This window comes from Oncorhynchus mykiss, chromosome 10 (genome assembly GCF_013265735.2).
Source record: "Oncorhynchus mykiss isolate Arlee chromosome 10, USDA_OmykA_1.1, whole genome shotgun sequence".
Lineage (NCBI taxonomy): Eukaryota > Metazoa > Chordata > Actinopteri > Salmoniformes > Salmonidae > Oncorhynchus > Oncorhynchus mykiss.
Genome location: NC_048574.1, coordinates 19,920,388 through 19,992,476, shown reverse-complemented (window position 1 = coordinate 19,992,476; position 72,089 = coordinate 19,920,388). Strand labels below are relative to the sequence as shown.

Sequence of the window (72,089 nt, the reverse complement as noted above, 5' to 3'; positions counted from 1 at the left end):
TCAGTGACAATATTGTATTTGTATTTATTATGGATCCCAATTTGTGGTAGCAGAGTAGTGGCCTGAGGGCACACACTTAATGTGTTGGGAAATCTGTTGGGAAATGTATTTTAATGTTTTAAAACATTTATATAACTGCCTTCATTTTGCTGGACCCCAGGAAGAGTAGCTGCTGCCACATTACGTGTGTGCCCTCAGGCCATGACTCTATCCCCACATATCTACCACAAAATCAATATGTACGTGTATGCATAGTGCGTATGTTATCATGTGTGTGTGTATGCGTGTGTCTGTGCCTGTGTAATTGTCTCTTCACAGTCCCCGCTGTTCCATAAGGTGTATTTTCTATCTGTTTTTAGTGTTTGCATGAGTTACTTGATGTGGAATAGAGTGCCATGTAGTCATGGCTCTAAGTAGTACTGTACACCTCCCATAATCTGTTCTAGACTTGGGGACTGTGAAGAGACTGGAGGCATGTCTTGTGGGGTATATATGGGTGTCTGAGCTGTGTGGTAGTAGTTTAAACAGACAACTCGGTGCATTCAACATGTTAATACTTTTCTCAAATACAAGTAGTGATGAAGTCAATTTCTCCTCTGCTTTGAGCCAGGGGAGACTGACATGCATATTATTAATATGTTAGCTCTCCATGTACATTTAAGGGCCAGCCCTGCTGCATTGATCTGGGCCAATTGTAATTTTCCTAAGTCCCTCTTTGTGACACCACACGATGGACAGTAGTCCAGGTGCGCCAAAACTATGGCCTGTAGGACCTGCCTTGTTGATAGCGTTCTTAAAACCTCTTACGGTATAGGGGGCAGCATTTTCACTTTTGGATAAATAGCAGGCCCAATTTCAACTTCCTGCTACTCATGCCAAGAATATAAGATATGCATATTATTAGTATATCTGGATAGAAAACACTCTGAAGTTTCTAAAACTGTTTGAATCATGTCTGTGAGTATAACAGAACTTATGTAGCAGGCAAAACCCAGAGGACTAACCATTTAGATATTTTTTTTTTTGGTCTCTGTCTGTTCAGTGAGGTCTCATTGGGAAACGATATTTCTTAGGCTCTTGTTTTCAGTTTCTACCGCTTCCACTGGATGTCACCAGTCTTTGGAATTTGGTTGAGGTTATTCCTTTGTGCAAAGAAGAAGTACGGCCATCTAGGAAATGGGTAACACTGTTGAGAGTTGCGCAAGAATTGAAAAGTAGCGTTAGTGTCCTCTCATCCTCTGTTGAAAACAGATAGACCCGTCTTCAATTTGATCGATTATTAACGTTTAAAAATACCTAAAGTTGTATTACAAAAGTAGTTTGAAATGTTTTGGCAAAGTTTACAGGCAACTTTTGAGATATTTTGTAGTGACGTTGTGCAATTTGGAAGCTGTTTTTTTCTGGATCAAACGCCAAATAAATTGACATTTTGGATATATATGGACGGAATTAATCGAACAAAAGGACCATTTCTGATGTTTATGGGACATATTGGAGTGCCAACAAAAGAAGCTCTTCAAAGGTAAGGCATGATTTATATTTTATTTCTACGTTCTGTGTAGAGCCTGCAGGGTTGAAATATGCTACTCTCTTTGTTTACTGTTGTGCTATCATCAGATAATAGCTTCTAATGCTTTCGCCGAAAAGCCTTTTTAAATCTGACATGTTGGCTGGATTCACAACGAGTGTAGCTTTAATTTAGTATCTTACATGTGTGATTTAATGAAAGTTTGATTTTTATATCATTTTATTTGGATTTGCCGCGCTGCATTTTCCCTGGCTTTTGGCCAAGTGGGACGCAAGCGTCCCCTATACCATAAGAAGTGTTAAGAAGGCAGAGCAGATTTCTCCCCATTTTAGCTAATGTTGCATCAATATGTTTTGACCATGACAGTTTACAATCCAGGGTTACTCCAAGCAGTTTAGTCTCCTCAACTTGCTAAATTTCCAAATTATTCATTCAGTGCATAGTGAATGATTGGTCCCAAATACAATGCTTTTTAAATATTTACGACTAACTTACAGTGCACTCGGAAAAGATTCAGACCCCTTCACTTTTTCCACATTGTTATGTTAGAGCCTTATTCTAAAATGGATACAATTCTGCACACAGTTGTTGTTTTTTAATTTTTGAAAGTTTATAAAAATTTTAAAAACAGGAATACCATATTTACATAAGTATTCAGACCCTTTGATATGAGATTTGAAATAGAGCTCAGGAGCATCTTGTTTCCATTGATCATCCATAAGATGTTTCTACAACTTGTTTGTAGTCCACCTGTGGTAAATTCAATTGATTGGACAGCTGTCAAAATAAGGTCCCACAGTTGACAGGGCATGTCAGAGCAAAAACCAAGCCATGAGGACGAAGGAATTGTCCATAGAGCTCCAAAACAGAATTGTGTTGAGGCACAGATCTGGGGAATGGTACCAAAACATTTATTCAGCATTGAAGGTCCCCAAAAACACAGTGGCCTCCATCATTCTTAAATGGAAGAAGTTTGGAACCATCAAGAGTCTTCCTAGAGCTGGCCGCCCAGCCAAAGTGAGCAATCGGGGAAGAAGGGCCTTGGTCAGGGAGGTGACCAAGAACCCGATGGTCACTCTGACATAGCTCCACAGTTCCTCTGTGGAGATGGGAGAACATTCCAGAAGGACAACCATCTCTGCAGCACTCCATCAAGCAGGCCTTTATGGTAGAGTGGCCAGACAAAAGGCACTCCTCAGTAAAAGGCACATGACAGCCCACTTGGAGTTTGCAAAAAGGCACCTAACGGACTCTCAGACCATAAGAAACAAGATTATCTGGCCTGATGAAACCAATATTGAACTCTTTGGCCTGAATGCCAAGCATCACGTCTGGAGGGAACATGGCAACATCCCTACGGTGAAGCATGGAGGTGGCAGCATCATGCTGTGGGGATGTTTGTCAGCGGCAGGGACTGCGAGACTAGTCAGGATCCAGGCAAAGATGAACAGAGCGAAGTATAGAGAGATCCTTGATGAAAACTGCTCCACAGTGCTCAGGTCCTCCGAGTGGGGGGTGAAGGTTCACCTTCCAACAGGACAATGACCCTAAGCACACAGCCAAGACAAAGCAGGAGTGGCTTCGGGACAAGTCTCTGAATGTCCTTGAGTGGACCAGCCAGAGCCCGGACTTGAACCCAATCTAACATCTCTGGAGAGACCTGAAAATAGATGTGCAGCAACATTCCCCATCCAACCTGACAGAGTTTGGGAGGATCTGCAGGGAATAATGGGAGAAACTCCCCAAATACAGGTGTACCAAGCTTGTAGCGTCATACCCAAGATGACTCGTGGCTGTAATCACTGCAAAAGGCACTTCAACAAAGTACTAAGTAAAGAGTCTCAATACTTATTTATGTACATGTGAAATTTCCAGTTTTTTTTCATGCAAAATTTTTAAAAAATGTGTAATTTATGTGGTATTGCGTATAGATTGATGAGGAACAAAATGCATTTAATCCATTTAGAGTAACGTAACAAAGTGTGGAAAAAGTGAAGTGGTCTGAATACTTTCTGAATGCACTGTATTTCTTGCCACCCACCACTTGCTGTGGTAGCTGACGTGTATAGTGTTGAGTCATCAGCATACATGAACACACAGGCTTTACTTAGATCCAGTGGCATGTCAACAGTAAAGATTTTAAAAAGTAAAGGGCCTAGACAGCTGCCCTGGAGAATGCCTGACTCTACCTCTACCTCCCACAATATTTTTATTATCAATTTATCTTAGCCAATCATTTGTAAGTGCCGTACATGTTGAATGCCCTTCCCTATAAGCGTGCTGAAAATGTTGTTAATTTGTTTACTGTCAAATAGCTTTGTATCTGGTCAAACACCATTTCTTCCGAAGGTTAGCTAAGGGTTGGTAACTGACTGATTGGTCAGCTGTTTGAGCCAGTAAAGGGTGCTTTGTTATTCTTGGGTAGCGGAATGACTGAGGTCACACACTTTCCTGTAGGCTTAGATTGAAGAGATGGACAGTAGGAGTAGCAATTTCGTCATCTATCATCCACATTTTTCATCCAAGTTGTCAGACACAGGTGGCTTGTCATCGTTGATAGAAAACAATCATTTGTTCACCACTTCCAAACTCACTTTATGGAATTAAAAATTACAAGTATTGTCTTTCATAATTTGGTCTGTTATGCATGGATGTGTAGGTTCAGAATTTGTTGTTGGCATGTCATGCCTAAGTTTGCTAATCTTGCCAATGAAAAAAATAATTCAAGTAGTTAGTGGGATGGCGCCAACAGAGACGGTCGACTCGCTTCAGGTCCTTAGAAAACTCTGCACATTGTTAGCCTAGAAAATCTCAAATGTTATTACATACAGCCGGGAAGAACTACTGGATATTAAAGCGATGTCAATTTACCAACATTACGACAAGGAATAGGTCTTTCCCGAAGCGTATCCATTGTTTGGACCTCCACCCTGGACATGGGATCTTATCCCAGAGGCCGACCCAAGAGCCGCAGGAGAGGCAGACAGAGCCTACTGGTCAGACTCAGAAGGCGAGCACACCATCCATCTCTTCTGAGCATATTACTCGCCAATGTCCAATCTCTAGGTAACAAGGTGGACAAAATTCGGGTACGAGTTGCCTTCCAGAGAGACATCAGAGATTGTAACATTCTCTGTTTCACGGAAACATGGCTCACTCGGGATTTGTTTTCAGAGTCGGTACAGCCACCCGGTTTCCTCATGCATCGTGCCGACAGAAACAAACATCTCTCTGGTGAGAAGAACAACATAACAACAACATACAGGAATTGAAGTCCTTTTGTACACCTGGGGCCTGTTGCACAAAAGTAGAATTAAGACATCCGGGATAAATGACTCAGCTGAGCTCAATGAAGCCAAAACATGTGCGTCCAGGCTTAATTGGTTGCACAAAGACCAAGCCAGGATGAGCAGACACGGATTCATTAAGCCAGGTGAAACCAATCCTGGATAGGTGCGCGCTCACGGCTCACTCAAATAGACCCCGCCACAGATCACAGATTAACTGATTTACCATGGCAACTAGAGCCGCGTACTTTTCCCCGTCGGAAGCACAAATCCTCATGGAGGCATACGAGGAGGTAAAAGATATAATTAAGAAGAAAGGCAACACCGCCACAGTGATAAAGCAAAGAGAAAAAGCGTGGCAAAGTATTGCAGACCGCCTGAATGCGTAAGTAGTGCACAATTACACACTCACCGCTCCGCTGAAACATCACAATTACAATTCAAATATTTAATTCACATCTCCAAAAATGCAGTTGTACTGTAATTATGAAACGGTTAATTTTTTTTATTGAAATGCACTGCAGATATGAGTGAAATTCTGTAAAGTAACTCCATCACACTGTATAAAGCTATGATAAAATTTTTGATATTTTTACTGAAAACAAGACAAAAATACCAAGTAATTTTTTGCAGTGTGACTCCATTAAGTGTGTGTGTGTGTGTGTGTGTGTGTGTGTAGATTAAACATGAACGGGCCAAAACGGACATGGCAGCAGGTCAAAATCAAATACAAGAACATTCTGCAGAATGGTATGGTCCCTGACTAATATTTAACAAAGCACAAGCATATATTGTACCCAGAAGGTGCCTGCTCACACATTGTCTGTACTGTTTTAGCAGTGAAAAAGAATACCCACAGACAAGGCACGGGTGGTGGGTCACCAAAGGCTGACCTTACCCCAGCAGAGGACATGGCCTTGGAGCTAAATAAAGGCAGGCCCGTCTTAGAGGGGATCCCTGGGGGGAAAGAGACGAGCATAGGTTCCTCCCAAGATGCCACCCGCTTCATTCAAGGTATGTCCTTCCATCTCTACATGGGATACAACCACATTCATATTGAATCAATTTGGACTGTCTGACTTTGGTTTACCTATTGCCTTGCAGTGTCTGGCAGCACTGTGTTCCTGTTAGAGCCACCAGCACAAGCACCAGACGATGCTGATCCAGTGAGTACTCCATCAAAGGCATACTGTAGGCCTGGCATGTCTTGTCTACTAGCTTCAATATGAATCCGATTAAATGTGATAGGGTGAAGGCCCCAGTGCAGCAGCAACAGCACATGATGGAGACGATGATGAGGAGGAGACCATCTCTCTGGATTCCAGAAGGCATGAGGTATCATGTTAAGACTGTGAAAGTACTATTTACTCTACAATGGTGAGGAGTCCTCATCAAAATCAAAAAATCTAATTTCTTTTACAGGACCCAGATGCTATACAGTGGGAAAACCAGCCTGGCAACATAGTGCGTATTAATAAAAGGACACCACATCCTGCCAAATTCCAGCTGCGCTAATTGTATTGTGTTCACAGAGCTCACAAGCTATCAGAAAGTTGTATGGCAACCACCTCCGGTGCCAAATAGAACTGGCAGACATAGACATTCAGTACAAGAAGAAAAAGATGGAAAATCTTGCACTGGAGTTCGAAATAAAAAAGAGGACAATTAGGAAACTGGACCTTGAAATAAAAAAACTTGAGAGGGAGGTGAGATATGCCTTCAATGTACACTGTATGCTAACTGTAACACAAATGTATTAATCATTATTTTTCTTTCCTCCCCCAGCTCCAAGAAGATGACACAGCTCAAAATAAAAATTAGGTATATTCTCGTAAAGTCAAGTGAGCCATGACATATGAGCTCTTATTGTGAGCACACAGGACGGTGGCATCTTTCTAAGGTTTTTTTTATTTTCCCAGCAATCAGTACAACCAAGTCATCGTTATAAGGCATCACCCTCTTTTGCCCACCCCCCCCCAGCACCAGGTGTGGCCACTAGCCTATATGAAGGCCCAAAATTGTGTGTTCCTTTCTGCTCTGACAATGGCATGCCCATTCGTGCGAGATGTGGTGGATGAAGAAGCACTTGTGCTGAGGAGAGCCTTCAGGTGAGAAAGGGTCTTCAGGGACCGGTTGGACCCACTGGCCTTCCCTGATGACCATCTATATGAAAGATACAGGTTTTCTGCAGATGGCATCAGGTATCTATGCAGACTACTGGGTCCCAGGATTAAGCACCGCACTGCACGGAGCCATGCACTGAGTGTGGAGCAAATGGTTTGTGTGGCCTTGCGCTTTTTTGCTAGTGGAGCCTTCCTGTACTCAGTGGGGGATGCAGAACAGCTGAACAAGGCCACAATTTGCCGCACAATAAGGAGTGTGTGTCTGGCTATCAAAGCATTAGCAGATGTCTTCATCTCCTTCCCTGGCCACAGAAGACTCTGTGACATCAAAGAGGAGTTCTATAGGATTGCAGGTAAGAGGATCTACAAATTACAGGACAACTGTTAACACATAGTAGGATACTCATTACTTTGTGTGACAGGTTTCCCCAATGTCATTGGTGCAGTGGACTGCACACACATAAGGATAAAAGCCCCCTCAGGTGCCCATGAGGCCGATTTTGTGAATAGGAAATCCTTTCACAGCATTAATGTTCAGGTGAACATAACTTTTTGATATTGTCCATTGACGAACACTCTGCATTGCCAGTGATGTGCATTGATTGGTGTAATATTCCTCATCTTATGATTTCAGATGGTCTGCAATGCTGACTGTGTGATCAGCAATGTTGTGGCAAAATGGCCTGGCTCAGTCCATGACTCCAGAATCTTTCGGGCCTCTGAAATCTATCAGTGCCTATCACAAGGTAAGCCACACAACCCCTATTTATAACCATCATGGCTGTGTCAAGAATATCACTGTGTTTATGAGGTAGTAATGATGAGATTTTGTGTTGACAGGTGAATTCTCTGGTGTGTTGCTGGGAGACAGGGGGTATGGCTGCCAGCCTTTTCTCCTGACACCTTTCACAGACCCCCAGGAAGCACAGCAGGCCTACAACCATGCCCATGCCAGGACCAGGGCCAGAGTTGAAATGACCTTTGGCCTCCTGAAGGCACGCTTTCACTGCCTTCACAAATTAAGGGTCAGCCCTGTTAGGGCATGTGATATTACTGTGGCTTGTGCTGTCCTCCACAATGTGGCCTGCCTGAGGAAGGAGAGGGCCCCCAGAGTGCCACCAGCCATGGACTGGGACAATCCGGCAATCTTCCCTGATGACGACAGTGGTCGGCTGCTGAGGGACCAATATGTGTTGAATTATTTTAGTTAGTATGTGTGCTTTCAATTTTGGTTAAATATGTCCTGCGGTGGCAGAGGAATTTGGTTTTTTTTGGGTTCGTTTTTTGACGAATTTGGCCTCTTATGATGTTTGTGCGGTATACTGTGTGTAATACAAGGCTGCAGGGAGGCTACTGCATCCATTCATTTGTCTGTTCAGTTGATGTGTATGGATTTGTCCTGCATTTATTTTAGTGTGCAGACATGCAGGGTGTGTTATACACATTCAAAGGTCTGTATATGTATCATTTTGTATAATATGCTTAGATTCTGTGCTTTCCATCTTGTAGAGTCACTGTGACTTCAGTTTTGAAAGGAGCTGATGGTTTACCTGCTTTGTTTTGTCCTTATTCAATAAAGGAACATAATGTTACACATTGTGTTTTTATATTCATATGGAATGTGTATTTGTTTATATGACAGAGTACTAGGGCCACACTGAAGAAAAAGGATAAAATCATAAATTTATGAGGCTGGTTTTTTCTGCAGAAAAGCTACATATTGTTTTTACAGTTTTGATACTTATGACAATGTGATACTTAATATTCTGGCACATCAGCATGTCTTTGTTTATGAAACCATACTGAAGTACAATTTCACGAAATGCCCCACATCTGTCATTTTAACAACTGTCCTCCTTTAAAACAACTGGTTACAATATTATGACTTGTGTTTTTTTCCCCTCTGTGGCCCTAATATTCTAGCATTTTATATATAGCCTTATAGTCTATGGGAAACTGTAAATTATCTAATGATAGCAACATCATCTAAAAATCATTTTTTATCCAAAATCATTGAAATTAATGATCACAAACGTTTAAATAACAGTGGGTCTAGTTATATGTGATAACAATGTATAGTGAGCAGTGAAATAACTATTGGTTTCCATTTGTGGTGACTGCTGACTGACATTAGGGATGAGATTAAATAGATCCTGGAATTTAGCCTGGTCTGGAGCAGGCTAGCTCCACAGAATAAATCTCCATGGTAATTTATACCATAACATATCCTCCTGCCCCCTATCCATCTTTAGTGCAACCGGATTACGGATCAATTGAGCCAGGATCACCAAGATATCCTGGCTTAATCCCTTATCCTAGTTTTGTGCAACAGGCCCCTGATCTAGAATTCCTTACAAACAAATGCAGACTGCATTATCTTCCAAGAGAATTGTCTTTGATTATAGTCACAGCCGTGTATATCCCCCACAAACCATGTCGGCCCTGAAAGAACTTCACTGAACTCTATGTAAACTGGAAACCATACATTCTTTTTTTCATTATAAAAATGTTACCCCTTTTTCTCCCCAATTTCGTGGTATCCAATTGTTTTAGTAGCTAATATCTTGTCTCATCGCTACAACTCCCGTACGGGCTCGGGAGAGACGAAGGTTGAAAGTCATGCGTCCTCCGATACACAACCCAACCAAGCCGCACTGCTTCTTAACACAGCGCGCATCCAACCAGGAAGCCAGCATGACAATGATCCCAAACACAACACCCGGGCAACGAAGGAGTGGTTTCGTAAGAAGCATTTCAAGGTCCTGGAGTTGCCTAGCCAGTCTCCAGATCTCAACCCATAGAAAATCTTTGGAGGGAGTTGAAAGTTCATGTTGCCCAGCAACAGCCCCAAAACATCACTGCTCTAGAGGAGATCTGCATGGAGGAATGGGCCAAAATACCAGCAACAGTGTGTGAAAACCTTGTGAAGACTTACAGAAAACGTTTGACCTCTGTCATTGCCAACAAAGGGTATATAACAAAGTATTGAGATAAACTTTTGTTATTGACCAAATACTTATTTTCCACCATAATTTGCAAATAAATTCATAAAAAATCCTACAATGTGATTTTCTTTTTTTCTAATTTTGTCTGTCATAGTTGAAGTGTACCTATGATGAAAATTACAGGCCTCTCTCATCTTTTTAAGTGGGAGAACTTGCACAATTGGTGGCTGACTAAATACTTTTTTGCCCCACTGTATGTAAGAATGCTGTTCATTGACTACAGCTCCGCATTTAACACCGTAGTACCTTCCAAACTTGTCATTAAGCTCAAGACCCTGGGTCTCGACCCCGCCCTGTGCAACTGGGTCCTGGACTTTCTGATGGTTCACCCCCAGGTGGTGAAGGTAATAAACAACATCTCCACCCTGCTGATCCTCAACACTGGGGCCCCACAAGGGTGCGTTCTCAGCCCTCTCCTGTATTCCATGTTCACCCATGACTGCGTGGCAATGCACACCTCCAACTCAATCATCAAGTTTGCAGATGACACAACAGTGGTAGGCTTGATTAACAACAACGACGAGACAGCCTACTTTATCCCATGTGTAACTCTGTTTTGTTTGTGTCGCACTGCTTTGCTTTATCTTGGCCAGGTTGCACTTAAATGAGAATTTGTTCTCAACTGGCCTACCTGGTTAAATAAAGGTGAAATAAATAAAATAATAATAATTTTAAAAGTATTGTGTGTATATTATACACTGTTGAATCACCCTTCCACATCCCACTCATTGGTTCCTCGGTGCAGGATTGGGAATTGCAGTCTCTTGGTATCAACTACTAAGCAAAATTTGCGTTAAGCAGCGATAATGCAGCAAAAAGGGTCTCCAAGGGGCCCAATCACTTACTGATGAGATAATTAGCATACATGCTAGTTCATTAGTGATTAATTTAAAACAACCAGGCTCAAATTGATCAATATTTGTGAGTTTGGTGATGGTGTTGGTTATGATGATGATGTTTAACGATAACGATGATAATTGATAATGATAACGAATTAACAATGCCAATAACACTACTGGCAAAACACATATGTAGCTGTAATATCACAGTTTGGATATTAGCTCATCTAACTTCTCCTTCTCCTGATAGTCATGTTTGTGATGGAGTGCAGTAGCGGGATTATGCAAATGACGCTGTGCGGAGAAACTGGCGGTTTCCCCTCGCAGTTTGACTTCAAAGCGAGAGCAGGACTGGAGAGATGGAATTAGTGCTCTGCCTAATCCCAATGGAGGAGGGAGGGGAACTTTCACTTGATTAATGCACTAGCATGCTTAGAGGGGGAGGGGGAGGTGTGGGTGGGAGATGGAGGGCAGGGAGGGAGAGAGATGGAAGGAGAGAGAGGAGGGGAAAGATGGAGATGGAGGGAGAGAGAGAAATAGAGAGGGGGCTGGGAGAGGGAAGAGAGATGGCAAAGGAGGGAGAGAGATGGAGGCCAGGGGATAGAGAGAGATGGAGGGCAAGGGAGAAAGAGGAGGGGGAGATGGAGCGAGTGTGAAAGAGGCGTTAGAGAGGAAAAAGAGGCAGGGCAAGTGAGAGTGAGTGAGTGAGTGAGAATGAAACAAAGAGAATTGTTGTGCTAACCTGAACACTTCTGTTATTTCCTAGTTCCTCTAAGAAGGCTTCTTTCCTGCAGAAACACTTCACTGCTAATACTATTAGTCAAGGAGGACAACAAGAGGAGCACATTACAAGAGGGGGAGAGGGATAAAGGGAAAGAGAGAAAGGAAAGGAAATAGAGAGGAGGGAAAGAGACAGAGAGGGGAAGAGAGAGAGAGAAAGAGAGAGAGAGAGAGAACTGGAATAAGGAAAAGGGAGAAAGAGGAAGAAAGAAAAGTGAGGGGGGAGAAAAGAAGACAGTGTGAAGGACATCAATAAGGATACTGCAGATATATAGACTCTAAGCTACAGTACAGTGTGTATGCAGCCTGTGATACCCAGCAGTCTAGCTCAAAGTCTTAGGAAAACACGCCAATGACCTCTATCAATTGCGTCAGCCATATTATCCCATAGAATATGCTGAAATAGACCTGATGTCAAAGCACCAACCGTCAAGGTCCTCTATCTCATTAATTCCAGAAAGAATATCATAGTGAAGGCTGCTTGGGAAGGGATCAACTGCTATAAAAAGAAAGCTAGCCATTTTTGGGGGCAGTAGGATTTCATTTTGAGAGAAAGCGTGCAAGAGAGAGGGAGAGAGAGGAAGAGAGAGAAAGAGAGAGGGAAAGAAAGAAAGCTCAGGCCCCATTCACACCTGAGTCAATACTCATCCCGTCTTGTCTCATCTCCGAGTCAATCAAAGTTTTCTCACCGATCTCAACGGCTTGTCTCATGCTTGTCTCGTGCAGGTTGCCAGATAATCAAATGTATCTCATGCAGACTGACTGATAATTACATTTGCATTATGCTTGTCTCATGCAGGTTGCCAGATAATCAAATGCTAATTCTGCCTGGCCTCCTCTGGCTGCCTGCCTGCTCTGCAGTGCTACATAGATGACAGTGTTTGGTTCTCATGCAATTGGTGTGTGTGTGTGTGTGTGTGTGTGTGTGTGTGTGTGTGTGTGTGTGTGTGTGTGTGTGTGTGTGTGTGTGTGTGTGTGTGTGTGTGTGTGTGTGTGTGTGTGTGTGTGTGTGTGTGTCTAAATGTCTAAATCTAAATGGATAGGTTCACCCAATCCATTGCTTTAATGATGCAGTGATCAAAGTGTGGGCGCACTGTGCAGTACAGTGTGTGTGTCACGTGCTGAGGTGTGTGTGTTTGTTTACCTGTCTACTCTTTTACACCTAGCAAGTGTGTACAGAGGCGTCCTGCTGCTAATCATTTCGTGGGGGGGTCTACTCTGTATTAATTTTAGTGCAACAGTAAGTATCCTGCAAACTATAATTGGTTAAAACTGGCCAATCTTCTGGCTAACTTTCCCATGAGTTGCAAAATGTATTTTCTCCCCCCTTCAAAATTCCCAGCTCCCAGAATCAGGAGGGAATAAGCAGGAAATCTGGAATCCTCAGACAAAAAAATGTGCAACCCTATACCTATATATTCTATCTGTACATGTATCTGTGTGTGTATGCATGTGACAGACAGCTAAGACAAATCATTGGGACTGACTGCAGTTCTGCATGCTCGGCAGCAGAGCCAAGCACAAACGATGATAAGTTTAATGAGATGATGAATGATTGAGAGCGTGAGCAGGGTACTCAGGGAGAGAGGACATCCCTGTGTGTGATCATTTGATTTGTGTAAAATACACCTTGATTACCAGCGGAGACCAGCCGAGCCTAAGTGGCGAGCCATTAACCTCCCCCTGTTGATTAATGGTCGCCGCTGCGACTGATAGTGTGGTGCGAGCCAAAACAGGGGGGGGGGGGGGGGGTTGGAGGAAAGAGAGAATGAGAGAATGAGGGGGAGGGGAAGAGAGCGAGAGAGAGTAGGGTTGCAGTGAATGAAAACAGAATGACATGGGAGGGATGAGAGAGGGTGAGAGAGAGTGAGAGAGAGTAGGGTTGCAGTGAATGAAAACAGAATGACATGGGAGGGATGAGAGAGTGAGAGAGAGTAGGGTTGCAGTGAATGAAAACAGAATCACATGGGAGGGATGAGAGAGTGAGAGAGAGTGAGAGAGAGTAGGGTTGCAGTGAATGAAAACAGAATCACATGGGAGGGATGAGAGAGTGAGAGAGAGTGAGAGAGAGTAGGGTTGCAGTGAATGAAAACAGAATGACATGGGAGGGATGAGAGAGTGAGAGAGAGTGAGAGAGAGTAGGGTTGCAGTGAATGAAAACAGAATCACATGGGAGGGATGAGAGAGTGAGAGAGAGTGAGAGAGAGTAGGGTTGCAGTGAATGAAAACAGAATCACATGGGAGGGATGAGAGAGTGAGAGAGAGTAGGGTTGCAGTGAATGAAAACAGAATCACATGGGAGGGATGAGAGAGTGAGAGAGAGTGAGAGAGAGTAGGGTTGCAGTGAATGAAAACAGAATGACATGGGAGGGATGAGAGAGTGAGAGAGAGTGAGAGAGAGTAGGGTTGCAGTGAATGAAAACAGAATGACATGGGAGAGATGAGAGAGTGAGAGAGTGAGAGAGAGTGAGAGAGAGTAGGGTTGCAGTGAATGAAAACAGAATGAGATGGGAGGGATGAGAGAGTGAGAGAGAGTAGGGTTGCAGTGAATGAAAGCAGAATGACATGTGAGGGATGAGAGAGTGAGAGAGAGTGAGAGAGAGTAGGGTTGCAGTGAATGAAAACAGAATCACATGGGAGGGATGAGAGAGTGAGAGAGAGTGAGAGAGAGTAGGGTTGCAGTGAATGAAAACAGAATCACATGGGAGGGATGAGAGAGTGAGAGTGAGAGAGAGTAGGGTTGCAGTGAATGAAAACAGAATCACATGGGAGGGATGAGAGAGTGAGAGAGAGTGAGAGAGAGTAGGGTTGCAGTGAATGAAAACAGAATCACATGGGAGGGATGAGAGAGTGAGAGAGAGTAGGGTTGCAGTGAATGAAAACAGAAGGACATGGGAGGGATGAGAGAGTGAGAGAGAGTGAGAGAGAGTGGGGTTGCAGTGAATGAAAACAGAATCACATGGGAGGGATGAGAGAGTGAGAGAGAGTGAGAGAGAGTAGGGTTGCAGTGAATGAAAACAGAATCACATGGGAGGGATGAGAGAGTGAGAGAGAGTGAGAGAGAGTAGGGTTGCAGTGAATGAAAACAGAATCACATGGGAGGGATGAGAGAGTGAGAGAGAGTAGGGTTGCAGTGAATGAAAACAGAATCACATGGGAGGGATGAGAGAGTGAGAGAGAGTGAGAGAGAGTAGGGTTGCAGTGAATGAAAACAGAATCACATGGGAGGGATGAGAGAGTGAGAGAGAGGGAGAAGGAGTAGGGTTGCAGTGAATGAAAACAGAATGACATGGGAGGGATGAGAGAGTGAGAGAGAGTGAGAGAGAGTAGGGTTGCAGTGAATGAAAACAGAATGACATGGGAGGGATGAGAGAGTGAGAGAGAGTGAGAGAGAGTAGGGTTGCAGTGAATGAAAACAGAATCACATGGGAGGGATGAGAGAGTGAGAGAGAGTAGGGTTGCAGTGAATGAAAACAGAATCACATGGGAGGGATGAGAGAGTGAGAGAGAGTGAGAGAGAGTAGGGTTGCAGTGAATGAAAACAGAATCACATGGGAGGGATGAGAGCGTGAGAGAGAGTGAGAGAGAGTAGGGTTGCAGTGAATGAAAACAGAATCACATGGGAGGGATGAGAGAGTGAGAGAGAGTGAGAGAGAGTAGGGTTGCAGTGAATGAAAACAGAATCACATGGGAGGGATGAGAGCGTGAGAGAGAGTGAGAGAGAGTAGGGTTGCAGTGAATGAAAACAGAATCACATGGGAGGGATGAGAGAGTGAGAGAGAGTGAGAGAGAGTAGGGTTGCAGTGAATGAAAACAGAATCACATGGGAGGGATGAGAGAGTGAGAGAGAGTGAGAGAGAGTGAGAGTAGGGTTGCAGTGAATGAAAACAGAATGACATTGGAGGGATGAGAGAGTGAGAGAGAGTGAGAGAGAGTAGGGTTGCAGTGAATGAAAACAGAATCACATGGGAGGGATGAGAGAGTGAGAGAGAGTAGGGTTGCAGTGAATGAAAACAGAATCACATGGGAGGGATGAGAGCGTGAGAGAGAGTGAGAGAGAGTAGGGTTGCAGTGAATGAAAACAGAATCACATGGGAGGGATGAGAGAGTGAGAGAGAGTAGGGTTGCAGTGAATGAAAACAGAATCACATGGGAGGGATGAGAGAGTGAGAGAGAGTGAGAGAGAGTAGGGTTGCAGTGAATGAAAACAGAATCACATGGGAGGGATGAGAGAGTGAGAGAGAGTAGGGTTGCAGTGAATGAAAACAGAATCACATGGGAGGGATGAGAGAGTGAGAGAGAGTGAGAGAGAGTAGGGTTGCAGTGAATGAAAACAAAATCACATGGGAGGGATGAGAGAGTGAGAGAGAGTGAGAGAGAGTAGGGTTGCAGTGAATGAAAACAAAATCACATGGGAGGGATGAGAGAGAAATGCGGGGAGAAAGAGGGGTCGCAGCGACTGAAAACAGAGTCGCTTGTTACCATTTGTTTTCAGAAAACGACTTGATTCATGTTTGATCGTTTAGATAATTAATAGATTAAATCACACCTGTGGAAGGATACCGCGGTGATAGGACGTCGTGATTCATTTTTTAGCGTTTAATCGAGCAAAGGGAATGACTAAAAGTCTCTTTTGAATGTCAAAACCTTAAGCTTTGTATCAAAGACGATGAGACAAATAGCGAAAAATGGATGTTGCAAATCATCTTTGTTTATCTAAAGGAATAACCGCTGATTCATACGCAGGAACTGTATTCAATCCACTACTGTGCAGTGATACAAATCTTAGATTGTGTGTCAATAGTTTGAGAATGCAAACTATAAAAAATGATATAGAGATATATAATATACAGTTGAAGTCTGAAGTTTACATACACCTTAGCCAAGTACATTTAAACTCGGTTATTCACAATTCCTGACTTTTAATCCTAGTAATAATTCCCTGTCTTAGGTCAGTTCGGATCAGCACTTTATTTTAAGAATGTGAAATGTCAGAATAATAGTAGAGAGAATTATTAATTTCAGCTTCTATTTCTTTTCATCACATTCCCAGTGGGTCAGAAGATTACATACACTCAATTAGTATTCGGTAGCATTGCCTTTAAATTATTTTTCAAGAGTTCCTCCTGACAGAGTTGGTTTAACTGAGTAAGGATTGTAGGCCTCCTTGCTCGTACATGCTTTTTCAGTTCTGCCCACAAACCTTCTATGGGATTGAGGTCAGGGCTTTGTGATGGCCACTCCAAAACCTTGACTTTGTTGTCTTTAAGCCATTTTGCCACTACTTTGGAACTATGCTAGGGCTCATAGTCCATTTGGAAGACCCATTTGTGACCAAGTCTTGAGATGTTGTTTCAATATATTCACATAATTTTCCTTCCTCATGTTGCCATCTATTTTGTGAAGTGCACCAGTCCCTCCTGCAGAAAAGCACCCCCACAACATAATGCTGACACCCCCGTGCTCCACAGTTGGGATGGTGTTCTTTGGCTTGCAAGCCTCCCCATTTTTGTTTTTGTTTCATCAGACCAGAGGACATTCCTCCAAAAAGTATGATCTTTGTCCCCATGTGCAGTTGCAAACCGCAGTCTGGCTTTTTTATGGCGGTTTTGGAGCAGTGGCTTCTTCCTTGCTGAGCGGTCTTTCAGGTTATGTCGATATAGGACTTGTTTTACTGTGAATATAGATACTTTTGTACCTGTTTCTTCCAGGCATCTTCACAAGGTCCTTTGCTGTTGTTCTAGGATTGATTTGCACTTTTCACACCATTGTACGTTTATCTCTAGAAGACAGAATGTGTCTCCTTCCTGAGCGGTATGATGGCTGTGTGGTCCCATGGTGTTTATACTTGCATACTATTGTTTGTACAGATGAACGTGGTACCTTCATTCATTTGGAAATTGCTCCAAAGGATGAACTAGACTTGTGGAGGTCTACAATTTTTTTCTGAGGTTTTGGCTGATTTCTTTTGATTTCCCCATGAAGTCAAGCAAAGAGGCACTGAGTCTGAAGGTAGACCTTGAAATACAGTACATTCACAGGTACACCTCCAATTGACTCAAATGGTGTCAATTGGCCTACCAGAAGCTTCTAAAGCCACAACATAATTTTCTGGAATTTTACAAGCTGTTTAAAGGCACGGTCAACTTAATGTATGTAAACTTCTGACCCACTGGAATTGTGATACAGTAAATTATAAGTGAAATAATCTGTCTGTAAACAATTGTTGGAAAAATTACTTGTGTCATGCACAAAGTAGATGTCCTAACCAACTTGCGAAAACTATAGTTTGTAATTTTAACAAGACATTTGTGGAGTGGTTGAAAATCAAGTTTTAATGACTCCAACCTAAATGTTTATAAACTTCCGACTTCAACTGTATATGGCCCTTTCCATAATGCTTTGGTAACAGTGTAGGGTGAAATTGCCCCTAGATGCTGATCTTATGTCAGTTTAGCATTTCTCCCACTAATGATTGAGGTTAGGAATTGGGAGGGGAAGCTGATCCTTGATCTGTATCTAGGGGAAATGTCACTTGGTGCTTTGATAACGCTTTCACTGGAGACAGGGGAGGATATGACCCCCCCACCCCATATACTGAAATTGCATTTTTGTCCCCAACCCAGTTTTATCATTGTACTGTGATACAAAATGCAGCACCGGTGTGCTTTAGCACCATGCAAACACCCCAGAGCAGTCCGGTAGTCTGTGTTCCGGTTTCAGCCAGCTGGATTTAGGACGGCAAGGACACCACAGAGCAGAGCATGCGGACAGGCTGTGTGATGGCAAAGCTTCTGAAAGGCTGCCGTATAGGACCAGCACGGGAGAGATGAAAAGAGGTTTAAAAGCAAGCAGAGCAGAAATTGGCTACTCTTTAGTTGACTGATCCTGCTGGCAAAGTAACTGCTGTTTGACAGAGAAAACAAGTATTTATTCCCAGTGCTGAGCTAGTAGTGTAACTGACATGTTACGTTAGCTAATGTTTCATCCCCTCTTGACTGAAGGGAAAGAACTACTAGCAGCTACAGTACCAGTTAAAATTTTGGACACACCTACTCATTCAAGGGATTTTCTTTATTTTTACATTGTAGAATAATAGTGAAGACATCAAAACTATGAAATAACACATAAGGAATCATGTAGTAACCAAAAAAGTGTTAATCAAATTATTCTAAGTAGCCACCCTTTGCCTGGATGACAGCTTTGCACACTCTTGGCATTCTCTCAACCAGCTTCATGAGGTAGTCACCTAGAATGCATTTCAATTAACAAGTATGCCTTGCTAAAAGTTCATTTGTGGAATTTCTTTCCTTCTTAATGTGTTTGAGCCAATCAGTTGTGTTGTTACATAATGTAGGGGTGGTATACAGAAGATAGACCTATTTAGTAAAAGTCCATATTATAGCAAGAACTGCTCAAATAAGCAAAGAGTCCATCATTAATAAACAACAGTCCATCATTAAGACATGAAGGTCAGTCAATGCGGAATATTTCAAGAACTTTCAAAGTTTCTAACTTCAGCTACAATTTTAGCCTCAATCACACTAGACCTGAATCTATCTATGAAACCAGCAGCCAAAAGATTGAACACCGATATTCTGATGTTTCTCCAGTGCCATGTGAGTTTTTATTAGTCAGTATAGGAATATAACGTTATTGATCTGTCAATTTCCCTAGCTAACTCACTACTTTTCACACTGACACTGTATAAACAGCTCTGCAGACTTCATTGTCATTGTGCACAGTTAGTACACAACATTATGCGCATCACGTCTTAGCAGGATCAGATGGTGACAGGTGTCCCTGCAGGGTCATACAGCCAGGAAAGACCAGTCTACGGAGCTCAGGTGAATTTTACAGTGAATGGATACAAAGTTCCCTCTTGAGTTGATGGGTAGGCTACAGTCTGGGATCTAGGAATAATGGTCATTTCCATTATTGAATCATTGATTCTATTCATGGATAATGTAATGTATAAATGTACACCAAGGTAATTATTTGTCATGCCTCATCTGAGCAGGGTCAGATGGTGACAGGGGTCTCAGCAGGGTCAGGCAGCCAGGGAAGACCAGTCTGTGACGGTGCAGAGGTGAACTTTTGCAGATACAACATGTTATTCTCTCTGTGCAGCAAACACTGGACAAGCAAGAAGCTTCAAAGATTGAAACTATTTTAAGGCATTCTGACAAACTTCTAAAGTTGATTTACAAACCGTATCAAGGGTTGAGAGAGGCTTTTTTCCAGATGACACAAAACATGTCAAACAAAAATGTGAGGAAGACCTGGGAGACGCTATTAATGGTGATGAATGGATACAGATCATGTATGTTAGAATGGCCAGTCATGTTCATATAATCTCAGACAATACTGCAGTTTAACACCATCCATATAACGTACTATCTGCCAGTCAAACTGAATATCATGCACTCTGAAATGTCATTCTTCTGCTGGAGGTGTAAAACAAAGGGGGACATATTTGCATATGTTATGGTCTTGTGAAGGCTGTCTGAATTCTGGCAAAGTGTGTTCTTTTATCTCAGCATGTCTACAGATTCTCTCTTCTCTCCATTTTTGTTTGCTTGGAATTGTTGATACTTTAGAGTGTGTAACCGAGCATCTACAGCAGCTAAGAAATGCATTGCCACTAAGATCCTAAAGCTGAGTGGGGTGTGTTGGGTTGGGGCGTTGCAGGGCCGTGGACCCTTAGAGGCAGGATGGGGTGACCAAGCTATATTGTGGGCAAGTAAAAAGAGCTCAACAGTACTATTAGGCCTATGGTATGAATTATATGGAGGGTGTACTGTTTTTGTGTGTTAATATGTATGTGTGTGTGTGTTTTTATTAAACTTGTTTTCCAAACCTTTCCCTTGAGACATAAAAAAAGAGTAAGTTGTTTAAGGGAGAGCGTCGAGGAACTGACTAGACTAATATTTGTACTCTATTTGTAAGAGATGTTCATTTGTTAGACTATTGGTTAAAGGTGCAACAGAATATTGATAAAATAATTATCATTGATCTAGTTCATATCGAAGTAAACTTGGAGTGATGCGTGGTCCTCCCACTATGACTCAGGAAACGAACTTCACAAGGTAGTGAAAGTGCACGGTGATCTTGATGATCCTTTCCATTAAATATTGAGGGTCTTATTCTGGTGACATGATGGTCAATGCTTATCTATAATAATCTCATAATGTAGACTATCCTAGCCTACCCGCATTGTATCTGCAAGTGGCTATGGTGAGAAGACCTGAGTATGCACATTTGCTATTTAAAGCAAAAGTGACAAAACTAATCAGTAGAGTTGAAAATGCGATGGAAACAGATTGAACATTCAATTTTTATTTGGTTCATGAAAACTTAAGCGAAGAAGTAATTGTTGTGTGCACTTTGGGGTGGCTGGGTAGCCTAGTGGTTAGAGTGTTGAACTAGTAACCGAAAGGTTGCAAGTTCAAACCCCCGAGCTGACAAGGTACAAATCTGTCATTCTGCCCCTGAACAGGCAGTTAACCCACTAGGCTGTCATTGAAAATAAGAATTTGTTCTTAACTGACTTACCTAGTTAAATAAAGGTATAAAAAAAGAAATGTCATCACGCACAGACTTTTATCAGCATATTTTCTTTGTGCAGAATCTATAATATTGACATGAAAATGGATGGAAACCTAGTTAATGGCGATGTTCTTTTCTACACAGAAGATCATACTGCCTGATGATCTTCTGAACTTCCCAATACCTTTCTGATGCATTTCAGTCATTTCAAACCATACTTCCTTCAGATTGAAATACTGTCAAAAGTGCTGTCAGACTGATTTGTAATAGTGTCATATCTCCAATAAAAAAAGTAAACATTGTCCATTGATAACTTTTTTTACATTGCGGGCGGCAAAAAAAAAAGTAATATCAAAATGGGGTCATGGGCCAAAAAAGTTTGCGAACCCCTCGTGTACCCTGATCTCTTAATAATGTGTGTGTGCCTGCCTGTCTGTGTCCTAAGGGATGGATAGAAAATGCCACTCAAACAATAGCCTACGGTACAACATTCTTGGCCCATCCAGATGTTAAGACTTTTCAATATACAGTATTTTCAACATCTCAACATTCACCACTGCAGATGTATATGTTGCGGCAATCAGACACAGAAGCTTAACGGAGTGACTGTTGCTGCCCGCTGGCGCCACCACATGGCCACTTGCTGCACCTACAGTAACGTCAGATTACCATACACACAGAGATCAGGGTTGTGTTCATTAGGCACTAAACAGAAGAAAGTTTTTGTTTTCTGAATTTTTACGATAGGCAATTTTCACTTTGCAGCTGGCCCATCTAGCGGAAACCACTCAGTTCTTCCTCCAGGGGAAGACTAATGACAATAAACGCCAACCTGCCCATTGCGAAAACCTACAGCGCATTCGGAAAGTATTCAGACCCCTTGACTTTTTCCACATTTTATGTTACAGCCTTATTCTAAAATGTATTAAATTATTTTTTTCTTCATCAGTGTAGACACGATACACAAATAATGATAAAGCGAAAACAGGTTTTTAGAAATATTTGCAAATTCATTACATTTAAAAAAGGAAATATCACATTTACATATGTCCCTTTACTCAGTACTTTTTTGAAGCACCTTTGGCAGAGATTACAGCCTCGAGTCTTCTTGGGTATGACGCTACAAGCTTGGCACACCTGTATTTGGGGAGTTTCTCCCATTCAACTCCGCAGATCCTCTCAAGCTCAGGTTGTGTGGGGAGCGTCGCTGCACAGCTATTTTCAGGTCTCTCCAGAGATGTTCGATCGGGCTCTGGCTGGGCCGCTCAAGGACAACGAGACTTGTCCCAAAGCCACTAATGCGTCGTCTTGGCTGTATGCTTAGGGTCGTTGTGCTGTTGGAAGTAGAACCTTCGCCCCAGTCTGAAGTCCTGAGCGCTCTGGAGCAGGTATTCATCAAGGATCTCTCTGTACTTTATTCTGTTCATCTTTCCCTGCCACCACCATGTAGTAGTCACTGTGCTGTTTGGTATCATTGTGTGCACCACACTGAACATGGGCCAGAGAAAGCAAAAGGAGAGATTTGTCTGAGGAGATCAGAAAGAAAATAATAGACAAGCATGGCAAAGGTTAAAGGCTACAAGACCATCTCCAAGCAGCTTGATGTTCCTGTGACAACAGTCGCAAATATTATTAAGAAGTTTAAGGTTCATGGAACTGTAGCCAACCTCCCTGGGCGCGGCCGCAAGAGGAAAATCAACCCCAGATTGAACAGAAGGAGAGAGGGAACGGTAGAAAAAGAACCAAGGATAACTGCCAAAGAGATACTAGCTGAACTCCAAAGTGAAGGTATGTCAGTTTCTGATCGCACAAGCCATCGCTTTTTGAGCGAAAGTGGGCTCCATGGAGGAAGACCCAGGAGGACTCCACTTTTGAAAGAAAACACAAAGCCAAACTGGAATTTGCTAAAATACATATTGACAAGCCACAATTCTTCTGGGAGAATGTCCTTTGGACAGATGAGTCAAAATGTAAGCTTTTTGTCAAGTCACATCAGCTTGATGTTCACAGACAACAAAAGGAAGCTTTCAAAGAAAATGACTTACTACCTACAGTGAAACATGGAGGAAGCTCGGTTATGTTTTGGGGCTGCCTTGCTGCGCCTGGCACAGGGTGCCTTGAATCTGTGCAGGGCACAATGAAATCTCAAGACTATCAAGGCATTCTGGAGCGAAACATACTGCCCAGTGTCAGAAAGCTGTCGCAGGTCATGGGTCCTCCAACAGAATAATGTCCCAAACACACAGCTAAAAGAACCCAATAATGGATAAGAGCAAAACATTGGAATATTCTGAAGTGGCCTTCTATGAGTCCTAATCTGAATCCTATCGAACATCTATGGAAAGAGCTGAAACTTGCCCCCATCCATTTGTGGCAATGCTATTACCCATGTTCAGTCTTGTGGAAAAAGAACAAGAATGAGAGAGAACGTAAAAGTGAGAGAGAGGGGGAGGAGAAAGAGATGAGAGAGAATGAGAAGTAGAGAAATAAGCTGGCATTGAATCCTCTCATCCATGACTGACAGTGAGAGACAAATTCCAGTTGGTTTATCGCCCCTTAATAACTCTTAACTACCTGTAATGCCACTAAGAAGTACTATCAAGATGTGCATAAAAACAACGCATCATCTCATCATACACACACACACACACACAAGAATACAAACAAACAGACGGCTTCAAAAGACATCGTATTCCCTAGGGCATTTCCTTTGATCAGGGCCCATAGGGCTCTGTTCAGAAGTAGTCACTATGTAGGAAATATGGTGTCATTTGGGATGAAGACTAAAAGTCACACAAACAGCTAGTCAATGTGGGATCCTGGTTACGATCAATAGTCAATTATAGTGGGAGAGTTTACATGGAAAACTATGAGCAAGGTAATAAACTCAGCAAAAAAAAGAAAGATCATTTGTAAAAATTCTAATAACTTTACAGATCTTCATTGTAAAGGGTTTAAACACTGTTTCCCATGGTTGTTCAATGAACCATAAACAATGAATGAACATGCACCTGTGGAACGGTCATTAAGACACTAACAGCTTACAGACGGTAGGCAATTAAGGTCACAGTTATGAAAACTTAGGACACTAAAGAGGCCTTTCAACTGACTCTAAAAAACACCAAAAGAAAGATGCTCAGGGTCCCTGCTCATCTGTGTGAACATGCCTTAGGCATGTTGCAAGGAGGCATGAGGACTGCAGATGTGTCCAGGGCAATAAATTGCAATGTCTGTACTGTGAGACGCCTAAGACAGCGCTACAGGGAGACAGAACGGACAGCTGATCGTCCTGGCAGTGGCAGACCACGTGTAACAACGCCTGCACAGGATCGGTACATCTGAACAGCACACCTGCGGGACATGTACAGGATGGCAACAACAACTGCCTGAGTTACACCAGGAACGCACAATCCCTCCATCAGTGCTCAGACTGTCCGCAATAGGCTGAGAGAGGCTGGACTGAGGGCTTGTAGGCCTGTTGTAAGGCAGGTTCTCACCAGGCATCAACATCACCTATGGGCACAAACACCGTCACTGGACCAGACAGGACTGGCAAAAATTGCTCTTCACTGATGAGTCGCGGTTTTGTCTCACCAGGGGTGATGGTCCAATTTGCGTTTATCGTCGAAGGAATGAGCGTTACACCGAAGCCTGTGCTCTGGAGCGTGATCGATTTGGAGGTGAAGGGTCTGTCGTGGTCAGGGGCGGTGTGTCACAGCATCATCGGACTGAGCTTGTCATTGCAGGCAATCTCAACGCTGTGCGTTACAGGGAAGACATCCTCCTCCCTCATGTGGTACCCTTCCTGCAGGCTCATCCTGACATGACCCTTCAGCATGACAATGCCACCAGCCATACTGCTCGTTCTGTGTGCGATTTCCTGCAAGACAGGAATGTCAGCGTTCTACCATGGCCAGTGAAGAGTCTGGATCTCAATCCCATTGAGCACGTCTGGGACGTGTTGGATCGGAGGGTGAGGGCCATTCCCCCCAGAAATGTCCGGGAACTTGCAGGTGCCTTAGTGGAAGAGGGGGGGGGGGGGTAACATCTCGCAGCAAGAACTGGCAAATCTGGTGCAGTCCATGAGGAGGAGATGCACTGCAGTACTTAATGCGGCTGGTGGCCACACCAGATACTGACTGTTACTTTTAATTTTGACCCCCCCCGCTTTGTTCAGGGACACATTATTCCATTTATGTTAGTCAAACGTCTGGCACTTGTCCAGTTTGCCTGTTGTTGAATCTTATGTTCCTACAAATATTTACACGTTAAGTTTGCTGAAAATAAATGCAGTTGACAGTGAGAGGACGTTTCTTTTTTTGCTGAGTTTAGTACTTCAGTAACCAATGTAAGCCCCCCCACGCAAACTCAAAATGGCTGGTATTTAGTAAAGATCATTATGTTACCCAACTAGCTGTAGCAGGCCTAGTATAATATGCATCAGAAAATGTAAATATATAGTAGTAAGACTATAAATCATCACATAAGCTTTCTCCCCAGTGACAAGCTTTACCTTAGTTTACCTGATGACTCATTACCTGTACTGGGAATCTGTCTGATCCTCCTAAACCCTGGGCTTTGATGTGATGCACATTGCAACGTTTCCCCCCTCTGTTCTCACACAGCCTCTGTCGATGTGTGTGTGTGTGTTCATCAAAAAGGCAGTCGTTTCAAAACTAAGCACATTTTCAATTGACTAAGTACAACACACAAAATCACACTGCTACAGTAAAATTGCATTCGCAAATACAGTACTGTGATACCGTAATATGCCATTTACGTAGCAGATACTTTTATCCAAACAGTCCACACATTTTGGTATGTGACCCCAGTGGTAAATGAACCCAGAACTCTGGTGTTGCTAGTACCATGTTCTTAGGAACCAAGCCACATACAGGACCACTACAATGCAATAAAATACATGATTACAATACGTGTGATCGCTATCCCCATGAGCGTACCACCCTCCTCCAGGCCATGGATGAGGCTAGATGTGATTTCAATCCAGGCCTACAGTATGTCAGGCTTGGATTTGCCATTCCAAAAAGGTTTTTCCCCAGGTGCATGAACAATGAGGATATTAACTTCGATTTCGATGAGAACCGGCTTGATGCAAACAAGTGAATGCTAAACATTGTTTAATTTATTTGATTACATGGTGAAAAATAATCACACAAGGGATAGAAATTATTTGATGTTCAGTCAATTTTAATGGGTATTGCAAGTGTATTGCCTAATGCGAAAACAGTAAGGTACTGTAATTTACAGTACTGTAGCATTCTACAATCAAATGGCAACTTTGAAACATGTATCTTACATGTTCTGCTATTGGATTAACTGGTTAAAATATAAAAACGCAACAATTAACTATTTTACAGAGTTACAGTTCATAAGGAAATATGAGGAGCCCAGTCCAGCCAATCACAAAAAGGCTTTATTACAGACAAACACACTAGCTGTCCGGGTGGCTGGTCTCAGCCAATCCCGCAGGTGAAGAAGCCGGATGTGGAGCTCGTGTTCTGCAGTGATGAGGCCGGTTGGATGGACTGCAAAATTCTCTAAAACGAGGATAAAGGTGGCTTATGGCAGATAAATTAACATTCAATTGCCTGGCAACAGCTCTGCTGGACTTTACTGCAGTCATCATGCCAATTGCACACTCCCTCAAAACAGCTGTGGCATGGTATTGTGTGACAAACTGCACATTTTACAATGGCCTTTTATTGAGCCCAGCACAAGGTGCTTCTGTGTAATGAACACACCGTTTAATCAACTTCTTCATATGCTACACCTGTCAGGTGCATGGATTATCTTGGCAAAGGGGAAATGCTCACTAACACGGATGTGCACAAAATTTGAGCGAAATAAGCTTTTTGTGCATATGGGAAATTTCTGGGATCTTTTATTTCAGCTCATGAAACATGGAACCAACACTTTACATGTTGGGTTTATATTTTTGTTCAGTATAAATTGAGAATGTATGGTATATTGGTGATTAAACCAATGTACTCATATTTCACAGTATACTTATTTTGAATCAATGGTTGTGTGGTGAAAGATGTCTACAAACAAAATGAACGCACAATGAAAGGGTTTGAACGCAAGACTGGCTGTGTTACAAGTCTTACCAGTTTGGAGTTTTGTACTAAAAAGAGTGAAAAAATACAAAAAAAACACCAGATACTTGTGAAAATAAAATAAAAAGGTATGAAGGTGTAGTATAATTTCAGCCAGTAGTTTTGATAGTAGAGTTACCAAGCCAAACAGGTTACCCGAAATGTGTGTACAGTTGTGAACATCATCCATTTTGTATGAGATGGTATGTCCTAAAAAAAAAGTAATAAATATGCAAGTCGTACGATGATACAAACTCCAATTTGTACAATGTTACAAGTTTGTAAGTGCTTAAGATTCCATTCAATCGCTTTTTAACAAATCTGAGTCCCTACGTTTTGTGTCATTGGAGTTAATGCCTTAAAAATCACTCATTTCAAATATATACTAGGATCTTGAACCTTCCCTCCATTGGCAAACTTATCAGGGAAGGGGTCTATATTAAAGGAAATCATTAGCTGATGACACACTTTTAGTATCTCAAATTTAAGGATTCCATTGATAAAATGTCAAAGTGTCAATGGTGTTACTTCATTTAAATGAAGGGAAATTACATTCATGGCAAAATTATTAATTGCTTTAGTAAATTATTTTAAAGGGTTAATGACCTTAGATTTGAGCATGTGTGGCCTCCATTTAAGAAAATCCTAAATTACAAAACAATGTGTCATCGGATTTCAATCACTGGTGATACTACTCCTGCTGGTGGTGTAAAGGACTTCAAGCTGCTTGCTTAGCGAGTAATCCTTCCTCCTGATTCAGCTTATACCAAGGCTCAAACGTAGTACCTCTGGCATGTTACCCAGTCGTGCCACAGAAAACTAGCTATTCAGCAGCGCAAGTGGAGACACTTCAAGCAGAGTGAATTTTACAGATCCCCATCTGGTACAGTGGCTCAAGTGCCGTAAGCGTGATGTGAGCAAGTTATCTCCACTCCAAACTTCCATGGGTAACAGTGAGCTAAAAATATAAGTGGCCCTTGAAAACGATTTGGGCCAGTATCCATTCTGGGGTGGCGTAGAAGGGACAGGTTTGATAGAGAATGGGTGTGTCTTGCTCTACTCTTAACACACAGGTATCTGATGTGCAGTGAGTCACCAACCCTGACAGGGCAGCTAGTAACATATTTAGCAGGGTGGCTGATGAGTAGAGGATAACATCACAAATTAATGCTAGCCGCGAATAACCTCATGAGCGCAGACGGTCAGGTTGACAAATCAGTGGCTGTGTGTGTTTCGGGCTCACACACATAGGCAAGCAGACAGAGCGAGAGACTGACAGACCCACATTCAGACAGACACACCCCTCCAGGCCTCATCACCAAGTGATATGAACCTCATCCAGCTCCCCCACCAGGAGCAGACGACACATTTGTATGGGCCCCTTATCAGCTGATGCAATATTGCACCGAAATGGCCACCGTGTGGAATTGCAACAGCAGCATCCAGCAGGCCATATTAGCCATTTCCCAAAATATCTAATCCGCCCATAGCTCCCCCCACCTCCAAATGTTTGTCTGTGCCTGGGTTCAGTGATGTGTGCCTGATGCAGACAGATACTAATGCTCCCAGGGCAGAGTGGCCACACCATTCTTGCCCTGCTGTACACCTGCAGTGTGACAGTGGGGCTGACAGCTCTATTATCTGATAAAGTTAGAATGCACACATGCGCAAGCACCAACACACAGTGTGCTACAGGAGGGTTGGATAGATTGTTTCATTAAAGCAGAGAGCAGAAATAAGAGAGGACAACAATGGAGGAAAGCTGTAGTGTCTCCCGATAGATGGCGAAGGGCTTCTAGGACTGATCATCCCACTGCTAGAACTACCCGTTATGACCGACAGTTGAGGCAGAATTCAATCCCACGCCAGCAACACTTCATACCGGTAGCGGACAAAATTAGTCTTGGTTGGGCAAAAGAAGAGCTGTTGCTTCAGGTCTCAGGGATGGTGACATAACTTCACGATGGCTGCTAGCTCACATCTGCAAGACAGGACTGATCAACACTGGCCCTTGATCTTTTAATCCATAATTGACAATCCTCAATTAAGATGTTTGGAGTCAAACGGGCTCTTACTAGTTTGATGTGTGAGATGGCAATGACTGGTGAGCTACTGAAACCAGTAAGCAGGGGACTCATGGACTGCAATGGGGGGGAAGAAAAAAAACTATCTAGACTAGGGGGAAATGGCACTAGAATGTGTGTGCATGTTTTATGAGGAAAGAAGTGGTAAATATAACAGGTTAGAGACTGCCCACTTACTGAACTTCAGGACAAGACAGTAAAACTTTTTTAAACCTTTCCTCACAGATTGAGATTGGTCAGGAAAAGTGAGCCCAAAACTGACCCAAGAAGAGTATCTAGGGGCAACTTCTCCCTAATCCCCTTGTCATCCGTACATGTTGGTTTCTTCCTCAGGTAGTGAGTCATGTCTGCACATCACTGCAAAGGAGCCTAATAAAACCATGACCCACTTTGAGCAGACATTACCACCCCCCTAAAGAGAGAGACACACTGTGTACACAACGAAACACTGTCAAGACACTGGTACACATGCAACCAGACACGCGCACACCTTGTCCATCCTGTGACACACACTACTGAAGATGTGCTTAGATTCATGACTCTCATCAGCCAGCAATGAGTCGTGCATGGCTATGTCACGGTGTTAGCGCTCATCTCTGGGGCCGTGGGGAGAATTACACGGAGCAACACGATTAGTGGGCTGGAGGAACTAGCCAATGAGGTAGACACCCAAATTCAGACCCCCTTCTCTCATGTGAGGGGAATTAACGTGCAAAATCTGAGTTAAATTGGAGAGTAGCCTCCGAGCTCTCTGTGCAGAAGACGTTCATTGGTTTAGGTGCGTTCAGAAATAGAAAATATGGTTCTTTACGACTACTAAGGGTTGTTATTTGGTGCATTATAGGTATAGCCTTCTCCATACATATTCAAAGTAAGGCTAATTAAAATCAGGTTAAAAGATAGATTTGAATATGTCAGCTGGGCCCTAGTTAATACATAATTGCGTCAATGAGCACCAGAGTTAAAGAAAAACAGAAATCTCATAGGAGAGGGAAACAAACAAATCAGCAGCCACACAACACAATGGGTTGGTTCAACATTGCAGCTGATGTGATGCATTATGGGTTAATTGTGATTGACGGACTGATCGACAGAGAAGGAGTAGTAAAAAAAAAAAAAAAAAAGAGAAAAAAAAGGGAGAAAAAAAAAAAGAGGTCATTTGTAGACCAGTTAGTTGGCATTTGCAATGTTGAACAAGCACAACGCTTAAAAGCCTCAGGTATTACAATAACGGGACCGATTTTAGAAAAAGGAAACTCCCTATGAAAACCTGGGTCATGTTCATTAGGCACCAAACGGAATGAAACCGGGAAATACGACTTGGACCCGTCCGTCCAATAACGGCATGTTTAAATTTTATTTTGCAAAACGTTTTGGTACAGTGTGCCCTAATGAAGATGAACCTGGTGAGAAGTGAATCAGTCTGTTTTAGCACCCACATAGTCAACCACTTCCATATGTGCTGAACAGAAACAAAAACAGCTGTTTATAAAATATATTTCCTCCAACATAAGTTCTCCATTTCACAACTGCATGTTTATCAGTCAAGAAAACAACTCCGATGTAGCCAATAACAGATTGATGGGTCTATTCCTCATCATACTGTATAGTCGTGGCCAAAAGTTTTGAGAATGACAAATATTAATTTTCAAAGTTTGCTGCTTCAGTGTCTTTAGACATTTTTGTCAGATGTTATGAAATACTGAAGTATAATTACAAGCATTTCAGAAGTGTCAAAGGCTTTTATTGACAATGACCTGAAGTTGATGCAAATAGAAAATATTTGCAGTGTTGACCCTTCTTTTTCAAGACCTCTGCAATCCACCCTGGCATGCTGTCAATTAACTTCTGGGCCACATCCTGACTGATGGCAGCCCATTATTGCATTATCAAAGCTTGGAATTGGTCAGAATTTGTGGGTTTGTGTTCGTCCACCAGCCTCTTGAGGATTGACCACAAGTTCTCAACAGGATTAAGGTCTGGGGAGTTTCCTGGTCATAGACCCAAAATATCTATGTTTTGTTCCCCAAGCCACTTAGTCATCACATTTGCCTTATGCCATCATGCTGGAAAAAGCATTGTTAGTCACCAAACTGTTCCTGGATGGCTGGGAGAAGTTGCTCTCGGAGGATGTGTTGTGAGGCAAAATTGTGAGTGAGCCCACTCCCTTGGCTGAGAAGCAACCCCACACATGAATGGTCTCAGGATGCTTTACTGTTGGCATGACACAGGACTGATGGTAGCGCTCACCTCGTCTTCTCCAGACAAGCTTTTTTCCAGATGCCCCAAACAATCGGAAAGGGGATTCATCAGAGAAAATGACTTTACCCCAGTTCTCAGCAGTCACCTGTACCTTTTGCAGAATATCAGTCTGTCCCTGATGTTTTTCCTGGAGATAAGTGGCTTCTTTTCTTTGCTGCTTTTCTTGACAAGGCCATCCTCCAAATGTCTTCACCTCAATGTGCGTGCAGATGCACTCACACCTGCCTGCTGTCATTCCTGAGCAAGGTCTGTACTGGTGGTGCCCCGATCCCGCAGCTGAATCAACTTTAGGAGACGGTCCTGGCGCTTGCTGAACTTTCTTGGGCGCCCTGAAGCCTTCTTCACAATAATTGAATCACTATCCTTGAAGTTCTTGATGATCCAATAAATGGTTGATTTAGGTGCAATCTTGCTGGCAGCAATATCCTTACCTGTGAAACCCTTTTTGTGCAAAGCAATGACGACGGCATGTGTTTCTTTGCAGGTAACCATGGCTGACAGAGGAAGAACAATGATTCCAAGCACCACCCTCCTTTTGAAGCTTCCAGTCTGTTATTCCAACTCAATCAGCATGACAGAGTGATATCCAGCCTTGTCAACACTCACACCTGTGTTAACGAGAGAATCACTGACATGATGTCAGCTGGTCCTTTTGTGGCAGGGCTGAAATGCAGTGGAATGGTTTGGGGGGGGGGGCAAAGAGGGACATTGCAATTAATCTGATCACGCTTCATAACATTCTGGAGTATATGCAAATTGCCATCATGCAAACTGAGGCAGCAGACTGAAAATTAATATTTGTGTCATTCTCAAAACTTTTGGCCACGACTGTAGTTTCAAACGGGAATATAATTCAATAGTAGGACTGCGCTGCCCTCTAATGGCTATGTAATGATCAAGGAATATAAATAATTGCGAAGGCCACCTGTACAAATAAGTTTGACCAGGAGGGTGAAAAATTTAAGAATAGACAGAATGCATTTTGTAGAGCCTTTATCTATGATTTTATGTCATAGCTAATAGGAAATCATGTCCACTCTAGTAATTACATTTCTAGTTGCAACATTCTGAACATTTCACCTTATTGCATAGTGAATACACCTATGACCCCAAGTACAAGTAATCCGTGGGGCTGAAAACAAAATACTGTATTAGACGGCTTCCAAAAATGTGTGTAATCTTCTGTTGCTTTTCCCTCTTTTCTTGATCCAACCTACGCACTCCAATGGAAAATGATCCCCATAATCAAAACAGTTTATGCTCTGTTACTGTCAGAGGGTAAGACACGTATTTCCTGATCAGTTCACTGAATGAGCACCTTACCCTTAGATGACAGTAACAACAGAAGGTAAACTGTCAAAGGTAAAAACTTATCGGTCTCTGGCTAAAGATAGTACAGCGAATTTGAATCGAAAAATGACACCACAGGTGCATTTTAATGTAAGTTTCTTTTTTTTATTTGAAGTTTAAATGTTAATTTCCATGCTGTGTTTCAGTAAGAAGACAGACGGGGCGTGTGGGTCCAGTCAGAATATCCAGTAGTACAAATCAGATTCAAGCTACACATACTGAACAGAAGAGAGAAAATAAGGGGGCAGGACAGAGGGAGAAAGAGAACATTCTGGAACAGAGGGGCAATACAAGATAACATAAGCAGGTTTCTTTTTTTACGGTGCCAATGCAAACCTGCTTTACCTCACATAAGAGAGATGGAGAAACTTCACGCTCCTTGTTTTTGTTTTTTTACACTGCTACAAGCCATCGTCTCTATACGTCAGCAACCAGTACAAAAGCAGCGCTACAGACTGCACAACAATGCGTGGTCCCTACCTCGGACCTGAGTGGTGATCGCAAAGAAAGAGATGCTCGGGGGAAGATCTGCTATCGTCATTGATAAGAGTCTGGCAATGAGAGAGGAGAAACACAAAGGGCACTTCGTTCCTTCTAAAAAGCTTTATGTCCCTTTTAAAAACAGTCAAAAGCCGCCACCATCCCTAATTTGCGACCAAAGGCTTAGACGACTAAAGTAGCACGAAGACATCAATCAGTTCTAGAAAAAGAGTTACAGCAAACGTTTGTGTTTTAAAAATAAAGTCAGCGAGTGCGTGAACGTTGACGACCGCAGGCAAGCACACTTGGCAACTGATGACACAGCAAAAATGAAAACAAAAAAAGTGACGATAAATGACGTGACCCTTACATGGCCAGGCTTGCAACAGGGGTTATTTTTATATATATATATTTATATATATATATATATATATTTATATATTAACACCCAGGAACAGCTCGAAGCTTCAGCTTTTAGATTTTCTCTTGTGTTTAAATGCAGAAGTTATTATTTCCAATGAAATGGGCGATTTTTATCTTAATTTTTTTATAAAATGAAAACCAGAAGAACTGACAGACAGATAAAGAGTGATAGTGAACAAGAAAAGGGGTAAAAGAGCGAGTTGGCATCGGCGTAAAAGCCGAATTTGGGAGCTCTCACTGACACCATAGTTGGAACTGGGACTAGCAGGCGGAGGGGAGGGGTGTCTCGTATTGGCCGTGAAGTCTCACTGGGTCTCATCCTCCACATCTTGCAGCACTTCTTTATTCTGTTCTTCACCTGAAGAGAGAGAGGCACATTTATTCCATTTAATTGTATATTTTGAATCTTCATCATTCAAAGCCAGTGTCATTTTCACCACAAACATAAAATGGACAAAAGAAAGTCCAGAGCCCACCCACTGTTACCATGGCAACAGGAAGGTGAGGTTTACAGTGATATGGTCTTCAGGGGAGGAGTGATTAGTAAAGATAGGTGGTGATGGGTGAGTGAGATGGGCTGAGGAAGGGAAAAGGGGATCGATACCAAGTCAGTTATACAACTGAATGAGTCTTCTGCATTTAATCCAACCCCTCTGAATCAGAGAGGTGCGGGGGGCTGCCATAATCAACTTCCATGTCTTCGGCACCCGGGGAACTGCCTTGCTCAGGGGCAGGACGACAGATTTTTACCTTGTCAGCTCGGGGATTCGATCCAGCACCCTTTCAGTTACTGGCCCAACACTCCAAGACCACCAGAGTCAAAGACTCCAAGATTAAGGTACCCTAGGTCTAGATCTATGATCTGCTTTCCCTCCCCCAATAACCTTAAAGGGATAGTGCTTCGTTCCACTTACCCAAACATAACATTTTGTCTCTGTGTGCAATGTGAAGGAAGTTAGCTGTAGTTTCAAAAACCAATGCTAGAGCCATGAGCGTTACAATTATAAAATTGCCGTTTGGTGGTCAGTCTATGCCAGCAAAATGTGTGATATGAATGCCTTCGGGATCAATGGCAGAGATAACACACTACAAAGGCGTTGGAAAACCCACCCACGAGTCATGTTGCACAAAAAGGTACCTTAAAAACACATTGGTGGTTGGCAGGAGAATGTGCATAGTGGCATCAGAAAGTGTTCATGCCCCATGACTTATTTTGTTGTGTTACAGCCTGAATTTTAAATGTAATACATTAAGATTGTGTCACTGAACTACACACAATAACCCATGTCAGTGGAATTTGTTTGTAGAAATTACAACTTCAAAGTGGAAATGTATTGAGTCAATAAGTTTTCAACCCCTTTGTAATAGCAAGCCTAAATAAGTTCAGGAGTAAATGTGCTTAAGAAATCACATAATAATTTAAATTGACTCATTCGTGTTCAATAATAGTGGTTAACATGATTTTTGATTGACTACCCCATCTCTGTATCCCACATACACAATTATCTGTTAGGTCCCTCAACCAACTAGTGAATTTCAAGCACAGATTCATCCACCAAGAATCCTTCCTAACTCAGTTGCAGGAGAGGAAGGAAACCGCTTAGGGATTTCACGAGGCCAATTGTGATTTTAAAACAATTCGAGTTTAATGGCTGTGATGGGAGATAACGGAAGATGGATAAACATTGTAGTTACTCCACAATACTAACAAATTACTAAAAAGAAGGAACCCTGTACAGAATAAAAAAATCCAAAACATGCATCCTGTTTGGAATAGGGCACTAAAGTAATACTGCAAATGAAGTGGCAAATAATTTACCTTTTTGTCCTGAATACAAAGCATTATGTTTGAGGCAAATCCAACTGAACACGTCACTGAGTACCACTCTCCATATTTTCAAGCATGGCAGTAGCTGCAACATGTTATGGGTACGCTTGTCATCGGTAAGGACTAGTGAGTTCAGGATAAAAATAAATGGAATATAGCCTTAAGCACATGCAAATTCTTAGAGGAAAACCTGGTTCAGTCTGCCTTCCAACAGATACTAGGAGACAAATGCACCTTTCAGCAAGACAATAACCTAAATAACCTCCTGAGTGGCCTAGTTACAGTTTTTACTTAAATATATATTTAATCCATTTTGAATTCAGGCTGTAACTAAATGTGGAATAAGTCACAGGGTATGAATACATTCTAAAGGCACTAGTGCTAGTGTGCAAAACCAGTATCAACAAATATCTATTCTTCACACTGCAAAATGTCAAACGCCTCAGTAAAGATTTGATAGCTAGCAAATGCCTTTCGGGCCACCTAGGCTGGTTGCTTAGGAAGGTTTCCATAGAGATGGCACAGCCATCTACTTGGTAAGAATTAAAGCAGCGAGTCTAACAAAGGTTCAGAATTTACGAAGATCAAAAATAGAAACTATAATAAGGTGCCAAATTAGTGCCTACGAGATGCTACATGCAGTTGGTGTGGACGACAGCACAGTGTTGATGTGCATCAACTGCATGTTTGCAGATTTACGAGTGACAAACAGGGTCCCAAGGATTCGGTGTGATTACTGAGTATGTCATGTTCAGCCATAATAATAAGTGGAATACCTAAACTCTAGCCCAAACCCAGACAGACAGTGTTGGTAAAAATTGCGTTGCAGTGAGTAAGACAGTGACACTAAAACACACAGCACTCAACTGTTTCGCGGTCCACAACATTTTACTAGTGTGAATTAATTAACCCGGCGCTGGAAGATGCAGAGAGAGAAAGTGTTAGTGAAGGGCAGCAAGTCTGATTGACAAAGCAAGAGGGATGCCCAAGACAGGAGAAAGATGACTTACAAAATACAGTTCTATCGAGGGAATGGAGTGGGGGGGGGTTGTCCTTAAGAATCTACACAGTGGAAGATGGAGACATGAGAGAGAGCCTTGAACATGAGTACATCTCAGACAGAGGGATAAAGACAGTAAAAGAGAAAAATGTGAAACGGAAAGATAAGAGAAAAATGGAAATAGAAAGAAAGAGAGCTGGAGAAAGATAGAGGGAGCGCTGCTGAGGTTAGAGAAAAACCACTGGGCTGAGGGGAGAAGATAAAGGGTGGGTGTGGTCAACTCTCCAACCCTGAGCACACAGCACCAGCCCAGCAGTGTGTGCTGTCAATAGGTGGAAAACATCCATCCTCCACGTGACCAGACGCTGGAGTGGGTTTAGTCCTTGAACTGTATTGTTCTACATATAATAGGTGAAGAAGCATGGAACGCTCACCGTCTCCCTGCATATCTGAAGTCCATAGTGTCAGGTTGTCGCGTAGCAACTGCATGATGAGTGTGGAGTCCTTGTAGCTCTCCTCGCTCAGCGTGTCCAGTTCTGCAATTGCATCGTCAAATGCCGCCTTCGCCAACCTGAGGGCAACAGAGTGGGCAGAGAGGGAGTGTCAAAGGTTGAATTTTACAGTGTGTCCGAGTCACATCAACAATTTGCTGAACATTAGTCAACATGTATGGAGCATACAATAACATGTCTTGATAAATAAAAATATATATATTATATTGTATTACTAGCCAGGACATCAGGTGACTTCCATGTACTGTATAGGAGAGACAATTGCATTCCCAGTCTGAAATATAGGCATGGGCGGCATACCGTATAAACCATATATCAGGGTATTTTGAAAAAGCCATGGGATGTTTTTTCAAAACTGTTGAAACTATTTCTTTGAACTTTTTCCATTTTTTTTTTTATATTTGTAGACACTTTTAAGTTAAGTTAATACCTGCAGGCAACTTGTACAATACGTTAGGACATAAAGCAGACTGCGGTTTTATGTCACTGTTCACTTTATAAAGCTTACCCTAGTTCCCCAGAACAGAAGGAGCCAGTCACGTGTTTTTTGTAAATAGCACGACGGGAGAAAGGAAGCTGGTGAGTCCATAACGTTATATATGTATCATATATGTGTCTGTGTGCGGCGCACGAGGTGATGCAATTCACTACTAAGTTCTGTACAGCTGACATTTTTCCCCCGGTGCTTCCAACTAGCATTTAATTGTCCTCCCATCTGCTCCGTGTACACATGCTGCCCTTCCTTCAAAGGATGCATCAATGTTTTTCATTTGCACAATCTCCTGTTCAAGTTAGCTTGTAAATGTCCACACTCACCAAAAATGACATTTGGTAGCTACTTGCTATGCTTGTATTTGATGTGGATTTGCTAGTCTTTGCAATTAATTGATGTTCGGTTTTGCTGTTTGTGCTAATTTTGTTTGCATTCTGGTAATAGAAGCCCAATGGCATTTTGTTGTATTTTAACACCCACGGGTACCTGGCACATTTTTATATCGTCATAACATCCTTCTCTCCAGTAATACAATAAATCCCAGGATGAGAGAAGGACGTTATGACGATATAAAATGTGGATACCGCCCAAGCCTAGTAGACATGATGCAGCACTAGATAAGGTCGTCTAAAAAACCTAATCAAATCAAAACTCAATCTGTTTCTTTGAAAATGTTAATAAAAGACGAACACCTGGTACTGCAGAAAAACACTCCGTAAGGCATAGCCAGAATTCTTAAAAAAAAGTGTTTTTATAAAATACTCGGGCCTCCTGCTTGTGCATTATTACACTCACAATCGCTTTCTATTTGAAACATCTTGTAATGGCGCGTAGATAAGGGAGATGGGAGAGTGAAAAGACGAGAGAAGAGTGGGGAGAGAAGATGAGGGGGCCCACCTGCATGCGCGGTCGGGGGAATTGAGGATTTCATAATAAAATACAGAGAAGTTGAGCGCCAGTCCCAGACGGATAGGGTGTGTCGGTGGGAGTTCGATCATGGCGATGTCGCTTGCAGCTTTGTACGCAACCAAGCTGTTCTCTGCCGCCTCCTTTCGGTCGTTGCCCGTGGCAAACTCTGCCAGGTACCTGTGGTAGTCTCCCTTCCTGAGGAAAAAGGGAGAACGAGACTTATTTCAACCTCACAAAACATTCAATCAATCCATGGTCTGCATATGTTAACATATGAATATTCTTAACAGACAAGCATGGCTTGTGGGTTGAGAAAACACTGCATAATTCTATGAATGAACCCCATGTACAAAAGAGTCTTACTGTCATGCAGCCCTTGAAACTGGTGTGGACACTTAAGCCTACTCCTTGACCAGGACTAGACTTGCTAGAGAGACTAGCCCTGCGTCCCAATATTCCACATTTACTCTGAAGTATGCACTCCCCTATTTGGATTTAAAAGGATTAGTGTAAGATCCCTTGCTTACACCAATTGTGTGCTTTTTAATTGATGTGGGGTAGCGCACAAGTGCACAGTTCAGGACAAAGGGTGAACCATTGAGAAGCAGATGTTTTCACACAGAGCGCGAGAGAGCAGAGAGACTTTTCTCATGTTACTAGAACAGTCAGGGCATAGATATTAGCTGATGTGCGCTAAATAGTTTTTCAAAAGCTGTCCCATCCGCAGACGTACATTTTGTAGTAGAAAACCTTCGATTCTCCAGTGTTTGCTGCTGGAATGAGGTGCTTGTCCAGTACATCCAGAATGTCATTACAGATTGATTTCAGCTCAGTCTCCACCTGCAGAGCACACAAAACACACAGCACCTGTTGGCAACAAACTCAAGGAGGACAAAAACAACAAACTCAACTTTAATGTCTATTTTTTTTTTAAACATAACCCTTGAACGACCTCTAAAAATTAAACACTTAAGGCCCCAAGATATAAACCTCTACTTTGAAAGGAGCCACACACCATCCTTAGCTAACCAACATCTCAACATCTAGCCGCCCTTATCAGGGTTCTCCTCTACTACCACCGTCCACGTGGCTCACCGTTTGCCTGTATTCCCGGATCATCTTCAGTTTGTCTTCGCCTCCTTTGTTCTCCTCCTTCTGTTCAAGGCTGCTGATTATCCTCCAGGACGCTCTTCTGGCTCCGATCACGTTCTTGTAAGCCACCGACAGCAGGTTCCGCTCCTCCACCGTCAGCTCCACGTCCATGCCCGCCACGTTCTTCATGGACTCCACCATTTCTGACAGAGAGAGAAAAGACTAAACCATCAAACACCCTGCCTTCAATAAGTTACGAACAATTTGTTCTGTTCTGGATTTTGTTTTTTTCTGGCAGCAATCACACAAGAACATAGAAAATCTGGAAATGTAGATTTTGGCTACGGGATAGATCAATTTATATTATGTATGAATGGAGGAAATGTTCAGAAAGCAGGAATTCCTGATTAATAAAGACAAATTACATCCCTGACTGAGAATACACCGCTGCTACTCTGTTGTTATCATCTATGCATAGTCACTTTAATAGCTCTTCCTACATGTACATAATAACCTCGACTAACCGGTACCCCTCTGTATATAGACTCGCTATTGTAATTTTACTGCTGCTCTTTAATTACTTGTTACTTTAATTCTTATTCATATTTTTTTTAAATGCATTGTTGGTTCAGGGCTCATAAGTAAGCATTTCACTAAGGTCGACACCAGTGGTATTCGGCGCATGTGATGAATATTATTATTTTATTTGTCATTGCCAATCTCTATGTTCAATATGCGATGGATTTACAGCGGAGTTGCTCATTGGTTGTTGGAAATAACATTAATATTTTCCATGAAAACATGCGGAGCCTCAGGAAATTGTTTTTGACTTCGTTATGAATTCAAATTTTAAACATTTAGCTAAACATTTTGTATTTTGAGGCCTAAAATCAAAACTAATACATTTGGAGGTTGGAGAAAATGATAATGAAAATAATGAAACTGTAATTGGAGGATAGCTGTGAGGGGGATTAAATCAAGTTCTCCTCAAGCTCAATTATAGAATGTTCATATTCAAATATCACTGAAAGGCGAGTCTCTTCAGCATATGACATGGAGTAGAATAGCTAAAGATTTGATGCTCGACTACCAGTGCCCGGGAAGAGCAGCGGTACTATGGTATCTCTACAGAGTAAAGACCACTTGACCCGTGACGTCGATGAGTGGGCTAGAGCCGTGCTCAGACAGTGACACCACTCTGGATTGACACAATTTAAAAAAAGGTAGGACAGGGAAATGAAACAAACAAGATTTCAGGATATACAGTGCTTTCAGAAAGTATTCATACCCATTGTTGCATTACAGCGTAAATAAATAAAAATGGGTTACATGCATTTTTTCTCACCCATCTACACACAGTACTCCATAATGACAGTGAAAATATGTTTTTAGAAATGTTTACCAATTTATTGAAAATAAAATACAGAAATCTAATTTATATAAGTATTCACATCTTTTAAAAACATTACTTTGTAGAAGCACCTTTGGCAGCAATTACAGCTGTGAGTCTCTGGGTAAATCCAAGAGCTTTCCACACCTACATTGTGCAACATTTGCCCATTTTTATTTTCAACATTCTTCAAGCTCTGTCAAATTGGTTGTTGATCGTTGCTAGACAACTATTTTCATGTCTTGCCATAGATTTTCAAGTAAGTCAAAACTAACTTGACCACTCAGAAACATTCATTGTCTTCTTGGTAAGCAACTCCAGTATAGATTTGTGTTTTAGGTTGTAGTCCTGCTTAAAGATGAATTAATCTCCCAGTCTGGTGGAACGCAGACCAGGTTTTCCTCTAGGATTTTGCCTGTGCTCCGTTTATTTTTTTATCCTGAAAAACTCCAGTCCTTAACCTCTGAGCACGGAACCCAGTAGCAGGCTGAAATTCCACAACATACGGTGATCACTACATAAATAGTAATTTTAAACATTCATGAAAATACAAGTGTATCACATGTATCGAAAGCCTAGAATCTTGCTAATCCAACTGCGTTGTCAGATTTAAAAAAGGATTTACTGTGAAAGAATCTGATTCGATTATCTGAGGATAGAGCCCCATAAAAACAACTATTTAACCAGCACAGGGGTAACAAAATTACAAACTGCAATAAAATAAATAGTTTACCTTTGACGATCTTCCTCTGTTTGCAATCCCAATGCTCATTGTTACACAATGAATGTTTTGTTTGATAAAATCAGTTTTTATAGCCTAACACAAAACATTTTGTGAACCGCTTGTGTTGTGAATTCCGTCTCATTCCATTTTCGACGACACATTCCAGGTAAATAACCCACACAGAACGTGACTTTTCCAGTCATGTTTGGTTTCACTGCAATCAACTGGTTTGTTTGTAACACAATCAAACCTGATGGGTCATTTCACGGGACGTAGACTGAAAAAAAAAAAAAAACGATTTGAAGACAACAAGTCATGACATCATTGTGCACCAATGATTTGCCCGCTGTTTCGTTGATTGACTGTATTTTAACCCAATTACCACTTATCATCTTGAAATCTAGCTGGGTAGATTGCCGTTTACCTCAGCTCATTGGCTATAGGTCATGTTTATGTGTTGCAAGACCAACCCATGTAGTAAGCTCCAGCGTAAAGAGAGTAATTCGCTATTGAAGTTTCATACCGGAAGGAGAAACACATATTACGCACTGCAGTGTTTGGTAAACGTGCAGATTCAGCTGTTTATATATCAAATCAGTATGGCGACTAAGTCAGGGAAAGCTAAATCTAAGTCTAGATATACAGATGTACACACAATTTTAGAATAAATTGATTGGGAAAGTGAGACAGATTGTTGTAGGACGATTCATTTAGCGATTGTGGAGGAATATTTTTTGAATGGGAGAGGACATCGTTTTGGACTGGTAAGTTCTTATAATGCTAAATGCCCTTGTTTGAAATTAATAATATAAAATATTATTGGTGATTTTTATTTTTGAAACAATATATAAACAAAAAATGTCATGAAATGTGAGATGCGTGTGTCTGCCGCCCCACCCCAACCCACATGAAATAGCTTATTTGAGGCTGTTGAGGGGAGGGCAGGCCCACAACAATGGCCAAAGTGAAATGGAGACAGTAGATACAGCTGGTCTGTCGTAATATAAAAGAGACCGTAGATCTAGCAGGTCATAATAATATATTCAACCTTGTTCGCTGTACTCATATATATATGTATATATATATATATATATATATATATATATATATATATATATATATATATATATATGTATATATGTATATTATATATATATATATATATGTATATATGTATATTATATATATATATATATATATATATATATATATATATATATATATATATATATATATATATATATATATATATATATATATATATATATATATCCCTGTTTATTATACCTGTTGATACAGGGCTCATATGTGAAACTATTCTAACTGAACATTTTCTTTCACAGTGACACCGACTCCGAATGGCAGCCCACAGGGCCAAGGTTTCCATCCCCCACTGAAGCTGGTTCATCCAGCTCCTGCCACAAGTGGTGTTCATCTGCCCAAATGTATTTCTGCAGGCATGGATGTGCCTCAGGGCCAAAAGGGCACAGCATGGAGGCGTCGCTGTGTTCTTTGCAAAATTAAGTCCCCCATCACCTGCGCCACATGCTTGGTGACCCTCTGCTTTACATCAGAAGTGGGTGGGGTTATATCCTTTCTGTTTGGCCATGTCCGGGGGTCTCATCAGATGGGACCACAGTGTCTCCTGACCTATCCTGTCTCAGCCGCCAGTATTTATGCTGCAGTAGTTTATGTGTCGGGGGGGCTAGGGTCAATTTGTTATATCTGGAGTACTTCTCCTGTCTTATCCGGTGTCCTGTGTGAATTTAAGTATGCTCTCTTCCTCTCTCTCGGAGGACCTGAACCCTAGGACCATGCGTCAGGACTACCTGGCATGATGACTCCTTGCTGTCCCCAGTCCACCTGGCCTTGCTGCTGTTCCAGTTTCAACTGTTCTGCTTGCGGCTATGGAACCCTAAACTGTTCATATTTACTATTGCGGTGCTGTCCTGTTGCATCCTCTACAACTACTGTGATTATTATTATCTGACCCTGATGGTCATCTATGAACGTTTGAAAAGCTTGGCCATGTTCTGTTATAATCTCCACCCGGCACAGCCAGAAGAGGACTGGCCACCCCTCATAGCCTGGTTCCGCTCTAGGTTTCTTCCTAGGTTTTGGCCTTTCTAGGGAGTTTTTCCTAGCCACCGTGCTTCTACACCTGCATTGCTTGCGGTTTGGGGTTTTAGGCTGGGTTTCTGTACAGCACTTTGAGATTAGCTGATGTACGAAGGGCTAAATAAATACATTTGATAGAGGACTGAGGGTCTTCCAAATATTGAAAGTGTGTAAATAATTACTCAGCTTATTTTGTAAATGTATATAATGTTCTCTTCATATTTTTTCCCCCATATTTTTTTCTCAATTTTTAGAATACCATTTTGGTATTTTGTATATAGTTATTTGTTTCAAAATGTATAACTTCACCAATTTGGCCACTTGGGTACATTTGGGCTACTTGTGTGGGACACCTGGGTGACTTCATGGTACATTTCATGTAGCACACAGTTATCATTCTCAAACTTTGCACAAGTACTGTTGCCCTCATATTTTTCACTGAAATTGTCCCCATCATCCTATCTGAATGTTTGTTTTATCTTGTTCATTTTAAAGAGACAAAAATTAAAAATAGTATGTTTTTTTTCATTGTTTTATCTAAACCAGATCTATTGTGTTATATTCTCCTTCATTCAATTCACATTTACACAAACTTCAGAGTTTTTTCTTTCAAATGGTACCAAGAATATGCATATCCTTGGTTCTGTGCCTGAGCTACAGGCTGTTAGATTTGGGTAAGTCTTCAGGCGGAAATTGAAAAAAGTAGGGGGGTAGCTCTAAGAGGTTTTAACGATTACAAGCACACCCAGGATGCAGCCATCACTATTTTTGAAAATATGGGGAGTGGTTCTCAGTAATATGTTGTATTTGCCCCAAATTAAAACACTTTGTATTCGGGGCAAAAATGTAATTCATTTATTTTTTTTGCAGTATTACTTTAGTGCCTTGTTGCAAACAAACAAACTGCACATTTTAGAATATTTGTATTATGTACAGGCTTCCTTTTCACTCTGTCAATTAGGTTAGTATTGAGGATGTTCTTGATTCATCATCAGTTCTCCCATCACAGACATTAAACTATGTAACCTTTTTAAAGTAACCATTGGCCTCGCGCTGAGCGATTTCCTTCCTCTCCGGCAAGGAGTTAGGAAGGACACCTGTATCTTTGTAGTGACTGGGTGTATTGATACACCATCCAAAGTGTAATTAATAACTTCACTATGCTCATTGGAAAACCTCCTTGGTCTGTGGTTGAATGCGTGGTTGAAATACACTGCTCAACTGAGGGACCTTACAGATAATTGTATGTGTGGGTTCAGAATCAAGTTAAATACTATTATTGCAAACAGAGTGAGTCCATGCAACTTGTGACTTGTTTTGAAAATGTTTTGAAAAGCATCACGTCTAACTAGTGCTCAGCAACTCTGCTGCCCTGACACTTGATGTGTCTATAAAAAGAAAAAAAACATTGTTAACTGTTCACCCCATTAATCAAGGAAAGAGGAATACTAGTCCATCTCTGGGGAGGGGGAGGGAGAGAACAGGCATGGCAGAGGAGTTACCACCACCATTACAACACCACATTGAAATTCGTTCAGGTCTGTTGAGTGCCCAGGACCACTGAAGCTGGGGGCAGTGTATAAGTGCACTTCGTCAAAGAGGCAGCGGCAAGGAGGGGAAGGATTAAAAAGTAAATGAGCAGTCTCTGCAAAGATACCCACTAAGAAGATAGCCCGTCTGAGCCATTTGCACAAACATTGGGGCTGGATGACTCGTCTGAGCTGGAGAGAGGGGTTACGTAAGAGAGTGGCGCACTGGTGCCTCGTCTCCTCCCGTCCTTCAGCCCTTATGTCCGGGGGGCTGCATAGGCACATACCACCAGCTCGTACACCCCCACCCCACCTAGCTCTCTGGTCTGGCTCGACCCCAGCTATACTAGCCGCCTTGCACATTCTTCTGTGCCAAAGGGGGAATGGCCTGTTCCACAGCAGGCCTGCGGGGGGGGGGTCCAGTCTGGCTCTGAGCCCCTACAGGGGATTGTCCCCTTTCAGGAGGCCTAACGACAGGAGGGGTGGGGGGTGTCGCCTCTCTCAACAGTGGCTAGAGCTGGTAGAGAACAGTATCCTGTTTCAGAGCAGAGCAAAAGAGACCAGACTGCTTGGCCCGTGTGTACCGCTGGTGAATCTTTGATAATAGAATCTAGAAAACTGAAATCAGGTGCTACTACAGCAACTAATGGTATGCCTTTGTATAGAGTAGCATTCAGACACCTTGACATCTACATTTTGTTACGTTACAGCCTTATTCTAAAATCGATTAAATAAATGTTTTTCCTCAATCGTGGGGAGAAAGGCCTTGGTCAGGATCAAAGGAGAGATGAACACAGCAAAGTACAGAGAGATCCATGATGAAAGCCTGCCCCAGAGAGCTCGGGACCTCAGACTGGAGCGAAGGTTCACCTTTCAACAGGACAACAACCCTAAGCACACAGCAGGAGTGGCTTCAAAGTCTCTGAAAGTCCTTGAGTGTCCCAACCATAGCCCGGAGTTAAACCCAATCGAACATCTCTGGACAGACCTGAAAATAGCTGTGCAGCGACGCTCCCCATCCAACCTGACAAGAGCTTGAGAAGATCTGCAGAGAAGAATGAGAGACCTCCCCAAATACAGGTGTGCCAAACTTGTAGCATCATACCCAAGAAGACTTGAGGCTGTAATCACTGCCAAAGGTGCTTCAACAAAGTACTGAGTAAAGGTTCTGAATACTTATGTAAATGTGATAGTTTACATTTTTGTATACATTTGCAAGCTTTGTGTGTAGATTGGGGGGGGGGGGGGGGGGACTATTTAATACATTTTATAATAAGGCTGTAACGTAACAAAACGTGGAAAAAGTAAAAGGGTCTGAATAAGAGGTCGGTCGATTAATCGAAATGGCCGATTTCAAGTTTTCATAATGGGAAATCTGTATTTTTGGACACCGATTTGGCAGTTTTTTTAATATATACTTTTTTTACACCTTTATTTAATATTTATTTAACTAGGCAAGTCAGTTAAGAACACATTCTTACTTTCAATGACGGCCTAGTAACGGTGGGTTAACTGCCTCGTTCAGGGGCAGAACGACGGATTTTCACCTCGTCAGCTCAGGGGATCCAAGCTTGCAACCTTACAGTTAACAAGTCCAACACTAGCTAGTTAGCGGGGTTCGCGCTAATAGCGTTTCAAACGTCACTCGCTCTGAGACTTGGAGTGGTTGTTCCCCTTGCTCTGCATGGGTAACGCTGCTTCGAGAGTAGCTGTTGTCATTGTGTTCCTGGTTCAAACCCAGGGAGGAGCGAGGAGAGGGACGGAAGCTATACTGTTACACTGGCAATACTAAAGTGCCTATAAGAACATCCAATAGTCAAAGTTTAATGAAATACAAATGGTATAGAGGGAAATAGTCCTATAATAACTACAACTTAAAACTTCTTACCTGGAAATATTGAAGACTCATGTTAAAAGGAACCACCTGCTTTCAAATGTTCTCATGTTCTGAGCAAGAAACTTAAACGTTAGCTTTCTTACATAGCACATATTGCACTTTTACTTTCTTCTCCAACACTTTGTTTTTGCATTATTTAAACCAAATTGAACATGTTTCATTAATTGAGGCTAAACTGATTTTATTGATGTATTATATTAAGTTAAAATAAGTTTTCATTCAGTTTTGTTGTAATTGTCATTTTTACATATAAATACTTTATTTTTTATAAATCAGCCGATTAATCGGTATGGGCTTTTTTGGTCGTCCAATAATCGGCATCGGTGTTGAAAAATCATAAATCAGTCGAGCTCTAGTCTGAATACTTTCTGAATGCACTGTATAACCCAACGACACTAGTCGGAGAGGAGCGTGAACTAACTGTTACTGCTTCTATGGTGAATGCAGAGTAAATATAATCTTTCTAGCTAAATAAAGTGGACAATGACAGAAGCTGTGCAATAATGCTATGTTTTTCTGTGAGTTGTACCTGTCAGGGACTGGTCCAAATTAAGGGGCCACAGTTCCGGTCTGGAAGCACGCTTGACTGCACCTACAGTATTGCTTCGGTACTGCAGTTTAACTGCATCACGGCCGAGAAAGGTCATTACCGTCGACGGCCCCATAGAGACGTCAAATTTTAAAATGCCTAACAAGACATTAGTCATCACCTTTGGGAGACAAAAACATACATTAACTTACTCAAATTGTCACCCAGGCCACTCACAGCCGAAGATATTAACATTTTATATTCATGCTCTGAGGTCATGACCCCAGCTCGCCAAGGGAAGTGCCGATTGGCTTGTTGAGCTCTCCACATACTCTGACAGAGTTCCTGGAGCATGTGTGCGACATACTGCTGTCTTTCCAGTGTGCACTGAGTGCTTGAGTGCAGGCGGAGTAATCTCAGTAAGGAAGATGGCAGCAACTCCGGAACTGCGTATGCGAATGTGATTACATTGAAAACAAGGGTTGGCCATATTTGAGGCGGTCTCGTTCTTATTATACCTCAGTGGTCCAAATTCACGTTTCGCCACCCCCATCTAACTAGCTGAGAGTACCTGACGCTGTTCATTGAGTGTTATTGCTAGCCAAATCCCTAGGACATCCCTACACTAAACCCTAACCATAACCAAACCCGAGCCTTAGCCAGTGATGTTAACCGTTAAATGGGTTAGCCGCCAAAAACACATTTGACCGGTCATGCTTATCGGTCTATAGGTAAATTAGCATACTTTAGTGAAATTAAATTGGTAGGTGTATTTTTGTTAGTCATGCATGTATCTTATCACACACGCACAGCATACAGAGCCTAGCTGACCATCACCTGTCAGACAGCACGAAAGTAGCTCTTCGCTGGAGTGAAAGTGCTTTTGTAAGCCCAGTCATTGCACAACAAACAACTAAATGTAATTGGGTGTTAAAGGAGCTATTTTAATTTCTCAACTCGTAATTAAAGCACGCCTCCCATTTGCCATTTGAGTGCGTAGGCTATAGTCAACGGTAGGCAGGCTATCAGCGCGTCACCTACCACTTTGCAATGTGAGCTTGAGGCAGTAATTGTCTGAAAGCTGAACCTTTTACTTTACTTCAAATAATGTGGCATGTCTTACCTTGCTTCAAAGTAGCCTTGCAAAAATCTATCCATAGAAACAGCGGCAATGATTTTTTTAAAGACTTCCTGATGCCATTAACTAGTATTTCTCTCCTGTTCTGTTGGTTTCATATCAACTTCTGTTGTCCAGAAGCAAAAAGGCACAACCCTAGTCATATTAGCAACCCACACTGGTTTCTGAGATTTTCATCATCGTCACATATGGAACATTAACCAGTTAATGAGGGTCAGTTACTTGGCAGCAAAATGTACAGATATGTGCATCCCTAACACTTACTGTAAGCATTTTAACTGAACAAAAATATAAATGCTGAAATAAAATATCCCAGAATGTTCCATAAGCACAAAAAGCTTCTCAAATGTTGTACATCCCTGTTAGTGAGCATTTCTCCTTTGCCAAGATAATCTGTGCGCCGGTCAGGTGCGTCATATCAAGAATCTGATTAAACAGCATAATCATTACACAAGTTTATTGCTGGGGACAATAAAGGCCACTAAAATGTGCAGTTTTGTCACCAGACAATTTCACAGAAGTCTCAAGTTGGGGCGGCAGGGTAGCCTAGTGGTTAGAGCGTTGGACTAGTAACCGCAAGGTTGCAAGTTCAAACCCCCGAGCTGACAAGGTGAACAGGCAGGTTCCTAGGCCGTCATTGAAAATAAGAATTTGCCTAGTTAAATAAAGGTTAAAAAATTAAATAATAATTGAGGGAGCGTGCAATTGGCATGCTGACAGCAGGAACGTCCATCAGAGCTGTTGCCAGAGAACTGAATGATAATTTCTCTACCATAAGCCACCTCCGTCATTTTAAAGAATTTGGCAATACGCCCAACCGGCTTCACAACTGCAGACCATGTGTATGGTGTCGTGTGGGCAAGCAGTTTGTGGATGTCAACCTTGTGAAGAGAGTGCCTGACAGTGGGGTTATTGTATGGGGAGGCATAAGCTACGGACAATGCATTTTATCAGTGGCAATTTGAATGCACAGATACCGTGACGAGATCCTAAGGCCCACTGTCGTGCTATTCATCCTCTACAATCACCTCATGTTTCAGCGTGAGAATGCACGGCCCCATGTCGCAAGGATCTGTATACAATTCCTGGAAGCTGACCATTTCCCAGTTCATCCATGGCCTGCATACTCACCAGACATGTCACCCATTGAGCATGTTTGGGATGCTCTGGATCGACATGCACAACATGTTCCAGTTCCCACCAATATCCAACATTCGCACAGCCATTGAAGAGGAGTGGGACAACATTCTACAATCAACAGCCTGATCAACTCATTGCAAAGGAGTTGTGCCACACTGCATAAGGAAAATGGTGGTCACAACAGATACTGTTTTTCTGATCAAAGCTCCTACCTTTTTTCGTTACGGTATCTGTGACCAACAGATGTATATCTGTATTCACAATCATGTGAAATCCATATGAATTTATTTCAATAGACTGATTGCCTTATATGAACTGAATGTAACTCAGGGCCATCCCAAGGATCCCGGACAGCAAGGACGATTCACTAAGGCAAAGCCTGCAGTGAGAGGCAGTGCTTTGCCAGTGACTACTACCAGTTACATCCGTACTATCAATAAAAACAGCTAAATACCAAATAAAACGTTGCAAAACTTCCGGGAAAGCTTGTGAAACAGACCAAGCCGGGGTTTTAGAAGTCAATGAGAGAAGGGGAAATTCTTCCTTTGTTCTTCATTTTCGCAAAGTCTAAAGCCACAACCTAGATTTGAGCCAATGTATTAACTAGCTGAACATGTTATTACTCCAATCTCATGAAAGTGACAACTGACATGTTTTCATTTTTGTCAAAAAAAAGTATATTTAAGGAGTGCCTCTGATTTGAAGGCCTGTACATGCAGTTTGGTGCGAGATGACCATTAGAAACACGTCATCGGGTCTACACGTGAGCTTAGCTAGTAAACTTCGCCATGACATCGCCTACAAGTGTGCTCTGGGATTTCTATTGGAGAAGCAGTTTTAGCCTATCTTCATACTGTACTGTCTTTGCCAATACCTTGAAAATGTGTCCTCTTGTTTTCCAGCTGGCTAGCATGAGGCTTCTGAGCCTAGGCAATATATTTGTTGGAATCAGTGCAGCTCGTCCTCCTTCCCCTAAAGTAACAGTTTTCCACATTTAAAAATATTTGTGGTGCTCCTAAATTGTCTGTGGTGCTTACATTCATGTTTTTTCCTCAAAATTAAGAAATCTTTAGGTGTGGTACCTTGACTGTTTATACTGATCTAAAACACAAATCTGCAATGCTTTAGGCGAGAAAGAAGCAGTTAAATGCCAGAGAAAGATGCGACTGATGCACATGGGAATAATCTCTGGTTTGTCTGACATTCAGAAACTGAGATATGATCTTCTAAAGTTGGAGTCAAAAATAGTAAGACTTGTGTGAATATTGCCATCAATTGAACTAATCACTTTCTGTAAAAGAGAATGTTCAATTAAATTGAGGGCTCATAAATCATAAAACATTTGGTAGCTGAATAACATTTGGGGAAATTGGGTCTAGACTATTTTTGTTATCCATTATTACTATTATATAGCCTACCTAAAATATGTAATGAGTCTTGCAAAACTATATAGAAATGAGCTTCAAAACACAGTCCCTCAAATTAAACAAAATTAAGCCCCTGCTGCATGACAGAGATCCATATTACAGCAAACTATAACTATCCCTAGATTTGACTACAGCATTAAAACAGTGTTGCTCTATTGTAGAAGTATTTAAACCCCACGAAGGGCCAATGAATGATTAGTACAACAGTTATTTGATGTGGACACCCTTGTAAGCCAGGAGCCAAGTAACTAACCCAAGCTTGCCATGTCAATGCCTGTAACATTGTAACCATATTTGTCTGTTAGCACGTGTTATCCAACTTGCACTACTAATAAAACATAATCGACAAATGAGACACAACAGCTAATTTGTCAAGGTACTGACTGGCTAGCTGAAACGTGTTGCACTGACTGGCTTGGGAAAATGTAATGAGCCACCATTAGCTAGCCCTGTAACAACCACACCCACTCGGCTTGCCAGGGACTGCGTTCTTTCCACAGTTAGCGCGAGCTACCTTATTAGCCTATCTAGCTAGCTATAACGTTATACAAAACTGACAGCTAATGTTAGCGTGTTGAGTTTAATGTTCGCTTGCTAGCTAACTTAGCTAGCTAACTACATGGCTCTGACGTTAGCTATCTAAATAGCGAAATGGCTCTGGTCGGTAGCTAATGTTAATTGGCTCTGGTTGATATACTGTAGCCAATCATGTCAAGGCAACAGTTAGCCAACTGGCGTCTAGAATAGAAAACTAATAACAAGATAGTTACCCAACGTGTACTCGCTACTGTAGATAGCTAACTACATGTGTTGCAGAAAACCCGAAACCCAACCCACAAAGCTGTCGTCGCAAATGCGTTTGACAGCCTGTGTGCGCACACACACACACACAATAGAAAGTTAGCTAGCGTCAAGACCAACTAACTAGCTAGATTAACCAAGCTGTAGTTTCTTATACTGTCACAATAACTATTTCATCATAAATCAGCCAATTATTTTAGCTAGCTAACAAATTAGCTTGCGGTAACTCATCACCATGGTAGCTAAAGTTGTACAGTAGCTAACGTCTCCTTTATGCATATTATAAAACAGTTAGCCGCCATTGTAACACAGCTAACGTTGCTAACAGGCTATAGTTTACTAGTTAGCAATATTAGCTACAATATAATAGCTAGTTAACGTTAGTTGTATATCCATTGAGGGCCAACAACGACGTCGGAACTTCGGCACCACCAGCAGAAATAACCAATGGGTTTCAAGAAAGTAACTAGTTATAGCGTATACTGAATGACACATGCTAACGCTGAATGCCCAAAAACACAGTCATACACGTGTTAAACATTATTTCTAACTAACATTATTCAGTCAAACAAAACCCCTTCTCTAAACGTTAAATGACTAGTTCGGAAACCCTCTTCTCCGCCATTTTGTCTCTACTACGATCTCTCACTAACCATCTTCAACCCACCTCGAAGCCCCCCGTTAGTAGAGTAGGGGGGGGGGGGGGACAAGCGAATGAGACTGAGGCATACTCCGCATTGACGGTATATCTCAGCCCTTACCATCGTATCTCTCAGCTTGTTCGGCGAGTTTGGCCTGGTATACTAAATGCTCTCGATCTGCCATGGTGTTCGGGGTCGGACTGTCGATGGAGAGCGGATCGAACTTGTGTATGTCTGTCTCAGTCGGCGGTTCTTAGTGGAGCAACTGCAGCGTCCCCACTCTCTAGCTACCGGTAGCAGCAGCACTGGTGTAAAGATGGCGTCGGAACTCCATCCGGGACACCAACGCAATCCATGACGCCACCGTGTCCCAATTTACATATCTTTATGACGTCTAACTGTAATCCAAAAATCTGTTGTAAGATAATGTGATACACATATTACTATTAAAAATATGTTGTTATTATATAATAATTTCAGCATGATATTAGTGTGTATAGTTCACACACCAGTCATTCACATTTTTGTATTCAGCTCTGGTTGACACCTTTGACCAGTGATGGGGAAACGAAGCTTCCTGATGCGTTGAGTCTTTCGAGCAAATTGTGTTGAAAATAGGTTCAATACATTGGCTTTGGTCAACAGTGTACACTAGTGCCACCTGCTGGTGAAAATAAATTAGAGCAGACAAATTATTATAGAAGATGTCCCACACGCTGTAGCGAGTGCACAGAATAGCCTTTTTGTCTTCTACCAAAACCAATAAGGTTTGACAAAATGAAGCTTGGGACTTCATTGATCACGTGTTTCTAATAAAGTGATATAGGCATAGGCACAATGCTTTGAAGTAAACAGCTTAGCGATTTTGAAGCATGACTTTTGACCAGACAGACAAAGAACTCCTTATCATTGCTGGAATCCATAATGTTATTATAATCAGATTATTTAAAATCAGATTTGGTACAGATAACCCCAGACCCAACTCATCAGAATGCCTCCACCCTATGACCTAACTGGCAATTTAGATCAGTCTGATGTGGTCCTGATGATGGAAAAAGATATATATATATATATATATATATAGATATACAGTTGAAGTCAGAACTTTAAATACACCTGAGCCAAATACATTTAAACTGAATTATTCACATTTCCTGACATTTAATCCCAGTAAAAATTCCTTGTCTTAGGTCAGTTAGGATCACCCCTTTATTTTAAGAATGTGAAATGTCAGAATAATAGTAGAGATAATTATTTATTTCAGAATGTCTTTCTTTCATCACATTTCCTGTGTGTTAGATGTTTACATACTAATTGAGTGTATTTGGTAGCATTGCCTTTAATTTGTTTAACTTGGGTAAAATGTTTCGGATAGCCTTCCACAAGCTTCCCACAATAAATTGGGTGAATTTTGGCCCATTCCTCCTAACATACCTGGTGTAACTGAGTCAGGTTTATAGGCCTCCTTGCTCGCACATGTTTTTTCAGTTCTGCCCACATATTTTCTATAGGATTTAGGTCAGGGCTTTGTGATGGCCACTCCAATATCTTGACTTTGTTGTCCTTAAGCCATTTTTCCACAACTTTGGAAGTATGCTTGGGGTCATAGTCCATTTGGAAGACCCATTTGCGACCAAGTTTTAACTTCCTGACTGATGTCCTGAGATGTTGCTTCAATATATTCACATAATTTTCCTTCCTCATGAAGCCATCTATTATGTTAAGTGCACCAGTTCCTCCTGCAGCAAAGCACCGCCACAACATGATACTGCCACCCCTGTGCTTCACGGTTGGGATGGTGTTCTTCGGCTTGCAAGCCTGCCCCTTTTTTCTCAAAACATAACGATGGTCATTATGGCCAAATAGTTATATTTTTGTTTCATCAGACCAGAGGACATTCCTCCGAAAAGTACGATCTTTGTCCTCATGTGCAGTTGCAAACCGTAGTCTGGCTTTTTTATGGTGGTTTTGGAGAAGTGGCTTCTTCCTTGCAGAGCGGCCTTTCAGGTTATGTCGATATAGGACTCGTTTTACTGTGGATATAGATACTTTTCTACCTGTTTCCTCCAGCATCTTCACAAGGTCCTTTGCTGTTGTCCTGGGATTGATTTGCACTTTTCACAGCAAAGTACGTTCATCTCTAGGAGACAGAACGCATCTCCTTCCTGAGCGGTATGATGGCTGCATGGTCCCATGTTGTTTATACTTGCTTACTATTGTTTGTACAGATGAACGTGGTACCTTCAGGCGTTTGGAAATTGCTCCCAAGGATGAACCAGACTTGTGGAGGTCTACAATTTTTTGTCTGAGGTCTTGGCTGATTTATTTGGATTTTCCCATGATGTTAAGGAAAGAGGCACTGAGTTTGAAGGTAGGCCTTGAAATACATCCACAAATACACCTCCAATTGACTCAAATGATGTCAATTAGCCTATCAGAAGCTTCTAAAGCCATGACCATTTTCTGGAGTCTTCCAATATGTTTAAAGCACAGTCAACTTAGTATATGTAAACTTCTGACCCACTGGAATTGTGATACAGTGAATTATAAGTGAAATAATCTCTGTAAACAATTGTTGGAAAAATTAATTGTGTCATGCACAAAGTAGATGTCCTAACTGACTTGCCAAAACTATAGTTTGTTAACAAGAAATTTGTGGAGATTTAATGACTCCAACCCTAGTATATGTAAACTTCCGACTTCAACTGTATACAGTACCAGTCAATTGTTTGGTCACGCCTACTCATTCAAGGGTTTTTCTTTTTGAAATAACACATATGGAATCATGTCATAACCAAAAAAGTGTTAAACAAATCAAAATATACTTATATTTAAGATTCTTCAAAGTAGCCACCCTTTGCCTTGATGACAGCTTTGCACACTCTTGGCATCATCTCTACCATCTTCACCTGAGATTCTTTCCAAAAGTCTTTCGTTCAAATGTTTTTTTTGAACACACACAAGAATGGTGTATAGGTATAAAAGACAAGTATGCAAATCTTATCTAAACATAAAAGAGCAGACAGAAACAACAAGACCCAGAGTTCCATGTACAAAACAAATATTACAAAACAAGACTTACAGAACAAGGACATGTAAGAGGGTAGACGTCGTCACATCCCCTTATATAATATACCCCCCCCCCCTATTCCCCCCTATTCCTCTCGCGCCTGCTCGGGTGGCAGGGCAAACACATGCTGCCCAAAAGTTGATTAAAATATTACAATTGGAGTGTGTTACAATATACATGCATGTCCCCAGGCACCCTCATTTGTTGACTTCTGTGATCGAAAAAGCCTTGGTTTCATGCATGTCAACATCAGACGCCTCCTCCCTAAGTTTGTTTTACTCACTGCTTTAGCACACTCTGCTAACCCTGATGTCCTTGCTGTGTCTGAATCCTGGCTCAGGAAGGCCACCAAAAATTCAGAGATTTCCATACCCAACTATAACATCTTCCGTCAAGATAGAACTGCCAAAGGGGGAGGAGTTGCAGTCTACTGCAGAGATAGCCTGCAAAGTAATGTCATACTTTCCAGGTCCATACCCAAACAGTTCGAACTACTAATTTTGAAAATTACTCTCTCCAGAAATAAGTCTCTCACTGTTGCCGCCTGCTACCGACCTCCCTCAGCTCCCAGCTGTGCCCTGGACACCATTTGTGAATTGATCGCCCCCCATCTAGCTTCAGAGTTTGTTCTGTTAGGTGACCTAAACTGGGATATGCTTAACACCCCGGCAGTCCTACAATCTAAGCTAGATGCCCTCAATCTCACACAAATCATCAAGGAACCCACTAGGTACAACCCTAACTCTGTAAACAAGGGCACCCTCATAGACGTCATCCTGACCAACTGGCCCTCCAAATACACCTCCGCTGTCTTCAACCAGGATCTCAGCGATCACTGCCTCATTGCCTGTATCCGCTACGGAGCCGCAGTCAAACGACCACCCCTCATCACTGTCAAACGCTCCCTAAAACACTTCTGTGAGCAGGCCTTTCTATTCGACCTGGCCCGGGTATCCTGGAAGGACATTGACCTCATCCCGTCAGTTGAGGATGCCTGGTCATTCTTTAAAAGTAACTTCCTCGCCATTTTAGATAAGCATGCTCCGTTCAAAAAATGCAGAACTAAGAACAGATACAGCCCTTGGTTCACCCCAGACCTGACTGCCCTCGACCAGCACAAAAACATCCTGTGGCGGACTGCAATAGCATCGAATAGTCCCCGTGATATGCAACTGTTCAGGGAAGTCCGGAACCAATACACGCAGTCAGTCAGGAAAGCTAAGGCCAGCTTCTTCAGGCAGAAGTTTGCATCCTGTAGCTCCAACTCCAAAAAGTTCTGGGACACTGTGAAGTCAATGGAGAACAAGAGCACCTCCTCCCAGCTGCCCACTGCACTGAGGCTAGGTAACACGGTCACCACCGATAAATCCATGATTATCGAAAACTTCAATAAGCATTTCTCAACGGCTGGCCATGCCTTCCGCCTGGCTACTTCAACCTCGGCCAACAGCCCCGCCCCCCCCCCGCTGCTCCTCGCCCAAGCCTCTCCAGGTTCTCCTTTACCCAAATCCAGATAGCAGATGTTCTGAAAGAGCTGCAAAACCTGGACCCGTACAAATCAGCTGGGCTTGACAATCTGGACCCTCTATTTCTGAAACTATCCGCCACCATTGTCGCAACCCCTATTACCAGCCTGTTCAACCTCTCTTTCATATCGTCTGAGATCCCCAAGGATTGGAAAGCTGCCGCAGTCATCCCCCTCTTCAAAGGGGGAGACACCCTGGACCCAAACTGTTACAGACCTATATCCATCCTGCCCTGCCTATCTAAGGTCTTCGAAAGCCAAGTCAACAAACAGGTCACTGACCATCTCGAATCCCACTGTACCTTCTCCGCTGTGCAATCTGGTTTCCGAGCCGGTCACGGGTGCACCTCAGCCACACTCAAGGTACTAAACGATATCATAACCGCCATCGATAAAAGACAGTACTGTGCAGCCGTCTTCATCGACCTTGCCAAGGCTTTCGACTCTGTCAATCACCATATTCTTATCGGCAGACTCAGTAGCCTCGGTTTTTCGGATGACTGCCTTGCCTGGTTCACCAATTACTTTGCAGACAGAGTTCAGTGTGTCAAATCGGAGGGCATGCTGTCCGGTCCTCTGGCAGTCTCTATGGGGGTGCCACAGGGTTCAATTCTCGGGCCGACTCTTTTCTCTGTATACATCAATGATGTTGCTCTTGCTGCGGGCGATTCCCTGATCCACCTCTACGCAGACGACACCATTCTATATACTTTCGGCCCGTCATTGGACACTGTGCTATCTAACCTCCAAACAAGCTTCAATGCCATACAACACTCCTTCCGTGGCCTCCGACTGCTCTTAAACGCTAGTAAAACCAAATGCATGCTTTTCAACCGATCGCTGCCTGCACCCGCATGCCCGCCTAGCATCACCACCCTGGATGGTTCCGACCTAGAATATGTGGACATCTATAAGTACCTAGGTGTCTGGCTAGACTGCAAACTCTCCTTCCAGACTCATATCAAACATCTCCAATCGAAAATCAAATCAAGAGTCGGCTTTCTATTCCGCAACAAAGCCTCCTTCACTCACGCCGCCAAGCTTACCCTAGTAAAACTGACTATCCTACCGATCCTCGACTTCGGCGATGTCATCTACAAAATGGCTTCCAACACTCTACTCAGCAAACTGGATGCAGTCTATCACAGTGCCATCCGTTTTGTCACTAAAGCACCTTATACCACCCACCACTGCGACTTGTATGCTCTAGTCGGCTGGCCCTCGCTACATATTCGTCGCCAGACCCACTGGCTCCAGGTCATCTACAAGTCCATGCTAGGTAAAGCTCCGCCTTATCTCAGCTCACTGGTCACGATGGCAACACCCATCCGTAGCACGCGCTCCAGCAGGTGTATCTCACTGATCATCCGTAAAGCCAACACCTCATTTGGCCGCCTTTCGTTCCAGTACTCTGCTGCCTATGACTGGAACGAATTGCAAAAATCGCTGAAGTTGGAGACTTTTATCTCCCTCACCAACTTCAAACATCAGCTATCTGAGCAGCTAACCGATCGCTGCAGCTGTACATAGTCTATTGGTAAATAGCCCACCCATTTTCACCTACCTCATCCCCATACTGTTTTTATTTATTTACTTTTCTGCTCTTTTGCACACCAATATCTCTACCTGTACATGACCATCTGATCATTTATCACTCCAGTGTTAATCTGCAAAATTGTAATTATTCGCCTACCTCATGCCTTTTGCACACATTGTATATAGACTCCCCCTTTGTTTTCTACTGTGTTATTGACTTGTTAATTGTTTACTCCATGTGTAACTCTGTGTTGTCTGCTCATACTGCTATGCTTTATCTTGGCCAGGTCGCAGTTGCAAATGAGAACTTGTTCTCAACTAGCCTACCTGGTTAAATAAAGGTGTTCTCAACTAGCCTACCTGGTTAAATAAAGGTGAAATAAAAAATAAATAAAATAAATAAAAAATACAAATTCAAAGCACCAAAGAGGCAAGTAAGAGAGGAAAGGCTGCCAGATATGATCAAATGTTGATAATTCATTGTAGAGAATATATCTAATTCTTACTAATTGTACAGTGTTTGCCAGTTCGCTGAGCCATAATTTGGTAGAGGGAGCTTCCCTCCTTTTCCAAAACAGCAAGATACATTTTTTTGCTGAAATTAGACAGTAAGAGATGAGTTGTTTTTGGGGGTTGGTTTATCCGTTTAGGGAATCAGACTCTCCCAGGATTATGAGGTGCGGGTCTGGGTCTATTGAAGTCTCCAGAACTTCAGAGAGGATATAAGCCAGATACAGCATCGCATGATTATATTGCTAAGCAATGCCGGTCTAAACATAAACCATCAGCAACCGACATAGACAGCAGTACATTTACATATTGTGGGTTAGGAGATCGGAACAAGGATTTTACTAAATTAAACGCACCCCCCAATCAAAAAATAAAAACTATATATTTTTGTATATATATATATATATATATACACAATGGGGCAAAAAAGTATTTAGTCAGCCACCAATTGTGCAAGTTCTCCCACTTAAAAAGATGAGAGAGGCCTGTAATTTTCATCATAGGTACACTTCATCTATGAGAGACAAAGTGAGAAAACAAAATCCAGAAAATCACATTGTAGGTTTTTTTAATGAATTTATTTGCAAATTATGGTGGAAAATAAGTATTTGGTCATTAACAAAAGTTTCTCAATACTTTGTTATATACCCTTTGTTGGCAATGACAGAGGTCAAACGTTTTCTGTAAGTCTTCACAAGGTTTTCACACACTGTTGCTGGTATTTTTGTCCATTCTTCCATGCAGATCTCCTCTAGAGCAGTGATGTTTTGGAGCTGTTGCTGGGCAACACGGACTTTCAACTCCCTCCAAAGATTTTCTATGGGGTTGAGATCTGGAGACTGGCTAGGCCACTCCAAGACCTTGAAATGCTTCTTACGAAGCCACTCCTTCGTTGCCCGGGCAGTGTGTTTGGGATCATTGTCATGCTGAAAGACCCAGCCACGTTTCATCTTCAATGCCCTTGCTGATGGAAGGAGGTTTTCACTCAAAATCTCACGATACATGGCCCCATTCATTCTTTCCTTTACACGGATCAGTCGTCCTGGTCCCTTTGCAGAAAAACAGCCCTAAAGCATGATGTTTCCACCCCCATGCTTCACAGTAGGTATGTTGTTCTTTGGATGCAACTCGGCATTCTTTGTCCTCCAAACACGACGAGTTGAGTTTTTACCAAAAAGTTCTATTTTGGTTTCATCTGACCATATGACATTCTCCCAATCTTCTTCTGGATCATCCAAATGCTCTCTAGCAAACTTCAGACGGGCCTGGACATGTACTGGCTTAAGCAGGGGGACACGTCTGGCACTGCAGGATTTGAGTCCATGGCGGCGTAGTGTGTTACTGATGGTAGGCTTTGTTACTTTGGTCCCAGCTCTCTGCAGGTCATTCACTAGGTCCCCCCGTGTGGTTCTGGGACTTTTGCTCACCGTTCTTGTGATCATTTTGACCCCACGGGGTGAGATCTTGCGTGGAGCCCCAGATCAAGGGAGATTATCAGTGGTCTTGTATGTCTTCCATTTCCTAACAATTGCTCCCACAGTTCATTTCTTCAAACCAAGCTGCTTACCTATTGCAGATTCAGTCTTCCCAGCCTGGTGCAGGTCTACAATTTTGTTTCTGGTGTCCTTTGACAGCTCTTTGGTCTTGGCCATAGTGGAGTTTGGAGTGTGACTGTTTGAGGTTGTGGACAGGTGTCTTTTATACTGATAACAAGTTCAAACAGGTGCCATTAATACAGGTAACGAGTGGAGGACAGAGGAGCCTCTTAAAGAAGAAGTTACAGGTCTGTGAGACCTGTTTGTAGGTGACCAAATACTTATTTTCCACCATAATTTGCAAATAAATTCATTAAAAATCCTACAATGTGATTTTCTGGATTTTTTTCTCATTTTGTCTATCATAGTTGAAGTGTACCTATGATGAAAAACACAGGCCTCTCTCATCTTTTTAAGTGGGAGAACTTGCACAATTGGTGGCTGAATAAGTGCTTTTTTGCCCCACTGTATATAGTGGGGATAACAAGTATTTGATACACTGCCGATTTTGCAGGTTTTCCTACTTACAAAGCATGTAGAGGTATGTCATTTTTTTAATCATTGGTACACTTCAACTGTGAGAGACGGAATCTAAAACAAAAATCCAGAAAATTACATTGTACGATTTTTATGTAATTAATTTGCATTTCATTGCATGACATAAGTATTTGATACACCAGAAAAGCAGAACTTAATATTTGGTACAGAAACATTTGTTTGCAATTATAGAGATCATACGTTTCCTGTAGTTCTTGACCAGGTTTGCACACACTGCAGCAGGGATTTTGGCCCACTCCTCCATACAGACATTCGCCAGATCCTTCAGGTTTCGGGGCTGTCGCTGGGCAATACGGACTTTCAGCTCCCTCCAAAGATTTTCTATTGGGTTCAGGTCTGGAGACTGGCTAGGCCACTCCAGGACCTCGAGATGCTTCTTACGGATTCACTCCTTAGTTGCCCTGGCTGTGTGTTTCGGGTCATTGTCATGCTGGAAGTCCCAGCCACAACCCATCTTCAATGCTCTTACTGAGGGAAGGAGGTTGTTGGCCAAGATCTTGCGATACATGGCCCCATCCATCCTCCCCTCAATTCGGTGCAGTCGTCCTGTCCCCTTTGCAGAAAAGCATCCCCAAAAAATGATGTTTCCACCTCCATGCTTCACGGTTGGGATGGTGTTCTTGGGGTTGTACTCATCCTTCTTCTTCCTCCAAACACGGCTAGTGGAGTTCAGACCAAAAAGCTCTATTTTTGTCTCATCAGACCACATTACCTTCTCCCATACCTCCTCTGGATCATCCAGATGGTCATTGGCAAACTTCAGACGGGCCTGGATATGCGCTGGCTTGAGCAGGGGGACCTTGCGTGCACTGCAGGATTTTAATCCATGACGGCGTAGTGTTTTACTAATGGTTTTCTTTGAGACTGTGGTCCCAGCTCTCTTCAGGTCATTGACCAGGTCCTGCCGTGTAGTTCTGGGCTAATCCCTCACGATCATTGTTGCCCCACGAGGTGAGATCTTGCATGGAGCCCCAGACAGAGGGTGATTGACCGTGATCTTGAACTTCTTCCATTTTCTAATAATTGCGCCAACAGTTGTTGCCTTCTCACCAAGCTGCTTGCCTATTGTCCTGTAGCCCATCCCAGCCTTGTGCAGGTCTACAATTTTATCCCTGATGTCCTTACACAGCTCTCTGGTCTTGGCCATTGTGGAGAGGTTGGAGTCTGTTTGATTGAGTGTGTGGACAGGTGTCTTTTTCAAACAAATTCAAACAGGTGCAGTTAATACAGATAATGAGTGGAGAACAGGAGGGCTTCTTTAAAGAAAAACTAACAGGTCTGTGAGAGCCGGAATTCTTACTGGTTGGTAGGTGATCAAATACTTATGTCATGCAATAAAATGCAAATTGATTACTTAAAACCTCTTGAAGCTAGGGGGCACTATTTTTATGTTTGGAAAAATAACGTTCCCAAAGTAAATGGCCTATTTCTCAGGACCAGATGCTAGAATATGCATATAGTCGACATATTAGGATAGAAAACACTCTAAAGTTTCCAAAACTGTCAAAATATTGTCTGTGAGTATAACAGAACTGATATTGCAGGCGAAACCCTGAGAAACCCTGAGAAAAACCAAACCAGGAAGTGGCTTCTATTTTGAAAACTCCATGTTCCATAGTCTCCCATTGCTCCATTTAAAGAGATCAACCAGATTCCTTTTCCTATCGCTTACGCAGGATGTCAGTCTTCACACATATTTTCAGTGTTTTATTTTGAAGAATGAGCGTGAACGACCACATTGCGTAAGTGGATAGGTGGGGGCTCTGAGTGAATTAAGCGCAAAAGAGAAATGCGGCCATTGTTACTCCCGGGCCTAGAGAAAAGCCAACTGTCCCAGTTGATATATTATCAAATAGATATTTGAAAAACACCCTGAGGATTGATTATAAAAAACGTCTGACATGTTTCTGTGGACATTATGGATATAATTTGGAATTTTTGTCTGCGTTGTCATGACTGCTCTTTCCGGTGGATTCCTGGGCATAACGCACCAAACTAACGGAGGTATTTGGATATAACAAATATCTTTATGGAACAAAATGAACATTTGTTGTCTAACTGGGAGTCTCGTGAGTGAAAACATCCCAAGATCAAAGGTAAATGATTAATTTGATTGCTTTTCTGATTTTCGTGACCAAGTTACCTGATGCTAAGTGTACTTATAGTTTTGTCGAGCGATCGATAAACTTACACAAACGCTTGTATTGCTTTCACTGTAAAGCATCATTTCAAAATCTGAGACGACAGGTGGATTAACAAAAGGCTAAGCTGTGTTTCTAGTAATATTATTTGACTGTGGTGCTATGCCATTCAGCGTTGCTGATGACAATTATCCCGGATCCGGTATGAGGGGTTAAAAATCATACAATGTGATTTTCTGGATTTTTGTTTTAGATTCCACCTCTCGCAGTTGAAGTGTACCTATGATAAAAAAATATATATAAATATAGTATACATACACACAGACACATACATAAATATACACACACATACATATACACAAAGACACATACACACCTACATACATACCCCAAAATAATAATCTACACTAATTTAAAATATACACATACTGTAATGCCCGGGGTGTAGTGGAGGAAGGAGTCAGACGCAGGAGACAGAGAGTTCAGAGTTGCGCTACTTCTTTATTCACCAACCAGGTGAAAACAGACGCCACTCAAAACAAAATGCCCCAAAACATAGGGGAACTAAACAGTCCCAAAAACAACTCACGTACACAAATAACCGTGACATACAGGCATGTACAATGAGTACACATAAAACAATCCCGGACACCCAGCAGGCGGGCCGGCTGGCTAATAAAGCCCAACTAATAAACCTAATTAACAACAGGTGTAACTAATAAACAGACAAGTAGGGGGAGGAAAAGATCAGTGGCAGCTAGTAGGCCGGTGACGACGACCGCCGAGCGCCACCCGAACGGGAGCCACCTTCGGTAGGAGTCATGACAGTACTCCCCCCCCCTGACGCGCGGCTCCCGCAGCGCGCCGACACCGGCCTCGAGGGCGACCCGGAGGGCGAGGCGCAGGGCGATCCGGATGGAGGCGATGGATATCCCTCAACATTGACGGATCCAAAATGTCCCCCACGAGTACCCAGCACCTCTCCTCCAGACCGTACCCCTCCCAGTCCACGAGGTACTGCAGGCTCCTCACCCGGCGTCTCGAGTCCAGAATGGCCCGTATCGTGTACGCCGGGGACCCCTCGATGTCGGGGACACCTCACCGTCCTGCAGGGGACCAGCTACCACCGGCCTGAGGAGAGACACATGAAACGAGGGGTTAATACGATAATAGGAAGGGAGTTGTAATCGATAACACACCTTGTTTATTCTCCCCAGGACTTTGAAGGGCCCTGCACACTGCGGCCCCAGTTTCCGGCAGGGCAAGCGGAGGGGTAGGTTTCGGGTCGAGAGCCAGACCCTGTCCCCCGGTACAAACACGGGGGCCTCACTGCGGTGGCGGTCAGCACTCCTCTTCTACCGTCCACTGGCTTGTTAGAGGGATTCCTGGACGGCCCTCCAGGTCTCCTTGGAGCGCAGCACCCATTCCTCCACCGCAGGAGCCTCGGTCTGACTCGGATGCCACGGTGCTAGGACCGGCTGGTACCCCAACACGCACACATGTTGGTAGAGGAGTGGCTTAATGAGTTCTGGGCCATTTCAGCCCAGGGGATGTATCTCACCCACTCCCCTGGCCGGTCCTGGCATACCCGGAACGTGAACGGGGGACCCCGATGAGAGACGATGTCCTCCGGCACCCCGTAGTGCCAGAAGACGTGGGTGAATAATGCCTCCGCAGTCTGTAGGGCTGTAGGGAGACCGGGCAATGGGAGGAGACGGCAGGACTTAGAGAACTGATCCACAATCACCAAAACCATAGTGTTCCCCTGAGATGTGGGGAGATCGGTCAGGAAATCTACGGATAGGTGAGACCATGGCCGTTGTGGAACGGGGAGGGGTTGTAACTTCCCTCTAGGAAGGTGCCTAGGAGCCTTACTCTGGGCACACACCGAACAGGAAGAGACATAAACCCTCACGTCCCTAGCCAAGGTGGGCCACCAATACTTCTCCCGGAGGCCCCCACTGTGTCCCGACACGCTAGCTCCCTGCGGACGTCCTCCCGGAGACTACACCGGTAGTGGTCTATAAGGGCCCTGTCGTTCCACCCAGACCCAGCGGCCAAGGTCCGGAACTCCAGCGCGTAATCCTGGGCGCTCCTCTTCTCCTGCCTAAGGTGGAACAGTCGCTCTCCCGGGTGAATTCTGGGTAGTGCTCCTTCGCTGAATCTGCGCCATTCCAGACCGCGTTTGCCCACTCCAGAGCACGACCCGTCAGGCAGGAGACGAGGACACTCACCCTCTCCGCTCCCGAGGGAGTGGGTCTCACAGTCACCAGGTACAGTTCTAGTTGGAGTAAGAACCCCTGACACCCCGCCGCCGCTCCATCATAATCCCTCGGGAGTGCAAGACGGAGAGCGCTGGAGCCGGGGGATGGGGAGAGAGGAGAAGGGGAATCCTGAGCTGGGGAAGCCGGCTGCTTTTCCTTCACTCTGCGGCCCAACTTATTCCAAACCATCTCAATTGCATTGAGGTTGGGTGATTGTGGAGGCCAGGTCATCTGATGCAGCACTCCATCACTCTCCTTCTTGGTCAAATAGCCCTTCCACAGCCTGGAGGTGTGTTGGGTCATTGTCCTGTTGAAAAACAAATGATAGTCCCACTTAGCACAAACCAGATGGGATGGCGTATCGCTGCAGAATGCTGTGGTAGCCATGCTGGTTAAGTGTGCCTTGAATTCTAAATATATCACAGACAGTGTCACCAGCAAAGCATCCCAACACCATCACACCTCCTCCTCCATGCTTCAAGGTAGGAACCACACATGCGGAGATCGTCCGTTCACCTACTCTGTGTTTCACAAAGACACGGCGGTTGAAACCAAAAATCGACATTTCGACTCATCAGACCAAAGGACAGATTTCCAGCGGTCTAATGTCCGTTGCTCATATTTCTTGGCCCAAGCAAGTCTCTTCTTCTTATTGGTGTCCTTTAGTAGTAGTTTCTTTGCAGCAATTCGACCATGAAGGCCTGATTCACACAGTCTCCTCTGAACAGTTGATGTTGATAGGTGTCTGTTGCTTGAACTCTGTGAAGCATTTATTTGGGCTGCAATTTCTGAGGCTGGTAACTCTAATGAACTTACACTCTGCAGCAGAGGTAACTATGGGTCTTCCTTTCCTGTGGCGGTCCTCATGAGAGCTATAATATGGACTTGGTCTTTTACTAAATAGGGACATCTTCTTTATACCACCCATGCCTTGTCACAACACATCTGACTGGCTCAAACGCATTGAGAAGGAAAGAAATTCCACAAATTAACTTTTAACAAGGCACACCTGTTAATTGAAATGCATTCCAGGTGACTACCTCATGGAGCTGGTTGAGAGAAACCCAAGAGTGTGCAAAGTGTGGCTACTTTGAAAAATCTCAAATAATAAATATATTTTGATTTGTTTAACACTTCTTTGGTTGCTACATGATTCCATATATGTTATTTCACAGTTTTGATGTCTTCACTATTATTCCACAATGTAGAAAATAGTAAAAATAAATAAAAACTCTGGAATGAGTAGGTGTGTCCAAACGTTTGATTAGTACTACTACCACACACACACCCACCCACTCCAGCGGCACAGGAATCCATGGAAGGTCACAAAGTGTTTATACAGAAATCCAGCCCAATACCCCAAAGAGGATACAATGCAGATGTAGAAGCATTGTGGCTAGGAAAAACTCCCTAGAAAGGCAGGAACCTAGGAAGAAAACTAGAGAGGAACCAGGCTCTGGCCAGTCCTCTTCTGGGTGTGGAGATTATGAGAGTACATGTCTATTAAGGCCAGATTGTTCTTCAAAATGTTAAAATATGACCAGCAGGGTCAAATATGAATCACTTTTGTTAATATAGGATGCTTTTCATGGCAGAGCATTGAGAGAGAGCGAGAGAGCGAGAGAGCGAGAGAGCGAGAGAGCGAGAGACGAAACAGCAGGTCCGGGACAAGGTAGCACATCCGATGAACAGGTCAGGGTTCCATAGCCGCAGGCAGAACAGCAGAAACTGGATCAGCATCACAACCAGGTGGACTGGGGATGGGGACAGCCAGGAGTCGTCAAGTCAGGTAGTCCTGAGGCATGGTCCTAGGGCTCAGGTCCTCCGGGAGGGGGTAGAGAGATCGAGCAAGAGAGAGAGATGGGAGCATTAGAGGGAGCATTCCTAAGATCACACAGGACAATTACACCAGACAGGACAGACTGACCCTAGCCCCCAGGCACATAAACTATTGCAGCATAGATACTGGAGGATACTGGAGAATGAGACAGGAGAGGGTCGGGGGACACTGTGTCCCTGTCCAAAGCTACCTCCAGATAGGGCCAACCAGACAGTATATAACCCCACCCACTTTTCCAAAGCACAGCTCCCACACCACCAAAGAGATATCAATAGACCATCAACTTACTACCCTGAGATAAGGCCGAGTATAGCCCACGAAGATCTCCCCTACCACACGAAACCCAAGAAGGTGCAAAACCTGACACGAACATCACATCAGTGAATCAACCCACTCAAGTCGAGTATAACAAAAAAAAAGCCTGGCATGACGTGATCCACCCCTCTTAGGGACGGCATGGGAGAGCGCAAGCAAGCCAGTGACTCAGCCCCTGTAATAGGGTCAGAGGCAGAGAATCCCAGTGGAGAGAGGGTAGTCGGCCAGGCAGAGACAGCAAGGGTGGTTCGTCACTCTAGTGCCTTGCCATTCACCTTCTTACCCCTGGGCCAAAGTACACTCAATCATAGGACCTGCTGAAGAGATGAGTCTTCAGTAAAGACTTAAATGTTGAGACCGAGTCTGCGTCTTTCAAAAGACCGGCAAACCATTCCATAAAAATTGAGCTCTATAGGAGAAAGCCCTGCCTCCAGCTGTTTGCTTAGAAATTCTGGGAACAATAAGGAGGCCTGCATCTTGTGACCGACCGTAGCATACGTGTAAGTATGTTTGGCAGGACCAAATCGGAGAGATAGGTAGGCTCAGGTATTTCCTGTATACAAGGGAGCTAGTTTCTTGTGAAATATACACTACCATTCAAAGGTTTGGGGTCACTTAGAAGTGTCCTTGTTTTTGAAATAAAAAAATAAAAAATAATTGTCCATTAAAATAACATAAAATTGATCAGAAATACAGTGTAGACATTGTTAATGTTGTAAATGACTATTGTAGCTGGAAACGGCTGATTTTTAATGGAATATCTACGTAGGCTGTCGTGGAAATTTCCTGTATTTACCAAATCATGAGAGCAAACCACACACAAGTCAGAGTTATCACAAAGTCCATTTTTAATTATATGTCTCCTAAACTATGTTATTTTCTCAAACTCAGAACCTAAACAAATCCTCACATCAACAGGCATATATCAAATCCATCCTATTTTGACAAGATCACAGAGACACATTGACTGGCACACAGACATTGTGGAGCCAAGAGATACACGCTTGACCTCTCCCCTCTCTCCGGCCCAAGCAACTTAGTCTTGACAGAGAACAGATACTGCAACCCCGCCACAGTATTATACAAAAATAAACATTCTGATGAGAAGTAACTTACAAACATATGATGAATATAAAACATCTTACCTATGTTACCAACTAATTCTGATTATTCCCCAACAAGGCGCACAGAGGTCCATTATCAGCAACCATCGCTCCTGTGTTCCAATGGCACGTTGTGTTGGCTAATCCAAGTATATCATTTTAAAAAGGCTAATTGATCATTAGAAACCCCATTTGCAATTATGTTAGCACAGCTGAAAACTGTTGTCCTGATTAAAGAAGCAATAAAACTGGCCAACTTTAGACTAGTTGAGTATCTGGGGCATCAGCCTTTGCGGGTTCAATTACAGGCTCAAAATGGCCAGAAACAAAGCACTTTCTTCTGAAACTCATCAGTCCATTCTTATTCTGAGAAATGAAGGCTATTCCATGTGAGAAATTGCCAAGAACTGAAGATCTCATACAACACTGTGTACTACTTCCTTCACAGAACGGGGCAAACTGGCTCTAACCAGAATAGAAAGAGGAGTGGGAGGCCACGGCGCGCAACTGAGTAAGAGGAAAAGTACATTAGTGTCTAGTTTGAGAAACAGATGCCTCACAAGTCCTCAACTGGCAGGTTCATTAAATAGTACCCACAAAACACCAGTCTCAACATCAACAGTGAAGAGGCGACTCCGGGATGCTGGCCTTCTAGGCAGAGTTGCAAAGAAAAAGCCCTATCTCAGACTGGCCAATAAAGAAAAGATTAAGATGGGCAAAATAACACCGATACTGGACAGAGGATCTCTGCCTAGAAGGCCAGCATCCCAGAGACGCTTCCTCACTGATGACGTTGAGACTGGTGTTTTGCAGGTAGTGGGTGTAGTGAACTACTTTTTCAAAGTAGCTTCAGTTTAGTAAACTATGTTTTCCATAGGGGTAGCTTTAGTGTAGCTGAACTTCTTTCAGTGTGATTTAAATGGTAGCTTGGTAAACTATCATTCTAGAGTAGCTTCCCCAACACTGTGAGCAAACAAGAGCAAGCGTGCATCTATCTTCAAAATACCAAATACATGTCCAACAAGCTATTGTAGTCTAGCTTTTCCTGGTACTCCACAAGAGCTAGATGGAGAAAGGCCAGCGGAGAACAGCAGCCTAGCCTTATTGTGCAAGAGAACAGTAAAGTCAGAGGCTAGATACGTTATAAGTTTATGCATATTAACCTATAACTCATTATCTAAATAAAATACTAATACTGCATTGAACTGCATTGACATTAAAATGATCCTACATAAGCTGCAAACACACAATGCAATGAAGAAGCCCCTGCGCCTCCATCTTAGCAGTCCCCCACCATTGTAAAAACATATTTTGTAAGCTATAGAAATTGATTTATTAATGTCTACATTTGTTTTTGCCATGTTTATTATATTACAGAAACCTTTATGCATTATTTTAAATAATTGTATGTGAGCTTTAATACCTTGAAGTATAATTTTTAAAGATGACTAATGTTACTGTCTCCACTACGAGGAACAAAAATACTGAAATATATAGAATATTGTCCTTGAAACATTTATATGAAATACTGTAGAATTCAATTCATTCCTCTGGGGGACTGCTCCTACTGGAGAGTGCCAATATTGCCACCAGTACCTTCAAATGCTCTCAATGGCCAATACATAGCATCAGCCATCCAGAGTTTATATAGATAATTGGTCTACTCTCGACGGTTTACAAGGTCCAGAAACAGAATTTGATTGAAATTGAGGGAACGACTAAGAGAACATCCCGCATGTGCACTGATTTAAAGCAAGATATTACTGTAGCCTATAAGCTATGCAGACTATGCTGCAGCAAATTTGACCTGTCACATGAAAAACAATTCCAGCTGATGAGATGACACATGCACCTGCGTATGGAGCGATTTTAGTGCCAACATTTTTATGTAATATTTTTGAATTTGTAGTGCACAAATAAATAAAAATTATGCATGAATTGAACTTGTATTTCTTGATTTGAAACTGAATTGAATGAATATTGAATTCAGTTTTAAAATTCAATTTCAATTTAATTGAATATTCAAGTTTAAATATTTCTATATTCTTTTTCAATATGGTAGATATTTCATTCATTGTCTGTGTATCAACTTTACAAACTGTCATTTCAAGTTTATCAAAGTTTCATATTTCAACATCTCAGATGCCTTCAGATTCAGTTTTCAAATTCAGATTCAAAACCAGACACAACATCTTGATACTTTGCCAACCAGGAAAAGGAGAGGTAAACAGGCGGTTTCTGAAGCCAAATTGGCATGTTGAATTTATTTTCATCCTATGAATTTGGCTCTAGCATTCTAACCGTTTCGGCTATAAACTATTATGACCCCAATCCTGAAAGCAAAGACTCTGCCGTCTGTTCTCATCTATGCTGATCACAGGCCACGTTAGAAGGGTGTCACAGAAACCACAATTTGGCCCCATAATAGTACAGTTGAATGGTCCTGTCATTGCCCTTCTAAAGAGGATAGCCTTTCCAATCCCTATTTCATCTTGCTCTTGTGACTTACTATGTTTGAACCAGGTCTCCTGCATGTCACAAGACTGTGTTCGTCCACTGATCTAAAGCCCATAGGGATGAGTTCAGGAAGCTAATGGAAGTCTTCCGGTCTCCAGCAAGGTTACTCATCAAAGGAGCGTGGTTCATCAAACCACCTCAGTTACATTTCACCCCCCTTAAACCTCATACTCAGAGATCA

General features: G+C 42.6%; 1 protein-coding gene across 2 annotated transcripts; it reads right to left on the bottom strand.

Moving 5' to 3' along the window:
* Window positions 1-33,006: 33,006 nt before the first annotated feature.
* Window positions 33,007-53,345, bottom strand: LOC100136197 (14-3-3E2 protein). Of its 2 annotated transcripts, XM_021617175.2 has the most exons (7): window positions 53,115-53,345; window positions 39,664-39,863; window positions 39,302-39,408; window positions 38,557-38,763; window positions 37,089-37,225; window positions 36,665-36,716; window positions 33,007-34,184 (listed from the first exon to the last, which is right to left on the bottom strand). In XM_021617175.2, the coding sequence occupies exons 1-6, from the start codon at window positions 53,176-53,178 to the stop codon at window positions 36,709-36,711; spliced, it is 723 nt and encodes a 240-aa protein (XP_021472850.1). In that variant the 5' UTR covers window positions 53,179-53,345; the 3' UTR covers window positions 33,007-34,184; window positions 36,665-36,708.
* Window positions 53,346-72,089: the final 18,744 nt, after the last annotated feature.

Bases quoted from the DNA above. Each gene is read 5' to 3' on its own strand.
- LOC100136197 (XM_021617175.2), bottom strand. From the start codon at position 53,178: ATGGCAGATCGAGAGCATTTAGTATACCAGGCCAAACTCGCCGAACAA. The intron at 39,409-39,663 runs GTGAGCCACGTG...TGTGCTCTGCAG, and splicing joins TCCGGGAATACAGGCAAACG to GTGGAGACTGAGCTGAAATC. The intron at 37,226-38,556 runs GTGGGCCCCCTC...TGTTGCCCTCAG, and splicing joins TCCCCCGACCGCGCATGCAG to GTTGGCGAAGGCGGCATTTG.